At 42.8% G+C, this 68,507-nt stretch overlaps 1 protein-coding gene across 1 annotated transcript; it reads right to left on the bottom strand.

The window, feature by feature from the left end:
- Nucleotides 1–14,756: 14,756 nt before the first annotated feature.
- BIVM (basic, immunoglobulin-like variable motif containing) lies at nt 14,757–55,483 on the bottom strand. The gene is made up of 10 exons (XM_040425249.1): nt 55,366–55,483; nt 40,536–41,102; nt 28,256–28,379; nt 25,376–25,471; nt 25,152–25,256; nt 22,749–22,843; nt 20,266–20,398; nt 20,073–20,156; nt 18,848–18,944; nt 14,757–15,721 (listed from the first exon to the last, which is right to left on the bottom strand). Exons 2-10 carry the CDS (start codon nt 40,999–41,001, stop codon nt 15,431–15,433), a joined length of 1,491 nt encoding a protein of 496 aa, XP_040281183.1. The 5' UTR covers nt 41,002–41,102; nt 55,366–55,483; the 3' UTR covers nt 14,757–15,430.
- Nucleotides 55,484–68,507: the final 13,024 nt, after the last annotated feature.

Below are 68,507 nucleotides of genomic sequence, written 5' to 3'. Positions count from 1 at the left end.
GAGGGCGGTCCTAATGTCCGCAGCGCAAATGGGGTCCCTAAGTATATTGTCATTGAGTTTCCATGAACCAAATGACCTGGAGGGGTCGCCGATGTCAAGTGTCACCCATGTCATGGAATGGTCTGAGAATAAAGCAGGTTCAATCCCTGCAGCTGGGCGCGAGTCAAGTAGGGAGTGGGAAATAAATACATAGTCCAGGCGGTGGTATGTGTTGTGAGATACGGAGAAGTATGTGTAGTCTTTCGTGGTAGGGAATAAAATTCGCCACACGTCTACCAATTTAAGAGATCTGAGCTGTCTCTTGAAGCTACGGGCCACCCCAGGAGAGATAGAGGACCTACCGGAGGAGGCATCCAGAGATACGTCTAGAGGAAAGTTGATATCGCCACCCAATATGATCGGCAGGCCGTCTGCGAACTCAGTCAAGGCGGAGCTCATCTTTGACGCGAAACGAGACTGCCCTGAATTAGGAAAGTAAACGTTAGCTATTATCAAAAGTTTTGACGACAGGGAGACCTTAATAAAGAGGAAACGACCAGAAACATCAGAGACCGTATCTAAGATTTCGCACGGTAGCGATTTGTGGACAGCAATGGAGACGCCCCGAGATTTGGACTCGGAATGTGTACAATGCGACCAAGTCGTGAAATACCTGTTTTTGCAGGAGGGCACATGACCAGTTTTAAAATGTGTCTCCTGCAAAAGAGCTATAGAGACCCTTTGTTTATGCAAGTTATACAAAATTTGATTGCGCTTAGCAGGCTCATTGAATCCGTTCACATTATAAGAGCTAATTCTGACAGACGCCATCTAAGAAAGTAGGTGTAAAGAACCAAAGTACCTTATTGTCAGGGACAGAGGGGAAGGGGGAAGAACGTCAAGGAAGACAGGACAAGACAGTACAAGGGAGACAACACATACACTCACATTAAGAACAAGAGGCATGAACCAGTGGCAAACAACCCGAGAAGTCGACATCTGAGGGAAGTCTAAGCCACACACACTTAAATCGAAGGGAGCAGTAGAGGCCCAGGATGAGCAGACCGTTCTCCCGCCATTTAAACTGAACACATAACAAGCGAATAGCTATTATATAATCATAGAACAACCCGTATAGCGATCCCAGATCAAGGCCTAGGCGCGGCCAGGGCTGGTAACAATACAGGAAACACATACAGGTGAGTAGGAAAAAAAACAAGTGAACCGACGATAATCAGAAAAGATTAAATGGAACAATAGGCGAAAAGCCCAGCACGTGGGCCTAGAGAAAGGAGATCAACCCCCAGAGTCACGGGGACTTCTTGGCCTTTGCGGACCGTGGAGACACTTGCGACCACTGTGCTCTATCTGGCAGCTGTGCAGGAGATGGCATCACTGGCCAGTCAGGTAGAGAAATCTTTGGCAACGAGAAGGACTCCAGGAACCTCGGGAGATCCTCCAGGTCTCTGAACGTCGCTGTCTTGCCATCCTTCCTGGCATGGAGCTGGAACGGGAAGCCCCACCGATAGATGATGTCCCTTTCTTTCAGCAAGGTGAGAATAGGGCGCACCGCTCTCCGTAATTGTAGTGTCCTCCTTGATAAGTCAGGTAAGATCTGTATCGGGGTCCCCTGATAGGACAGGTCCTCGGACTGGCGCGCTGCTTTCATGATGTCCTCCTTGATTCTAAAAAAAAAATGCACCCTGCACACAATGTCCCGCGGTCTGTTGGGGTCAGCAGACTTAGGCCCAAGGGCCCTGTGGACTCGGTCAAGCTCAATGGGGGATTCGGACGAGCCCTGCAGCAGGGAGCTAAACAACTCCTGAACAGAGGCCTCCAATTCGGTCGGTGTGACGGACTCCGGCAGACCTCTAATCCGTAAGTTATTTCTACGGTGACGATTGTCGATGTCGTCCATGTGGGATAATATCTGGGATATCTGTGAGGAGTGGGCCGAAAGCACCTGCTGATGGTCTGCTAGGTGATCAAAGACAGCCTCCTGTGTTTTTTCCGAGGCCTCCACCCGGTGACCCAGATGCACGATCTCCCCCTTCAGTACCTCCATCTCTGTCTTGTAAGTTTGCTCGAGGCGGGAGACCGAGTGTTCCAGGTCGTCCTTCGTAGGTAGGGCTCTCAATTGTGCCCGCAGGTCCCATCCGATATCGGAGGTGCACGAGGAGGGACTCCTGGAGTCAGTGTCTGAGGGAGCCGACCGGGAGGCGCTTTCTGGGAGCGGCGTGGAGGTGCCGGCGGCCATCTTGGGAGCTCCATGATGTCCCGCTGTACTCGACTGGGAGCCGAAAAACTTCTGAATACCGGCCCCATCTCCCGGCTGGTCAGTGTCCGCCGTGTTCTTGGCCGTCTTCCTCCCCATATTCGTCGGTTATAAGCTGGTAGGAATCGCAGAAATAGCTTGATTTGTTAGAATGGCGGGAGAGCTGCAGCAACGCACGTCTCACTCTGCCATGAGCAAGCCACGCCCCTATTACAGATTTTCTGCTTCATTAATAGATACCAAACTGTAGAGGTAATTAGCACCAGCTGCATCTAGAAAATATCCTTATCTTAGTAATAAATCTATAAGGAGACAAGAATGCCTTTTCTCAGACTTGTACATTCATTCATTCCTTTCCATGAACTTCTCTCGGCTATCTTTAAAATACATAACATATAACAATATGGCCTCTGATAGGTCTAATCAAATCCACTATAATTAGGATATTTTGATATAAATGTTATACACCTATGAAAAGGCACAACAACTTGTCTCTCATCAAGCACATCTGAGCTATAATTGGTCAGCAATCACAAAGGGAGCTGCCAGCAGCAGATCTTGATGATTTCTGCACCCAAATGCATTCAGTGTGGCAGAACATTCCTCAGACAACCATTTACAACCTCATTAATAGCATGCCAGGGCCTGTAAATGCGTATTTATCCACGTAGCGATCATATTAGATACTCTATAAATTGAGGTATTTTTTATATTGTTTCCATTTTTATCATTTGCATGTCATTAACATGTCTATCGATCCTGTGAATTACATAAATCTTCCTTCTTAGTGTTGCAATTTCAATGTTGTGTGTGTATAAAATATATATATATATATATATATATATATATATATATATATATATATACACACACACACACACACACACACACACACACACACACATATACATATACACACCGTATTTTTCACCATATCAGATGCACTACTCCCACTCCCCAAAGTGTGTGTGTGGGTGGGGGAATGTCTGTGTCTTATGGGCAGAATACTAATGAGCGCTTCCATTATGGAGGCGCTTATTAGAACAGGAGGACCAAGGAACGATGAATGCAGCACTCCCTGTGCAGGCTCTGTACTCTCTGCTCCCTGGTCTTCTCCTGCAGGGCTGCGCACAGCGTGAGGGCGTCAATGCGCTTTGTGACCTCATGATGTGCAACGTTGGGTCACAGCACAGCGTGGCAGGAAGAGAGCTGGATGTCAGTAGCGCCATCCGGAGCAGGAGAGGTAAGTTGATTTCTTTTTTTTCTCTCTGATCTGAGGTCTGATTAACTTTCGAGTCTTATTAACATGGGGGTCTGAGATGAGGTCTGATTGGGGGGGGGGGGTCTCAGTAACATGATAATTAAAAAAAGATATTAATACACTACAAAAACAGTGTTAATTCCAAGTGTGGCAAAGATTGCCCTGTTTTCAATTCAGAATTTACCTATCCAGCTATGTCACTTCTATTGCAGCCCTGGAGCCAGAAGCAAATCCTTTTCACTTCAGTCCATTCATTGTAAACTACTACTTATGTATTTGATGGTATGTCCATCCCAGACATATATTTTCCTATTGTTATTCTTATTTCCAGAAATAGTGGGGCACATTTATTAAGACCGGCATTTTAGACGGCAGTCTTAATAAAGCCCTAAACTGGCGGTGGATCTGCTGAAGTTATGCAGAGGCGCCGGCCTCTACATAACTTCAGTGCCAGTTCTAAATGTAAGACTGCTTCCAAGCCGTCTTACATTTAGACCTTTTTCTACGCCTGAAACAGGCATAAAAAAAAATGGTAAATGAGACGGGCCGCTACCCCCACTTATTTAGACCTGGCGTGAGCAGGGCAAAGTCGCAGATTGCAGTGCAACTAATTTAGGCATTTTGCAGAATGATTCATGACCCCCAGTGTGTTCAAAGTGTTTAAGAACAACTTGGTCTGTCTGTATGAGGAATGTTCATTCTCAAACTCTCGAATATGCTTTGTTCTGGCTCAGGCTAGTTTCACACTAGCACTTAACTGTTCCAGTAAAGGAACAGCCGGTAACTGCCGCAGCACTGCCTATAATGGGACCAGGCGGGGATCCGGCCGGACAAATACCGCTGCAGGAAACAGGCCAGATCCCATTATGGGCTGAGGCGAGGAATGGTAGTATCCGGCTGTGCCAGATACGATGAACTCCATCAGGCTGTTCCTCTCCCTGAACAGTTTAGCGCTAGTGTAACACTAGCCTTATTCCAGTGTTTCCCTATCCTGATCTATTTAATATTGCATTGGTGCTTTAAAGGGGTTGTCCAGGATTTTTATATTGGTGGCCTAAAAATAGCAGATTTTTTTTTTAACAACTAACACACTGCACTTCTGCTGAATATGTGTTCCAAAGTAGCTCCGTCCATTGTGTAGTGCAGTGTTCCTCAACTCCAATCCTCAGGGCCCACCTACCGGTCATGATTTGAGAATATCCCACAGAATAAATACCTGTGGTAAGTCCTGATGCACTAATTATATCACATGCTCAATACTAAGGAAATCCTGAAAACATGACTGGCAGGTGGGCTCTGAGGACCGGAGTTGAGGGACCCTGGTGTAGTGGATGGAGCTGGTTATTGTAGCTCTGCTCCCATTGAAGTGAATGGGAGCAGCGCTGTAGCAGCTACATCCTCTACATAGTGGACAAAGCTGTGGAGTTCCGATAATGGAACTGTATTTGAACAGTTGATTGGTGGATGTGTCAGACCCGCCAACAATCAAATATTGGTGGCCTATTTTGAGGCTAGGCCATCAATTAAAAATCCTAGAATACCCCTTTAGCTCGTTCCAGAGAAAATCTCAAGCCATGTTCCTCATATATCAAAACTGCCTAAGGGTAAAAAAGTTGATGCATTTCTTAGAAACACGTGGGAAGTAGCGGCTTCCAAATTCAGGCCTAATATCGCGGCCACCGGGACAGCAAGGTCTTTGGGTGTTTGGTTTGAGAGACTGGAGGGTCAGATCAAAGAGAAGTGTCCGAGAGAACAGTTTTTAGCATCTTTGCCCACGCTTCATAAAGTGGGCTTCTTCCTTCTCTAATTCTGCCCGCTGTGCTTTATGGCTTAAGAATTGGAGAGGGGGGGGGGACTTGGCCTCTAAACAGAAACTATGTAGTATCCCCTGTCAGGGTCAATTTCTTATTGGTCCAGAGTTGGACTCTCTGTTGGAGAAGTTAGCGGATAGAAAAAATAGATTTCCGGGGTTCCATCAGGACTTAAACCTTTCCTCGTTTAAAAGTCGTAGACGTCCCTTTTGTGCTTCCTCCAGATATCACAATAGAAAGCGGTCAGGTAAGGAACACAATCCCAGATCTAGAGGGACAGGGAGAAAGGGATTCATGTTCCAGAGTGCTTCCTGCCAACCAGGAAAACAGTCCAAACAATGATGCCAGAAGCTCAGTGTGGGGAAGGTTAATATTCTTCCTCGTGCTTGGGAAGAGGTGGCAGGAGCTTGGGAAAAAAAAAGTGTCTAAAGTTAGAATTTCAGGAAAATCCAGAGATTTGTGGCCACAAAAGGGTCTCCAGAAATGGAGGCAGAGATAATAAAGTTGTTAAAGAAGTACTTTTTTCCCATTTATAGCAAAGTCGCAAGAGAGTTGTGTGGAATCACTACACAGAGTAAAGAGTATCCTGGAGAGTCTAGGTTGGATAATAAATGTCGAAAAATCCAGAATGGTGCCAAAAACAAGCCAGGTGATTTTGGGTTTGGTCCTGGATTCAGTGGCTCAGAGGACCCTGTTGACCCAAGAAAAGATAACTCATGTGCAGGAACAGATGGAATGGATTCAGATGGACCAAAGATTGACTGTTCGGAAGGCAATGTCCATCCTGGGGACACTGACATCATGCATTCTGGCGGTACAGTGGGCCCAATTCCTTACTCGCCAACTTCAGGGAGAAATACTATATTATATGGTAAGAAATGGAGGAGTTCTAGATTCAGAGATAATAGTCTCAGAAAAAACACTAGTATCCCTGTCTTGGTGGAAAGTGTATACAAATCTAAAATCAGGGAATTTTGTGGTGTCTTCCAGACCCAGTGGTGATCACGACGGACACCAGTCCATGGGGTTGGGGGGCGCATTTTCATGGATCAGGTAGTTCAGGGCCATTGGTCCCCCATACAGAGGACCTTCTCATCAAACAGGAAGGAACTATTAGCAGTAAGATTGGCTTTAAAGGCAGCTTCACCCTTCATTCTGCAGAAACATGTCAGAATTATGTCCAACAATCGCGCTACTGTAGCATATCTAAACCGGCTGGGGGGGGGGGGGGGCACCAGATCAGTGGCTCTCATGACAGAAGCAGAGATGCTGTGCCAGGAGGTAGAAGAAAGGATAACTCACCTATTGGCCCTACACATAAAAGGGCAAGAAAATCTCAGACCAGAGGGGAAAACAGGAAACTAAACAGATTTTACTCGCTCAATCCTTGGGAGTTCCCAGATGGGGTAGATGCGTTTCTACAGTGTTGGGACTTCCCGCTGGTTTATGCTTTTCCACCCTCTACAATTAACTCCTCTGGTTCTCAAGAAAGTGATTGCGCCGTTTTGGCCAAAACGAGCGTGGTTTTCTCTCCTGAGAGCCATGTCAGTGTCGGATCCTTGGATCCTCCCGGAAGTTCTCGACCTTCTGATGTAGGGCCTGATATGTCATCCAGAGGTGGGTTCCCTGCATCTCACCGCTTGGAACTTGAGAGGTCGATTCTAGCTAGTCAGGGGTTCTCTGACGCTGTAATAGCTACCTTCCTTAAAAGCAGGAAGACGGTAAACTCAATTTACGCTAGAATATGGAAGAAAAAAGGTTTCCTTTACTGGCATGAAGATAGACTCAGGACTAGGGAAACTCTTCAGGTTTTAGAGTTTCTTCAGAAAGGATTAGTGATGGGGTTGGCTAAAAGCACTCTCAAAGTCCAAGTTTCAGCCCTTTCTGCCCTGTAGGGGAAGAAAAATAGCCACCGATCCTTGGGTTATAAGATTTTTTGAAGGCCGTTGATAGGATTGTCCCGGTTAGGTCCAAAGTTTCCCCCATGGGATCTGAACCTGGTTTTGAATGCCTTGACTAGGGATCCTTTTGAGCCTATGCAGTCTTGTTCTATTAAGATGCTTACATTGAAGCTAGTCCTTTTAGTAGCTCTGACATCGGCTAGAAGGGTTGGGGAGATGCAGGCTCTCGATCAACCCTCCCTTTACGACGATCCTGGAGGATAGAGTGATAATTAACCCAGATCCTAGTTTTTTACCAAAGGTTCCCTCTTTCCATCCTATTTTGACGAACCCAGAAATGATAGAGAGAAAACTTTTCCCTCCTTAGATGTAAGGAGGATTCTAATACGTTATCTTGAGGTAACAAAAGAATGGAGGAAATCCTCAGCCCTATTTGTCCTCTTCTCAGGCGTCAATAAAGGTAAGACTGCATCTAAGAGCTCCATTGCAAGATGGATTAAGACAGTGATCTCTCTGGCGTATTCCCTTTCTGGATGCGCTCCTCCTCTCTCTAAAAGCACATTTCACTCTGGCAATTTCTACTTCTTGGGCAGAGAGGGCCAATGTGTCTATTTAGCAGATTTGTAGAGCGGCTGGTCCTCTCCCTCTACTTTTTACCGTCACTATAGACTACAGCTTAATTCGGTGTCTGATCTTCTCTTTGGGAAAAAGGTGTTGGAAGCGGTTACCCACCCTTAGGAAGGTGTTCTATGTGATCTCTCAATGTGGTGCTGTCGTGGGGGAAGGGAAAAATTATGATTACACATACCGGTAATCGGATTTTCCAGACCCCACAACAGCACCCTTCCCAATTCCCTCCCTTGGTGATAGGTTGTATGTTTTTCACGTGGAGTAGCAAAGAAAAAAAAAAAAGAGAAGGATTATAAGACTAAAATTAGGTGGGAGTCCCTCTCATGCTCTGTAAACTCAATGAGGTGGGAGAGTGGCTCCACCTTTTTTATGCTGCAGGTTTCCTATCCTGGAAGGCGGAGCCATCTCTTTGTGGTGCTGTCGTGGGGTCTGGAAAATCCGATTACCAGTAAGTGTAATCATAATTTTTCTTTTGCTAAAGATTATGAAAAAAATTATAATAATTGCATGATTTTCCTATTTTATGACGTAAAGTCATGATTTTATTAAAGACACGGAGGCGAGTATTGCTTAACCCTTTTTTTACTGAACCACACAGCAGCAAAGAAAAAACAAGAATTTAACCACCAATGGGCAGATAGCCCCGCCTCCTAAGTCTCATATAAAGGAAGCTCCATCCCAGCATATCTTCCTCTTTCTTTGTCGACTTGACACCCTCCAGGAAACTCAACTAAACTCCATCCGAAGAAAAACCAATTAACTGGAACCAGTCATCCAACTTGAATCAAAACGAAGCTGAGACGACAGCGAAGCGCTGTCAGTTAACGAAGGTGATCAACCTCTCATCCGACGTTCTCCAGGTTCATCCTATGAGGAGAAAAATAAATAGATAATAGTAGGGAGATCAAACGCTACCAGGCGTCTTCAAACAAAACTGGAACAGATAACCAAGTGCAATATCAAATACATACACATCATAATATTCACAAACCCAACGTAAACGCAGGGAGGGAGAATGAAGGGCGGGTCAATACTCGCCTCCGTGTCTTGAAATAAAATTGCATGATTTTCTATTTTATGACGTAAAGTCATGATTTTATGAAAGGCTCCTATTGCTAGTTTAAAGCCGGTTGACAATAGAGGCGAACACGTGCGGATCCGGCCTAAAATAAAATTCTCTAATGTGGATGTTCGAGACCAATCTGCCAGCCTCATGACATCCTCCAGGCGTGCTCCCGACACAGTCAAGGACGTGGCTGAGGCTCCCCGAACCTAATGTGCCGTAAAGATCGCAGTGTCTATACCAGACAGGGATAGAATCCATTTCACCCACCGAGCCAGAGTGACCGTGGTAACTGGGGCGAAAGGAAATGAATAACTGTGAAGAGGACGAGGACCGAAGTGGCAGAGTCCTGGATTCGTATTCCTTCAAACATGCGACAGGGCAAAGTGCCAATGACTAAGGAAAACTAAGATAGGAGACTGACCCGATATTAGTCTTAGTACGTCTAGAGATTTTAAAGGTCACCCCCTCCGGAGTGAAAGAACGGGCGTCATAATCCAAAGCCCGTACATCTGAAACTCTCTTACATGAAATCAGACAAAAGAGGGTGACCAACCTGGCAGATAACTGTCGAAGTGATAAGTCCTCATTAGCCGGCCAACCCGAAAGGAAGGCCAACACCGTGGACACGTCCCAGGAACTAGTAAATAGAGGGCGAGGGGGCCGAGCGAGGCGGGAGCCCCTAAGTAACCGACATATCAAAAGGATGGCGACCCGCAGGACAACCCTCAAAACCCCTATGGCCGGAAGAAATAGCCAATCTGAATACATTCATGGTGCGGTAAGCCTTGCTTTCCTCGTAAAGGGAGGAGAGGAACTGGATAACCTCACTCACAGATGCAGTAGTGGGATCCAGGTTCCGAAGGAAGCACCAATTAGCCCAGGACTGCCAGGCTGCCCGATAGGCCCCTGCAACCAGAAGGGCCTATGCGCTTTCCAAAAGGAATCTAGCTGTCTCCGAAACCTCTTGGGATTGCCAGGATTCCCTGATACTCTGCACGCCAGCAGACGCAAGGAGCCCTCCAAAAGCAAAGGATGCTGCTGGTTCATCGGACCTACCAGCAGAGACGCCTGGCTGGGAAGCAAGAGGGGCCTGTCCACCAGAAGTTCCAGCAGTTGTGGGTACCAAGACTGGGTTCCCCAAAGGGGAAGAAGTATTAGAACAAGCTCTGATGCTTGAAAACGGTCGATAGAAAACGGACCCCAACGTGATGAGAAGGCGGAGAAAACCCCCACATCTAACCTCCAATCGCTGGCATCTGAAATGTAGCAAGAGTTCCAATCGGCCAACGTGTTGTGGAGACCGGGAGACTTCTCGTGGTTGATTATGAACCCCAAGCTGGAGAGGAGGTTCATAGCCATGTGAAGGTGGACCTGGAGTGTAGCACAATCCCTGGCCATGATCAGGATGTCCAGGTAAATTATAAGTCTCACCCCCCGGCTGCGGAGGTAAGTTACCACCGGCCGCATGAGTTTGGTGAAACACCAGGGGGCGGAAGACAGACCAAACGGGAGGCACGTGAAGCGCCAAATGCTCTCTTGCCAGCGAAACTGGAGAAGATCCCTGGAGGAGGGAGCAACCGGGACCGTTAAATACGCATCTTTGAGGTCCAGCTTCGCCATCCAATCGTCCAGCAACAGCATGTCCCTTAGAAGGTGGATGCCCTCCATTTTGAAGTGTCGATACCTGACGAAGGTATTTAGAGCCTTCAGGTTGATGACGGGGCGATGCTGGCCTCCTTTCTTTTCGACCACGAAAATACTGCTTATTACTCCACCGTGAGTGTGAGGAGCTAGCTCCACGTCTGCCTTTAGGAACAGGGCTTGTAGTTCTGTGTCTATGAGGGACTGAAACGCTAGAGACCAGGCCATGGACCGTGGGGAGGGGGAACTAGAGGGGGTCCCACGAGGTCTATGTGAAACCCCCAAATCGTGGTTAACACCCAAGGGTCGCTGGTAATGGAAGCCCATACATGCAAAAAATGTTTGAGTCTGCCCCCTACGTAACTGTCCGAAAAAAGGAGATGAGCTGGAAGACTTACCAAAAGGTCGCCTGAGGTTAGGGTTTCCTCTATACACTCTCCCTCTTCCTGGTACGCCGTGAGACGGGAAAAAGGTGGGCTGGTGTCTCAGGTCCTGTCCTGGGGTTCGGTAGGATTGGAAGGAGCCTCGACCCGTGCCACGGGTCTGAAAGGAGGAACGGCCGGACAGACGGCCCCTTGTACTGCCGGCCCTGGAGGAAACCCTACCACTGAAGACTCTGCGCATGGAAGACTGCGCTTTATCCAGGGCGGTGAAGGTACCTAACAAACTTCCCTAGGTCCTGTATAAACGGGTCTCCGAAGAGGAGGGCCTCCTTTCCTGACTGTTAGGGCCATATTGGTGAGTTTAGGCTCAATTTTCATCAAAATGGCCTTGCATTGCTCGATCGCCAAGGACGTATTTGCATTTCCTGCCATGCAAATGGCTCTCTGGACCCAACCTCGGAGTTCCTCCGGGTCGACTTGTCGTCCCTCAGCTTTGGCAACTTCTGCCAGATCAAATATCTTTGCTAGTGGCCCCATTATATCTAACAATTTGTCCTGGCAGGCTCGCAGAGCCGAATCCAAGCCTCTACGGGGGCTAAACCCCGATTTAGATAAAAATTGGACCATCTTAGGGTCCACCACTGGCGTCTCACAAACCTTATTAGGGATGGCCGGACGAGGGCACTCGGCCCGAAGCTTATTCTGCGTCTCTTTACTAAGAGGTCTGCGGACCATAGACTCCAAGTAACTGGCTACATGAGGGGCCGGAAGCCACTCAGCGGACCTAGGGTGGTGGAGGGAGTCCGGATCAAATAACTGGTCACCCGCAGGGTCCGTAGGGGGAACGGGCGAACTAGAGGCTGTAGTGGACTTATTAAAAGGTAGGCCGAAGTGGCCGGGGCGAGAAAGCCACTGATGCCCCTTGGTCATCTGCCATGTCTATGCCCTCCTCCTCGGAATCGTGTGGAGATTCCAGTAAAGCCTCCTCCTCAAACTCTCTGCAGGAGTCAGAATCAGACTCCGGATGGGACCGGGCCCATTTCCATTGCCGTGCACGTTCTGCCTGGCGCGGACAGGCTCGTTTGTTCGACCTAGGCGCGCCGTCATGGGATGGTACCGGGCCATCATTGCTAACGATTCTGGAGGCACTTGGTGTTGTCAAGGAAGGAGGATTAGGGGCCAGACTAGTGGACGGATTAGCAATAAGGACCTGGGAAATGGAATGGGTCAGTACTAATGACATGGACCCCATAGCAGTCATAATGGCATTGGAAATAGACTGTTGAAGGGCCAGAGCCTGCGCCTCAGAGGAAATAGGAACCAATCCACCTGATGCAGGCATGGATCCTTGTAAGGCAGGAGGGGGAGGGTTATCCTCCTGACCAGAGCTACCCCGGGCTGGTGTAGGGGCCCTATGAGAAGACATCTTATTGAAATGATTAAAGCTGGTGAGGTGCAACAATAATAAGAATATTGGTACCAGTGAACACTATCTCCGGTCCTGGAGAGAAACACGCTGCCTCACACTAACCTAACCAACTATGGGCTGAGAAGATGGGGTTAGTCAACCACACCAAAGAGGACGCAGCCACAGACCTGCAGTAGTAGAAAGCCGCCCGCCGAATACACAGAGCGGAGCGGCGATACTAGAGAAGATGGCGTCCAAAATCTCGCGAAATTTCGGACGCCGCAACGGCCAGGAAGACGGCGACTGAAGAACTAAGATGGCGCCCGAGATCCCGCGCGACCTCGCAAGATCTCGGGCACGCTGAACGGACGCTGAGGATAAAAACCCGCCGCTACAAGAGCGGGGAGAAACGAACCAGGTGAGGGAAAAGACCACCAGGGAACGCTAGGGGTGGCGGAAGGGGAAGGCACAACAAACCCCCCTCAGAGCACCAGGAGGGTATAGGGAAAAAAATAAAAAACAAGAGAAAAATAGGCGAACAAACCTGAAAACCCCCTAAAACTAAATATAAACAAATAAAAGCGGGAAAAAACCCAAGCTAATGTCAGGTGGAACCCTCACTATAAGAGAAAATATCAAATTTGAAAAATATACAGACAAAAAGGCCACAAAAACCTGAACCAGATTAGTGTGGATACTTAGTTGGGTGGCGGCAGCAGCAAAGAAAGAGGAAGATATGCTGGGATGGAGCTTCCTTTATATGGGACTTAGGAGGCGGGGCTATCTGCCCCTTGGTGGTTATATTCTTGTTTTTTTCTTTGCTGCTGTGTGGTTCAGTAAAGAAAGGGTTAAGCAATAGGAGCCTCAGTGTCTTGAAATAAAATAGTAATATTAAGCATGTTATTTTAATGACAACCAAACATCAAGCTTTACTTTTATTTTATTTACCTATATTTCCATTCTGAAAGGAGGAATCATGTATGATAAATTCAGGGCCTTGCATTTTATGGATTTCATAAGAAGAAAAAAAAATAATATAGTATAAAAAAGAAACTAATACAGTAACCAAGTACAACTACAAAAGTAGAAAATAAGTTTTTACTATTAAGTCACATTTCAGTTCAATAAATAAGATTTCCCAGCATAAATATTATACCTAACCAGTTTGGTATGGTAATTACTTACATGTGGAAAGATTTACAAAATTCCATATACTAGTCTGTGAATGGAAAATATCTAGATAACCGGTTATGCCTTCACCAAATGTATTAGAAACAAATAAAGAGGCCTCTATTCTTTACCAAGAAACCATGCAATTCAATGCCATGCTTTGTAACGTCAATATATAGATTATATTCTTCACAAACCTCGGCTATTCTGGCCTGAGAGCAAGTTCATCTGAAATGAACTGACAGACGGCCTGCCTGATGAATCACAGTGATAAACCAAGAAAAAAAAAATATGAACGGCGGTCACAGTCTTTATTCTGGTGTGTACGGCCTGGCATCATCCGATTGCCGACATCGGGTTCTACACTCCAGATGTTTGAAACTGGCTTCTCAATGACAGCAGCAGCAGTGGATCTCCACAGTGTGTCTTTTTTACAGCTTCACAGTGGTGACTGTAGACCTCCATTAGAGGTCTCAGAGGTACTTCACTACAGGGAGTTTTCTTTCTTTATTTCTCCATCTTTGTGATGTATTGTGTCTAGAGATGAGCGAATTTCATACTTTGAACTTCGTTTGGTGGTAAAAGGTGAATTGCGTTATGGATTCCGTTACCACAGACCATAACGCAATGCCTTTAGAGTCATTCCGTAATTCATTCTGTCATAATAGAAGTCTATGGGCTGCAAAACGGATCCGTCCCATTTCTGTTATGCAGGGGAGTCCTCGCCATCCTAACTTTTTTTTGACACACAGCTCTTTATGGTTTTGGGATCGTAAGGAATTTCCCGCTTTGGACAGGTCACCCAGCCTTTAAAGAGGTTATTTGAAATAAGGGCTCATGCACATGAACGTATTTTCTTTCCGCTTTTTTTGCGGACTGTGTGCGGAACCATTCACTTCAATGGGTTGGTAAAAACAATGGAAGGTACTCCGCGTGCATTCAGTTTCCGTATTTCCGTTCTGCAAAAAAGTAGTGCATGTCCCACTATTGTCCGCAAATCACGGTCAGAGGCCCCATTGAAGTCAACGGGTCCGCAAAAAATACGGAACGCAAACGGAACACATCTGTACGTCATCCATATTTTGCGGATCCATACTGTTGAAATGCTATGCCCAGCCCATTTTGCTCATGTGTTTGGTGATTAATAAGTTACTGTTTCCGTTTCCAATCCGCAAAAATGGATCGCATACGTATATGTTTTGTGGAATAACGGAAGAGGACTTAAATCAGAAAAAAAAAAAAACTCAGATATGGAACAACGCAGCCGTGAAAAACAGTATGCAAAACAACGGTCGTGTGCATGAGCCCTAAGTGTTATATTGGCTGCTATGTATATCTCCACATGCTGTAATAGCAGAATAACCTTCTACTGGCCCTGCGCTTTTCTGTTACATAATTATGCTCAAGGAAAACTTGTTTGTCTGCTTTTGCAGGGTTTACCTTACAACTATGTCTATTGTTTGTTGCTTTTATAATAATGTGTAAATCAATGCTTCTTATTCTACACCATTCAAGCAGCTAATAATTGAGACAAGCTATCGAGTGACTTGAATCACACCACCTTTTTTTCAGATGGTTCTTGCAGATTCACATCATGATCACCTTAAATCCATTTAGTCTATCAGAACCTACCAGCATTATATATCTTAAAGTCATATTGTGAAGACGTCACAAGACCTCTTGTGATGAATGTGTCACCGATGGTGTAACTGAGAACGCTTGGAAATTGTTGTTGTCCTGGTAGAGTATAGTACTGGTCAAAAACAATGTTTAGAAATACGGGAGGTATATTAGTGTACTTCAATTTACACCTCTGGAATGCTTATTCTCCAGTCCATAACTATTGCTAAGGGCCATAAAAAGAATGGACATTTTACTGGCTGGTTACGGTTACAAACCCTCAGATTATTCAGTTCCTTCACCATCTGTGTCACTTTCTGGCGATCCACTGCTCAGTCTCTCACTAAAATTACATATTCTTTTCCATGCAAGCTCTTGCTGGAAGCTTGCACTGAATGACCTTCCTAAATGCCCATGGAGTTTCTTTGAGACATTATCTTCACTTTCCGATTTAGGAATTTTTCTTGCATGAACAGGAGGTTGAGGTCTCAGGTTTCCAAGCTGCAGGGTCCAGGGGCCGAATCTCTGCCAGCTAAGTCTCTGAAATGCCAAGAGACAATGAAGATTTCCTCCAGCCTTAAAAATAGGAAGCAAAAGTAAGATTCTGAAGTAGATTAAATATTGTGTGTCTGAATAAATACGCGTTTATGGGTTATGGAATAATGGAAATTGTAAAATAGGACAGATAGACCACATTAGCTATAAAAATGAAATTTTTTATACCATTTTAGTCTTTTGCTTGATAGTCTGAATCACATGTCTCATCTTGCACCCACTAGCAGTTACTTAAAAAATAAAAAACATAATACTATCACAAGCATATGACTACTCGTGGGTCAAAGAGATCTCACTCCCTGCACAATGTAAATAGTAAAAATGAAAGGGACAAACAAAGGGAGTTTTTTTTTGTATTTTATATTATGTACAGTGGATATAAAAAGTCTACACACCCCTGTTAAAATGTCAGGTTTCTGTGATGTAAAAAAAAATTAGACAAAGATGAATCATTTCAGAACTTTTTCCACCTTTAATGTGACCTATAAACTGTACCACTCAATTGAAAAACAAACTGAAATCTTTTAGGTGGAGGGAAGAAAACAAAAAAAACTTAAATAATCTGGTTGCTTATAACTGGGGATGTAGCTGTGTTCAGAATTAAAAAATCACATTCAAAATCATGTTAAATAGGACTCAGCATACACCTGCCATCATTTAAAGTGCCTCTGATTAACCTCAAATAAAGTTTAGCTGTTCTAGCTGGTCTTTCCTGAAATTTTCTTAGTCGCATCCCACAGCAAAAGCCCTGGTCCACAGAGAGCTTCCAAAACATCAGAGGGATCTCATTGTTAAAAGGTATTAGTCAGGAGAAGGGTACAAAAGAATTTCCAAGGCATTAGATATACCATGGAACACAGTGAAGTCATCATCAAGTGGAGAAAATATGGCACAACAGTGACATTACCAAGAACTGGACGTCCCTCCAAAATTAATGAAAAGACTAGAAGAAAACTGGTCTGGGAGGCTACCAAGAGGCCTATAGCAACATTAAAGGAGCTGCAGGAATATCTGGCAAGTACTGGCTGTGTGGTACATGTGACAACAATCTCCCGTATTCTTCATATGTCTGGGCTATGGGGTAGAGTGGCAAGACGAAAGCCTTTTCTTACGGAGAAAAACATCCAAGCCAGGCTACATTTTGCAAAAACACATCTGCACAACAAGTCTCCCAAAAGCATGTGGGAAAAGGTGTCATTTTGCAAAAACAACACTGCACATCACCAAAATAACACCATACCTACAGTGAAGCATGGTGGTGGACGCATCATGATTTGGGGCTGTTTTTCTTCAGCTGGAACTGGGGCCTTAGTTAAGCTAGAGGGAATTATGAACAGTTCCAAATACCAGTCAATATTGGCACAAAACCTTCAGGCTTCTGCTAGAAAGCTGAACATGAAGAGGAACTTCATCTTTTAGCATGACAACGACCCAAAGCATACATCCAAATCAACAAAGGAATGGCTTCACCAGAAGAAGATTAAAGTTTTGGAATGGCCCAGCCAGAGCCCAGACCTGAATCCGATTGAAAATCTGTGGGGTGATCTGAAGAGGGCTGTGCACAGGAGATGCCCTCGCAATCTGACAGATTTGGAGTGTTTTTGCCAAGAAGAGTGGGCATATCTTGCCAAGTCAAAATGTGCCATGCTGATAGACTCATACCCAAAAAGACTGAGTGCTGTAATAAAATCAAAAAATGCTTCCCTCTACCTAAAACATTTTAGTTTTTCAATTGAGTTGTACAGTTTATAGGTCACATTGAAGGTGGAAAAAATTCTGAAAGGATTTATTTTTGTCTCATTTTTTTACCTTACAGAAACCTGACATTTTAACAGGGGTGTGTAGACTTTTTATATCCACTGTATGTGTAACCCTCTCCCATCTACAGCGCTATGGAATTACTGGCACTTTCAAATAAATAATAAAATCAGCCAAACTATAATAAATGATAACATATCAAAAGGTAAAGGAACTGAATCAAGGGGGTCAATAAGCAAAACACCTAACAGGAGTTGATTCATTTTGAGCCATTTGGTAACATGAAAATGAGAGGTTGGGTAGAAGCTATACCTTCTACCTACACACACCAGGAGGCAGCAGTCAGTAGGGGAAGCATTGGAACGGGAGCAACAGAATGTTAATGACTTTTGAATTTGTTTGATTTTTTTCCTGAAGCCCGCTCAGTACACTGAGTACACTGTTCAGGAGTCTTCATGAGTTCCTGGCTCTACCCACCTACCCTGCCACTGACCGCACTAGGAAGGGAGCCATCAAACAGCAGCAGCGGGAAGGCAAAGAGTCAGGAGCTCTTGGATATGAGGACTCCCTGGCACTCATTTCACTCTGGAGCTGCTCAATACAGTTCCACCAAAATGACTGGGTCAATTCAAGAACGTTTCAGGGTTTCTGTGGCCTCAAATAGGTTAGCCTAAAATTGGTGACAGAAGAAAATAACATTGACATTTTTGAAAGATGGTTGACAAAATGACTTTGTAAAAGATGGATTATTATGCAGCCACCTAAAACTTTTTAATAACTTGGTTTACTGTAAAGGTCCCTAAAAAGTAATAAAATAAAATCATTATATTCTTAAAAATTGTAAAAAAAAAGAAAGAATTATTTGATGTGAGTAGCGGTAAGAACACGGCCAGTAAGTGATGTACGTAAAACATTCACTTCTTTGATATTACTCATAGATAAAATAAGGTGGTTCACTTTAAAGGGGTTTCCTATATTGGTAAACTATCCGCTGAAGTCATCAATATCAGATTGCGGGGGTCCAACTTCTGGCACCCCACTATTGAGCAGTTTGAAGAGAACGCAGCGCTCGTACAAGAGCTGCTTTCTCTTCACTGTTTAACTGCTCGCTGTCTACATCGCAGTGGTGAGCAGGTGTAATTACAGCTTCTCTCTGTCCCATTCACTTTAATGGGACAGAGAGTAACTACAACTGCTCCTTCCCACTGAAATGAATGGGATGAAGGAGCTTGAATTACACCTGCTCACCACTGTGAGGTCAAAGGCGAGCAGGTAAACAGTGAAGAGAAAGCAGGATCAGCAGGTGTGCTAACCCCTTTGTCTCAATTCCCATCTTGTTTAGTAACCTTTGTAGATCAATGAAAATCCTTTAGCATTTGCAATACTTACCTTTTTCGTTTTCCTGTATTGCAGTCCCCTTTCTGTATGTCTTATATCAAAAAATTCTGGGTTTTGAGTGTTCAAATCAGTAACAATATCTGCCCACCTGAAACGTATCAAAACAAAGTGTATTTAGTAAAATGGTAACAAGCGAGGGTAATGAGATGTGTAAAGCTACGTACTAGTAGTGTCTGCTTACTAGCAGCATTGTCCTATAAACGAAAGCTAGTGTAGATAAAAATGTGAAAAACATTTTTAAAGGTTTTGTCTTCATTGATGCTTTCATTTCCACTCTTAATCCTTCAAGTGAACGGGACAAGCAGTTGTAATTACATCGCACCGCTAGTACCAGCTAGCAGGTGTGAAGGCAAGCACTGAAGAGGACACAGAGCGACCCCTTCAAACAGCTGATTAGCGAGGGTGTAGGGAGTCAGATCCCTGCCGATCTGATACTAATTAACTAGCCTGATGGTTGGTCAATATCGTTACAGTGCACAACCCCTTTAAGTCACATATCAGTACCTGCAACTTTCATAAGAAAAAAGTTGAAAAAAGTTTAGCAACAGTTGCTATTAAAGGGAATAACCCACAAGGCACATGCTAGTAAAAGCATGTATGTAGGCTCACCCACAGAGCCAAAATATAGGAAGAAAAAATAAAAATAAATCAGCAATTGCTCACACACATTAGATTGTTGGCTGATCCTCTTACAAAGGACCTGTCATCACACCATGCAGTGCAATCTCAATGTTATACAGCAGGTGATACTGAACAGATTAATATATAGTTTTGTGGGTAAAGATTCCACAAACCTTGTAATTTTTACATTTACATCATAGTTTTTTCTGAATTTAAGACCACCCTGTACATCACTATCAGTGACTGACACCTATCCCTGTATACACACAGAGAGAATGCTATCAATCTGACTGAAGTCATAAAAGCAGAGATATAAATGTATTAATTACAAGTTTTACTGAATCGTTTTCCACAAAACTATCCATCAATCTGCTCAGCTCCTCCTGCTCTATAACATGCTGTCTGTACTGTATATTGCACTGCATTTTGTGGTGACCGACCCTCTTTAACACTAGCAGGCTGGGATGACAATGATGTCATGTCTTTGTCCTGCACTATAGGACAGTGCTGCTGGTGAAGAGGGCTTCATGTTTCTAGAGTAGATCTAAAAATCTACAAAGAGGTTTCATTCTTTTTCAGCGAGTACGTCACTTACTTTTTGCAGTGAATCGTTGGATGCTTCCTGCTTGGCTCGCCAATTAATATCCAGTATTCTAATTCATGTTGGAACAGCTGACCCCTAAAATAGCAATAAACAGTAAAACGTCAGTATGGCCACATCCGAATAGATTTTCACATTCTGAATCCATGACTAGATAAGTATAACAGATATCATTTGGAACACCCACCTGTATGCTTTACAGGCCTTTACTGGGGTGGCTTCAAATCCAATAGGGCAAAAATAATGATTCTGGCAATGATAAATATAGGCCATCGAATCATCTTTCAAGCCCTGAGTTAACTTTGACAAAGCGCCAACAGCTGAAAGCACAAATTACAAACCAGGTCAGAACGGCACCTTTTAACTATTAAAATACAAGAGATAAGACTTACTGCTGTCACAAATGACTGAAAGGGTCTGTGTACATGCTCACATACAAATATAAGAGTTTTGAACAATTTACTGTTGTCACCATTTAGATCCAAATGGATATTGTTGATATTTCTCACGGAGAAAGTCCAGAGAAAGCAAATAGCATTTACCTTACGTAAAAATACGCCTGCAGATACAAGTCTGTGCGTCACCCTCTTCTGTCAAATTGCCAAAATTTCTACTTGGCCATTTAATTATTTATTTTTGAGAGAGCTAGGATATAGCCAACATGAACGCCAATGTAGCCCCTGATTTATCAAGACCTACATGTGCTATGATAGTCTTGATAGTCCCTGCACCGTCGGAGGACGCATTTATTTTTAGACGAGGCACCTAAAAAGGGAAGGTGCCATTATAACTAACAATAAGCAATGTTAATTCATTTCTAGAGCAACTTGCTGATTGTGTTTTTTTTTTTTTTTTTAAAGGTGGAAATGCCCTTTAGAAGAACACTTCCATCCAAAAACTTATCACATATTGACCACTTATATGTAAACATGTGGGTTTTTTTCTATGAAAAATGATGGATGGTGTTCTGGCGAAGTTTTTGAAGTCAGTCCATGTGTTCTACTTCCTGTCCTGGCTCTTCAACTTCCTTTTTGATTGGACTTTTAGCAGAGCAAGCAGTCTCGCGTAAAAGGCATTATGCAGCCTCTTTGTATTGAAGACATCCACAGGATAGGTCATCAATATCGGACTCTGACACCCTGCACCTCCGCCGATCAGCTGTTTGAAGAGGAGGCGGCGATCCATGCAAGCACTTCATCCTCTTCATTACAGTTCCCATCATCTCAGAAGTGCAGTGTAATACAAGTACACGCTCCATTCATTTGAATGGAGAGAGTACTTGTAATTAAACTGAGCCACTGCTAAGGAGGAGATGACGCGTAGTGTAATAAAGAGGAAGCAATGCTCACAAGGAGCGCCACCTCCAGCTGATCAGAGGGAGTGCCGGGTGTAGGACCCCCTCAGATCAGATATTTATGACGCCATTTAAGGCGCTCTCCATAAGGAGATATTGTATTTGCCAAATCATAACTGAAGGAACAGCTCTTGGTCTTCTGTAACGTCTTTTTCAGACTAATTATTCCCCCCTTCAGCTGCACAGCTAGATGCATTTCTGCCAGAAGCAGGGGGTGTCTCCCTTCTGTGGAATCTGCCACCATTGTACTGCTGTGAGATCATTTCCCACTATATTTGTTTTCAGCTCTGGAGGTCACAGAACAAATAAAAGAGGAGATGGTCTCACTTACAGAAAAGCAGGGTGCTCCTGTGATCTTCAGAAGTAAGGTTTATCAGGCTCAAGACCTTAACCAGCTCTGACACGCCCCCACTTCCTCTCTGATGTCTTCTGTGTCTCTGTTAGGGAGAGTTCACATCACCATTTCATTTTACGTTCTTCTGATCAGTCAGAAGAACAGGGGAAAAAAAGTATCCTGTGCAATCAGTTAGGCACATCTGGCATCTGTTTGAGAACTTTTTTTCCCCCCATCTAAATAAAACAGATCTCAGATGGAAATGGCTTAAACGGATGCCAACTGTGCATAATGCACAGGATACATTTTTATACAGGATCATTTTTTCCCCCTGTTCTTCTGACGGATCAGAAGAACGTAAAATGAAATGGTGATGTGAACTCTCCTTTACTAGGGATGGGTCTTGCCTGACAGCAGGCAATAGACTGCAACTTAGGTGGAAGTGAGACCTCAATGGCCATGATTTTACAGCTTTTTTTCAGGTGGATGCAGACATATTTTTATTTGCTATTTACACCATTCTCTATTAAATGACATTAAATTGTGTTAAAGTACAGTGACTTTAAGATAACAAGAAAGCAAGCTATGCAAAATAAACTTCAATGCAATTTCAAATCCAAACTCACAAGGCAGTGTAGGATCACACAGTGTAAGTGGCCTTTATAAATGATTTTCCTATTTCCCAGAGATTCTCTGCCATCCCCTACAAGGCTGCATCTGAAGTCTGCGCTGGCCACACCGCAGAGCACTGACTGCTGTCATAAGTTACTTGGGAGTCAGTTTAAAAAATATACTTCAGCACTATGTGACCCATAATGTCATGATGAGGCCTACCCCATTGCAGAACACTAATTTCTGCATGTGCCTTTACTCTTACTGCATCACTAAACCATGCCATATAGGCTTTGCTATGGTAGTAGAACTACTGCACCCCTCAAATACAATATTTCATTGCATTTCCGACCTGTAACTTTTTACTCACCAGATTCTCCTGCAGTCTTATTCTTTCCATGAGGTTTGTAAAGAACATAAGAACAGCCTTTGACATGAAAATGATCATTGATTTGCCTGAACCATCTAAAAATCAAAGAGAAAATATGGGGTTAAAATAGAAACGGACATGGAAAGGGAAAAATGTGTACTGTAGGTGATGGATGACTGAACTAATACAATACGGTATTTGCCACCTGACACATGTTTATCCATATGATGCTCTTAGTTAGGGTGCCTTCGTGTGAAGCAAAAATGTCTGCAACTGAAAATCTGTTCAATGCATCTGAATGGGGCTTGCAGAAAACCACATGTAGATTTAAAGAGGACCTTTCACCTGTATAAACTATGTGAACTGACTATGCTGCCATATAGAGCGGCGCCCGGGGATCTCACTACACTTACTATTATCCCCGGGCGCCGCTCGGTTCTCCCGTTATAGGCTCCGGTACCTTTGCTTCTTAAGTTATAGTAGGCGGGTCTTCTCTTGTCCTGTGGGCGTCTCCTTCTCCTAGGCTGCAGCGCTGGCCAATCGCAGCGCACAGCTCACAGCCTGGGAGGTTTTTTTCTCCCAGGCTGTGAGCTGTGCGCTGTGATTGGCCAGCACTGCAGCCCAGGAGAAGGAGACGCCCACAGGACAAGGGAAGACCCGCCTACTATAACTTAAAAAGCAAAGGTACCGGAGCCTATAACGGGAGAACGGAGCGGCGCCCGGGGATAATAGTAAGTGTAGTGAGATCCCCGGGCGCCGCTCTATATGGCAGCATAGTCAGTTCACATAGTTTACACAGGTGAAAGGTCCTCTTTAAAAGTGACAGAAAAAAAAAACTGTGCAATTGATGATTGCCCCCCAATATTCTTTGCAGGAAGAATGGGAAATATTTGCATCAGATGCAGAGAGCTGGAAACTTCAATAATTCTGCGTAGTTTCATTAAAGGGGTTCTCCAGGAATAAATAAAAAAATTAAATAAAAATATAACTTTTTATAAATATATTCCATTAGCTATAATGGCTTTTTTTGTCTGGGGAGCAATCATTAAGGAAAATAAAATAGCCGCCGTCCTATTTGTACACACAAAACCTGTCCTAATCACACAGCAGGACAAATTACTTTACAAGACTGAGCTAAAGAGCTGCCTCATCCTCCTCTCTGCTTTACTTGTCAGGGATTGTAATCCCTGACAAGCAGAATGATGAGGCAGCTCTTTAGCTCAGTGTTGTGAAGTAACTTGTCCTGCTGTGTAATTAGGACAGGTTTTGTGTGTACAAATAGGACGGCGGCTATTTTATTTTTCCTAATTATTGCTCCCTAGACAAAAAGAGCCATTATAACTAATGAAAGGTATTTGGGAATATATTTATAATAAAGTAATATTTAAGTATTTTCATTTTTTCAATTCCTGTAGAACCCCTTTAAAGGGGGTCTCCATAAAACTACTTTTAAACAGACTCGCTATGGTGTACAACAATAAAAGAAATCTCTTTTATTTACATATGCCTAAGTAGGCAGAAAAACCTATCTTGGCCCAAGTCAAACTAATAAATCACTTTTATTCGGTATGCATTAAAAAACTAAACGATATGCGTGGAACGCAAATTTTTATTGGTTATACAGACCATTGAAACAAACAGTTACTAAGGAATTAAAAACACGGTCACCACACCACTGATACTAGTACGGACTAGTGGTAGTGAAGGAGACAAGGGAGGGGAGGGGAGCAGGGAAGGTAATGAACCATGCACAGTCCCTAACCCCACCACGTCAGTGAATATTAGCTCTATCTTGATCTAGTAACCTTGCTAATAAGCCTACTGCAAGTGTTATGGTGTAGAGACCACCAGGCGACTAGATATCCTAGCTGTCTACAGACTGATCGCACCGACGTGGATTAAACACCTATATCTCCTATAAATACCAACTAGTGACGGTATTGAGCCTATAGTCCATCTGGACTACTATGCGATTCTGATAACAGTGGTAGAATGAACGCTAGTTAAAACCTAACACTGCCCCCCGACATGTTTCGCCAGTAACACTGGCTTCCTCAGGGGTAATGGGCAGCCATTTTTTTGGCCCTAAATTTTGGCCCTAAATCCAGGACAAATCCGACCTGTGTTATTTAACAGAAAATTTGTCAGTACGTAAATACCCGTGACTCCAGCCAAAAGCTGTACTTTTAGTTTTTGCCTGTGGTGACTTTTTAATTTTTTTCCAGTTTCTCTTACAGAAGGAACCAATGAAACTTTCAAGGATGTGGCACTAACTAAGATTAGAAGAATAACAGTACACTCAACATAACGGTCCCTAGAAACATGTGTTTTGGTGGCTACTCCTAGTAATGGAGAAGGGAACTTGTGTTCTGTGCTTTAGGAAGCACTATTAGAAGGACGTACCTCATCAAGGTTGTATTTCCAGTAAACGGGCCAAAACGAATTTCTTCAAAAGGTGGCTGGAAACCGAGAATATGTAAAGCCTCCTCTTGAGTTAGTGGTGGAAGACTTTGGGGGGGAAATATATATAAAAATGCAATTTTATTAGAACAAACAATTACGTTTGGCATACTGGTATCCAAATCCCCTCTCCCATGGTCTACTCCCAGTATTACTAATCACAGTACCTTCCTGATCCCAGAGTGCTGTATAGAAAGTTCCAGCAGGATACCAAAGAGGAAATCCCACATGATGTCTTATACTGGGGTCGACTGATACAGTACCTTTGTAGACAAGAAAAACATTCAAAATGTTGTATACACAGAAAGAAACGCACACGGTGTATACTGCTGACCCACTGCCAGGCAATATCATGTACTGTAATAGTGTACAAGGTTTAATTATCATATTGTCAAGTTATAAAACCTTGTATTGTAAAAACACACTATGCGAGCTTTAATAGAAAAGGCAAGCAATACAGATACTCAAGTTCTAGTACGCAATAATTTATGCCATGGGAATAGAGTGAGTCACACAATGATGCCCAGTGCTTCATGACGAAGACGTATTTGACTAAGGTTCTGGAGTGGCTTGGAACATCTGTATTCCTGTAAAAAAGTCATAAGGGACCAAAGTAGCAACCAACTATTGTCTAACTTTCCATTCGGTTCTAATAAAATCAGACTCAGGTAGTAAAAGGTGGACCCACCTTTGCAGGACCAAAGTCATTGTCTCGCACAGTTTCATGGCTCATTACAGGTAAGTGCACGCACAGTCCCTACAGCTAAGTACTATGCAGTAAAGGCATCCGGGGTCTGACGAATAGCGCCTATGGCACCATATTAAGAAGATATTGTACCTTAACACATCATCCAATAAAACACCCAACAGTCCATTTTTGTTCCTACATAATGTGATGGAAAAAGTCTACTTATGGTACCTAATGAAAATGGAGGCATATCTACAGCAGAGCCCCACAGACTTTTAGAGTTGCCCTATTATAACTCGTAATACTGCTGCTAGCATGAAGCCTTAGGCTAGTTCACACATGCGTCAAAGAAATCCGGCAGCTTGTTCAGGCAGAGAACAGCCTGCAAGAGTTCTCTGGATCTGGCATAGACGGACAGTACCAAGTGCCTGTTGGACCCCATTGACAATAATTGACTTTTCTGTCATATAGCTATATTTTTACTGCTAAATCACAGCTCTCAAATGGCTGCATGACAGCAAGTTGCAGACAAGTCGCTCAAATGTTTTTGGTCAAGTGACTTTTCTGAAAATTGCTGGTGTAAGACATATTGCCATGTACTGCAACACCAGCCAAACTGAGACTTATAAAACGAAAATAAATATTCTCTGTATCCAAGGGGCTCAGCCATGTCCCCCTCCCCCTGATGACTGCTGCAGCTGGAGTCTGGATTCCCCTGCCCTCTCTGCAGTAAGACAGAGGAGGTTAAGCACAGCCTCATCCGTCCATAACATGTTCACTGCAGGATTTCTACAAGAATTTATTTTGGGAATATGCAGTAAATCTTGCAGACTGACCAACCGCGTGGAGAGCTTTATCTCCAGTTTACTTTTATCATATATTTTTCGCTTTAGCCCCTTTAAGACACCAAGGAAGAAACGAATAGTAAGAAAAGTAACGCTAAGACCCCTTTCAGACAAGCCATGTTCCTGACTGGAGTAGATTTCAAACGTCATTTACGCCTGAAAACAGGCGTAAATGGTAGAGAACTTACTGTGCCCCAACCCCCACCACTTCCCAGTGGCGAGGATGGCGTAAAAACGTTTTGTTTCTAGGCACACGGCCATTTAAAAAGTTGCAGGTCCCGAATGTGCCCTTTGTTTCTAGAATTAAAGGTTTGAACTCAAGTTAGATCAAAGGATGAAATAAAATAAAACAAATCTATGAAATAATGCCAGTGGTAAATAAAATACACAATACTCTAATAAGAATAATAAAAAATAAAATAAAAATGGACTTTTGGATGAGATTTGTGTTTCTGGTCTCTGGTACTGAGACTGGTCAGCTCACTCAGCATTTCATTCTGGGTCCAGGGTGAGAGAGAGTAGGCCGACATTCTGATATTTTATTTATTGACTTTTTATTTGGTCAGTTATTGTGAGCCAAATCCAGGAGCGGGTAAAAAAAAGACAAAAAAACAGAAGAGGAGGAAATCTCTTCATTACACCTGATCTCTGAGTAGCTTCACTACTGGTTTTGGCTCATAATAACTGATGGAAATAACTGATCAAATTACTGAAGTGTGAACGGGGCCTAACTGGTGTAAGGGTACGTGATAAATGACTCCCAATGAGTCCTTACAGAATTTCAGTTTTTCTCACTCCACTTACTTTCAATTGCCCATTCAAGTCAATGGGTCAGTGAAAGAAAACTGATAGCACATGGACCCGCACCTACAACGACAACAAAGCGGGGAGCGCTGTGGCTGGAGGACCCCGGAATTCCCGGGGTCCGTTCACCACCAAGCGCTTCTCCCATAGAAGAAGTGAATGGGAGCACCCTGTGCATGCGCGGCCCATGCTCCCATTAATTTCTATGGGGCAGACGGCAATAGCTGAGCCACCGGCTATTTTCGGCGGCCCCATAGAAATGAATGGAGGCCGGCTGCGCATGCGCAGTGCACCCTCCGCTCATTTCCCGGCTCCGTTCTCATTGTAGGTGCGGGTCTCAGAAAACCCCTTTAAATGGGTTATCCATCTCTTTAAAACTGATGACCTACCTGAATGGGGCTGAGCTGCACCTAGCCTACGTGACCAATGGTCGTGACATCACTGGCCTAGACTACACATTGAGAAGGCCGCATTGCTCACTAGGGCACTGGGGCCTTCTCAAACAGCTGATCGGCGGGAGTCCCAGGCGGCGGACCCCCACCAATCAGATGCTGATGACCGATCCAGAGGACAGATAATGAATTCCAAATAGTCGGATAAGACATTCAAGCATTTAGTACAGGAAAAAAAATCAGATGAGATGAGCAGGCTTTGGTAATAAAATAACGATGAATTTTTTTTCGTTTGTCAAGTGTTGTAATAATGCATACCATCTCCGAAGATCGAGAACTTTCCGTTGCTTGATGTCATCCACAATAAAGTGTTGGCTACAGTCTCTTAATGGCTTCACCTTTCTATCAGGTTTCTTCTTTGAGGCTTGTTTATTAATGACTCCTACAAACATAAAATGCAAGTAGAAGATGCATTAAAATAAATTCATGTCACATCCCTCCCTTTACAGATATTCTATAAAACAATAAAGCCGCCTTATAAAACAATGCTAGAGCTGGGCACCTATTTACTTGTGGCATTAGCCCTAAGAGATGAACGATTCACACACAGCATATCTTTTTGGAAAATGCCAGTTTTTTGGGGCCAGAAGTGCATCCAGCAAGAAGGAGAAGTATTAGTCTTGGCTTTATATTTCCTATTACCTGTGAATCCACTTCTAGCTTTGATTTAAAAAATAAATAAAATAAATAAAGTGCCACAAAAATGAGCCTTTTTTTTTTACTGGAAGTCGCCTTAGACTAAGGGTCTAAGTACATTGCTGTTTTTGTGATCCACATATTGCAGATCCGCAAAGCATGGATTCCGGCTGTGTGCGTTCCACATTTTGTAGAACGGTATGTCCTGCCTTCTGTAGAACTGTCCCATCCTTGTCCATAAAACAGGCAAGAATAGGACATGTTCTATTTTTGTGCCGGGCCCACAGGCACGGGCGTAGCTATAGGGGAAGCGGCTGCTTTGGGGCCCTGACCCAGAAGGGGGCCCATCCAGGAGGAGGAGGACTACAAGACTTGGTCAGGGCCACCTCAACAGTATTACACAATGAAATTATATAAAGTGGCAGTATAGACGGTGTAGAAAACGGATGGAACAGCTGCCGGCCCTGGTCAGAGAGCGATCTTTACTAGCCACAGGAATGGGGGCGGCATGAAAGGAAGGGGTTGTGAAAAAATTACTGGGGGAGGGGGGCCCCCATTCAAAAATTTGCTGTGGGGCCCAGTCATTTCTAGCTACGCCACTGCCCACAGGTGTGCTTTCTGCATCTTTTGCAGCCCCATTGAGGTGAATAGGTTCCCAATTGGGATGAGAGAACTTCTGTTTTCAAGTTCGGCGTACAAGGTTCGGGTTATCTAAGAATCCCTTTATGAATTCCGTTAGGGATCGACCGATATTGATTTTTTAGAGCCGATGCAGATAATCTGTGAACTTTCAGGCCGATAGCCAATAATTTATACCGATATTCTGTGAATTTTCATTTTTGATTTTTTTTTTTTTTAAATCCTACACAAATCTGCTGAAAATGAACATGTTTGATGTTAACGTGTAGTTGTTTTTTTTTTTGGTAAATCTTTCTTTTTCATTTACCGTATACTTAATATTTTTTTTTTTTACTAACTTTTAGCCCCCTTAGGGACTAGAACCCTTGTCCTATTCACCCTGAAAGAGCTCTATCAGGGTGAATAGGACCTCACACTGTCCCTGCTGCTCTGTGCTTTGTGCACACAGCAGCAGAGAGCTAACTATAGCAGCCAGGGCTTCAGTAGCGTCCTGGCTGCCATGGTATCAGATCGAAGCCCCAGGCTTACACTGCTGGGGCTCTGATGGGAACTGCCACTGAGGAGGAGGGGAGAGGGAACCCAGTGGCCACTGCCACCAATGATTAATACTGGGGGGCTTGGGCGCACTGCGCCACCAATGAAGATAACTCTCTCATTAATTCATATACAGGAGGCGGGAGCTGGCTGCAAAATCACATAGCCGGTTCCTGACCTCTATGAGCAGTAGCTGCGATCCGTGGCAGTTAACCCCTTAGGTGCGGCACCTGAGGAGTTAACTACCACAGATTGCAGCTACTTGTCATAGAGGTCGGGAGCCGGCTATGCGATTCTGCAGCCAGCTCCCGCCTCCTGTATATGAATTAATGAGAGAGTTATCTTCATTGGTGGCGCAGTGGCCACAGCCCATCCCCTCCTCTTGTCCTCCCTCCTCTCATTGGTGGCAGCGGCAGCAGCGGCACAGGGGGGGGAGGGAGACACTGCTTCTCCCCTGTGCTGCTGAGGGAGCATGGATCGCGCTGACAGCAGCGCGATCTGTGTTCCCGATTCGTTATCGGAATATCGGCAAAATAGATGCAGATAAGTTTCAAAATCCTGACTATCGGACAATAATATCAGTAAAACCGATATTCTGTCGATCCCTAGATTCCGTTACCATGGACCATAAGTTATGGTCCATGATAGTGGAATCCATGACAGAATTCTTAGATAACCCAAACCTTGTACGCCAAACTTGAAAACAGAAGTTCGCTCATCCCTAGTTCCCATCTGACCCACAAATAATATGTGGATCGGATACGGACCAAAAATAAGTTTGTGTGCATGAGCCCTTACATTGAATGTCTCAGACTTGCATAGACAGACTGACTTCTGGCTGACACAGCAGACACTGTAGGACTCAGGTGGTCAGACTACAGGCCACATGACCCAACCAGAGCGCATTATTCTCTAATAGAGCACCGGTGAGGAGATTGACAGCAGTACCATAACCCTCATGTAGTTTACTGTATATGTATGGCTTGAGCCATAAAAAACAAATCCTGGAATGCTTCTTTTAAGAGGTTGTCCAGCTTTGCAAAACCTATTTTCGTACACCCTATTAGGGTTAATAGAAGGGAGGGGGGGGGGGGGGGGAAAGAGTCCTCTGTTCTGATCTAAAAAATAAAAAAAATAAAAATAAATGGAAAGGAATTTGAACAAATAGTGTTGCAGAACTATGCATGTTATACATTATTGTGTAAGTAATCAGGTATGTGCCGACACAGTAACATTTTGAATGTGCTATTAATTTTAATAAACTGTGCCAAACAACCTGGAATTCATTCTCCCCAAGTTCTCTGCTATGTATCTTGGGACAGTCTGCTAACAGCATTTGTTTTAGAGACCTTGCACACGATCGTATGCCCTCAGAGACATGCACAGCATTAGGCATCTTTCACACTACCGTTTTTTTTTTTTCAGTTTTGCGGGCTGTTTTTTGCGTTCCGTATACAGAACCATTCATTTCAATGGTTCCGCAAAAAAACCCTGAATGTACTCCGTATGCATTCCGTTTCCGTTGAAAGATAGAACATGTCCTATTATTGCCTGCAAATCACGTTCCGTGGCTCGATTCAAGTCAATGGGTCCGCAAAAAAAACTGAACAAATACGGAAATGCATCCGAATGTCTTCCGTATCCGTTCCGTTTTTGCGGAACCATCTATTGAAAATGTTATGCCCAGCCCAATTTTTTCTATGCCACACGGAAAAACGGAAAAACAAAACGGAACGGAAACAAAAAACGGAACAACGGATCCGTAAAAATAACGGACCGCAAAACACTGAAATAGCCATACGGTAGTGTGAAAGAGGCCTTATTGTAATCTATGATGCTGTGCACTCCCGTGTGCTCGATCAATGCCGCTCCGGGACATATGGCCCGCTCACGGACCGTATATCTCGGAGGGCATACGGTCGTGTGCAAGGGCCCGTTAGGCAAATAAAACCTGCAGCCACGAGTTCCATCATCAGAGCTACAAGTGATGGCCCCTTCTGAACACTGAAAGTAAGGTCTGGCACAAGCCATAGAAAATAGACCCATATAATCAAATAGTCCACATGACGCCTACAAGTTTTGAATGCATTTGTTCTTCCTCATAGCATAAAGTCACATTGTATTCAGTTTCCTTTTAAAACCACACTGGACCAATACAATCCAGATGGGAAATTACGTATCCCTGCTTGTACATACCGCCAGTATGATATTGTATCTGTATGTGGCTGAGATGCCAAACATGAAGTGCTCATCACTGGGGATATTAATTGTGTTCCTAGTAAGCAGATAGGAAAGAATGGCAAAGAATCTATATAAAAAGGAAATATCTTTACGTAGAATAATGCAGGTGTTAATGGGCAATGCACACCCTGAATACTCTTTCTATAATACACACAATGGCCCAGATTTACTCATCCTATAGATAGTGTGAGTATAGACAGACTATCTAGACCTGCTTCACATTTTTCATAGGGGCTCAGGATGGATGATAAATGTGGTGCAGGGATAGACAATTTTCTATACAAATTATTGGCTGGCTTACTGCGAGACAGATTTTTTACACCAGAATTGTTGTGAAGTTTTAGCGCATCATAGGCCTCCCCTTCCACGCAAAGCGCCTTGACTTTCTGCTTAGCCCTGTCTAGTTGTCGAGCATGTCAGAAAAAAGGACAGAAACCCCTAGATGCGCCACCTTGCACCATTTTCTAGGCAGGTTTTTGGCACAGACACATTAGTAACTCAGTAGGCTCGGTTCTTCATAAGACAACGGCTGAATCAGTGGTTAAAGTCTCTTCTGAACACAGATCAGTGTCAGACCTTGTCCCATTTCTAATAAAGCTCTGTTCAGAACAAACCTAAATGTAGTGTGGGTTACGATGAAAGCATAATGTTCAGAGGTTTAGTATTAAGGTTAGGTTGAAACATTTCAGAAATGGGAAGAAGAGATAATTAATGATGTACAGTCGTGGCCAAAAGTTTTGAGAATTACATAAATATTGGAAATTGGAAAAGTTGCTGCTTAAGTTTTAGAATAGCAATTTGCATATACTCCAGAATGTTATAAAGAGTGATCAGATAAATTGCATAGTCCTTCTTTGCCATGAAAATTAACTTAATCCCAAAAAAACCTTTCCACTGCATTTCATTGCTGTCATTAAAGGACCTGCTGAGATCATTTCAGTAATCGTCTTGTTAACTCAGGTGAGAATGTTGACGAGCACAAGGCTGGAGATCACTATGTCAGGCTGATTGGGTTAAAATGGCAGACTTGACATGTTAAAAGGAGGGTGATGCTTGAAATCATTGTTCTTCCATTGTTAACCATGGTGACCTGCAAAGAAACGCGTGCAGCCATCATTGCGTTGCATAAAAATGGCTTCACAGGCAAGGATATTGTGGCTACTAAGATTGCACCTCAATCAACAATTTATAGGATCATCAAGAAAAGAGGTTCAATTTTTGTTAAGAAGGATTCAGGGCGTCCAAGAAAGTCCAGCAAGCGCCAGGATTGTCTCCTAAAGAGGATTCAGCTGCGGGATCGGAGTGCCACCAGTGAAGCTTGCTCAGGAATGGCCGCAGGCAGGTGTTAGCGCATCTGCACGCACAGTGAGGCAAAGACTTTTGGAAGATGGCCTGGTGTCAAGAAGGGCAGCAAAGAAGCCACTTCTCTCCAAAAAAAACATCAGGGACAGATTGATCTTCTGCAGAAAGTATGGTGAATGGACTGCTGAGGACTGGGGCAAAGTCATATTCTCCAATAAAGCCTCTTTCCGATTGTTTGGGGCATCTGGAAAAAGGCTTGTCCGGAGAAGAAAATGTGAGCGCTACCATCAGTCCTGTGTCATGCCAACAGTAAAGCATCCTGAGACCATTCATGTGTGGGGTTGCTTCTCATCCAAGGGAGTGGGCTCACTCACAATTTTGCCCAATAACACAGCCATGAATAAAAAAGTACCAAAACACTCTCCAACAGCAACTTCTTCCAACAATCCAACAACAGTTTGGTGAAGAACAATGCATTTTCCAGCACGATGGAGCACCGTGCCATAAGGAAAAAGTGATAACTAAGTGGCTCGGGGACCAAAACGTTGACATTTTGGGTCCATGGCCTGGAAACTCACCAGATCTTAATTCCATTGAGAACTTGTGGTCAATCCTCAAGAGGCGGGTGGACAAACAAAAACCCACTAATTCTGACAAACTCCAAGAAGTGATTATGAAAGAATGGGTTGCTATCAGTCAGGAATTGGCCCAGAAGTTGATTGAGAGCATGCCCAGTCGAATTGCAGAGGACCTGAAAAAGAAGGGCCAACACTGCAAATACTGACTCTTTGCATAAATATCATGTAATTGTCGATAAAAGCCTTTGAAACGTATGAAGTGCGTGTAATTATATTTCACTACATCACAGAAACAACTGAAACAAAGATGTAAAAGCAGTTTAGCAGCAAACTTTGTGAAAACTAATATTTGTGTCATTCTCAAAACTTTTGGCCACGACTGTACGTAGTGTTGAGGAGGATAAAAATAAATAAATAAGAGGAATATAAAAGAAAATGTCTCTGGATGGTTTAACCACCACAGGTGCCAGGGCAGTATAAATACCCCACAAGTGACCCCATTTTGGAAAGAAACTAACTTGTGACAAAAAATAAAATTTTACATGAACTCACCATACCCCTCACGGAATACCTTGGGGTGTCTTCTTTCCAAAATGGGGTCACTTGTGGGGTATTTATACTGCCCTGGCATTTTAGGGGCCCTAAAGCGTGAGGGCAGCCGAAAATATCGGCTGAAAATGCACCTAATCCACTTCGGCCGATATTGTTACATATCGGCCGAAAATATGGGGTGTGGGATTTGTCACCCACCATCTGCGGGCGGGCGGTTTACTTTGTCACTGCATCTTAATTTTACCTTACAATCGTGAGGCTCCAGTAACTAACAACTCTGCAGGCAGAGCGGAGGGCGGCGTAACGTCACTTACTCACGTGACGCGCCTGCTCCGCCTCCTTCATTCATAAAGTGGGCGGAGCAGGTGCGTCACGTGAGTAAGTGATGTTACGCCGCCGCTCTGCCTGCAGAGTTGTTACTGGAGCGTCACGATTGTAAGGTAAAATAAAGATGCAGTGAGTGATGCTGTGAGCAGCAGGGCCGGGGCTGTTATGGGTAGGGGGATCGGTCTATGGCACTGCTATGGGGAGGGGGGAATCTGTGCACTGTTATGGGGAAAGGGATCTGTGCACTGTTATGGGGAGGGGGGATCTGTGCACTGTTATGGGGAAAGGGGATCTGTGCACTGTTATGGGGAAAGGGGATCTGTGCACTGTTATGCCCATAACAGTGCACATATCCCCTTTCCATAACAGTGCACAGATCCCCCTCTCCATAACAGCGCCACCCACAGATCCCCCTCTCCATAACAGAGCCACCCACAGATCCCCCTCTCCATAACAGCGCCACCCACAGATCCCCCTCTCCATAACAGCGCCACCCACAGATCCCCCTCTCCATAACAGCGCCACCCACAGATCCCCCTCTCCATAACAGCGCCACCCACAGATCCCCCTCTCCATAACAGCGCCACCCACAGATCCCCCTCTCCATAACAAGCGCCACCCACAGATCCCCCTCTCCATAACAGCGCCACCCACAGATCCCCCTCTCCATAACAGCGCCACCCACAGATCCCCCTCTCCATAACAGCGCCACCCACAGATCCCCCTCTCCATAACAGAACCACCCACAGATCCCCCTCTCCATAACAGCGCCACCCACAGATCCCCCTCTCCATAACAGCGCCACCCACAGATCCCCCTCTCCATAACAGCGCCACCCACAGATCCCCCCTCTCCATAACAGCGCCACCCACAGATCCCCCTCTCCATAACAGCGCCATCCACAGATCCCCCTCTCCATAAACAGCGCCACCCACAGATCCCCCTCTCCATAACAGCGCCACCCACAGATCCCCCTCTCCATAACAGCGCCACCCACAGATCCCCCTCTCCATAACAGCGCCACCCACAGATCCCCCTCTCCATAACAGCGCCACCCACAGATGAATTTCATTCATGAAAAAGAATTATTAATAAAATCATTAAAAAAAAAGTATTTTAAAAGTATTTGGGCAAAAAGGCCGTTTCGGTTTCGGTTTTCGGTCAAGGGCATCCTGAATTTTCGGTTTCGGTTTCGGACCAGAATTTTCATTTCGGTGCACCCCTAATAAATACCCCACATGTGACCCTATTTTGGAAAGAAGACACCCCAAGGTATTCCGTGAAGGGCATGGCGAGTTCATAGAAGATTTTTTTTTTTTGCCACAAGTTAGCGGAAATTGTTTTTGTTTTTGTTTTTCTCACAAAGTCTCCCTTTCCGCTAACTTGTGACAAAAAGTTAAATCTTTCATGGATTTAATATGCCCCTCAGCGAATACCTTGGGGTGTCTTCTTTCCAAAATGGGGTAATTTGTGGGGTGTTTGTACTGCCCTGGCATTTGAGGGTCTCCGCAATCATTACATGTATGGCCAGCATTAGGAGTTTCTGCTATTCTTCTTAGGTCTCATGCACACGACCGTTGTTTGGGTCCGCATCCAAGCCGCCTTTTGGCAGCTCTGATGCGGACCCATTCATTTCAATGGGGCCGCAAAAGATGCGGCCAGCACTCCGTGTGCTGTCCGCATCCGTGGCCCCGCTAAAAAAAATATAACCTGTCCTATTCTTGTCCGCGCTTTGCGGACAAGAATAGGCATTTATATTGCCGGCGCCCGTTCCGTAAATTGCGGAAGTCAACGCGGGCGCCTTCGGTTTTTTGCGGATCCGCGGTTTGCGGACCGCAAAAAATGCCACGGTCGTGTGCATGAGGCCTTATATTGAGCATACGGGTAATGAGAATTCTTTTTTCCGTTCAGCCTCTGGGCTGAAAGAAAAAATGAACGGCACAGATTTCTTCTTTTGCATTGATCAATGTGGATGAAAAAATCTTTGCCAAAAAATGTGCAAAAAAAAAAAAAAGCTGCAATCGCTAATAAAGATCCAAAAAGCTAAAAAGTGATCTTTATAGCGCCACAGCGATTTTACGGTGTTTTTGCAGTGATCAGAATTTTTTTTATTTCTGTCACTGCGGTGGGGCGGACTGAACGCAAGTGTGCGCACAAGATCAGGCCTGATCGGGCGAACACTGCATTTTTTGTAGAGCCTAAGGTGACCCTAATGTACTGATATAGATCTGATCGCGATCAGTCTTGATCACTTACAGATACTATATAGTACTAGTGCTGATTAGCGACAGCGATGACGCTAATCAGCGACTGCGGTGCGGTGGGCTGGGCGCTAACTACAAGTAGCTAACTAACTGGCGGTGATAAGGGACCCTTAGGCCCCATTCACACGTCCGCAATTCTGTTCCGCATTTTGCGGAACGGAATTGCGGACCCATTCATTTCTATGGGGGACAGACTTTGTCCCACTCGGATCTGGAATTGCGGATCTGCACTTCCGCAAAAATGTAGAACATGTCCTATTCTTGTCCGCAATTGCGGACAAGAAAAGGCATTTTCTATATAGTTCTGGCAATGTGCGGATCCGCAAAATGCGGAAAGCACATTGCCGGTGTCAGTGTTTTGCGGATCCGTGGATCCGCAAAACACATACGGACGTCTGAATGGAGCCTTACAGGGGGGTGATCAATGACAGGGGGGTGATCAGGGAGTCTATATGGGGTGATCAGGGGTTAATAAGTGACAGGGGGGGGGGTGTAGTGTAGTGTGGTGCTTGGTGCTACTTACAGAGCTGCCTGTGTCCTCTGGTGGTCGATCCAAGCAAAAGGGACCACCAGAGGACCAGGTAGCAGGTATATTAGATGCTGTTAACAAAACAGTGTCTGATATACCTTTCTGGGGTTAAAAATATTAAAAAAAAATAAAAAAATCGCATCTACAGCCTGCCAGCGAATGATCGCTGCTGGCAGGCTGTAGATCAACTCGTTTACCTCGCGATCCTTTGAGCGCGCATTCACAGGAAATATCGGGTCTCACGAGATGACGCCTATTGGCGTCAGAGACCTGAGAGAGCCGCCGCACAGACGCCTATCGGCGTTAGTGTGACGGCAAGCGGTTAAAGAGGACCTTTCACCACTCCTGACATGTCTGTTTTAATATCTTCTTGCATTCCGCATGTAATAACAATTCTGGAGCATCTTTTCTTATGTCTCTATGTTGTGCCATTCTTTTATTATTTCTGCTAGAAGTTATGAATGAATTACTAGCAGTCTGCAGTAAGGGTACAGAGGGGTGGTAACCTGTTGGGGGGGAAGGGGGTGTCCCTCCACAGACTCACTATCCAATCAGTGCTGCCATTCTCAAAATGTGCAGGGACACGCCCCCAACTGGTTACCTTCCCTCTGTACCCTTACTGTAGACCGCTAGCAATTCATTCATAATTTCTAGAAGAAATAATAAAGTAATAGCACATACAGACCTAAGAATAGATGCTCCAGAGTTGTTATTGCAGGGAAAATGCATGAAGCCATTAAAACAGGCACGTCAGGAGTGGAGTTTGGAGGGACAATCCTTACTTTTGACCCAAGTCTCTCTGTCCCTCTTTGCTCCTGAAATGTCCCTTTTTGATCTTAAGTATAGATTTGCATTATTACATTTTCAATATTGATCCAGAAAGTGTTTGTCTGGTTCCTATCTGTATATTACAGCACAATTTGTATACTACTTCATTATCTGATGACATTTGGATTTCAGAAATTTCTATATTCAGCATCCCACTCCCTTGACAGTGACCTCCTTAGGGGCCCTCCCCTTAACAGTGATCTCTACAGCACCTCGCCCCTTAACACTGACCTCCATAGGGGCCCGCCCCCTTAACAGTGACCTCCACAGTACCCCGCTCCATTAACAGTGACATCACAGTACCCTGCTGCCTTAACAGTGACCTCCACAGCGCCCTGCCCCTTTAATTCTAGGGCTACACGATGACGTGTCGCGCAATATTTTGTCTCAATTTTTATAATGATAGGCTATGGTGTCGCACTGCAACATTTGACATGCTGCGACTACGACACAACAGTCCAATCCAAGATGGATTTTTCTGTCATGTCGCAGTCGCAGCATGACACATGTTGCAGTGCGACACATGTAGCAGTGTAGTTGTGCCCTGTGTCATGCGACTTATTGTCGTTGTGTAGCCCTAGCCTAAAGCTGACCTACAGCAGTGAAGAAAAATGGCTGGGTTGTTATGGAAACCTGGGGTAAAACTGTGTGTATGTGGAGACTAAGGGCCTGCGAGCTTCTATTGGCTGATAAGGGACATGTGACCGTGTGTATGGCAGTTGGGATGTGAAGGGAACGACTAACAGGCTTGTATTGGCTAATGCAGGTAATTTTTTGAGAATATCTCAGGAACGGTACGTCCTAGAGGGCTGTGACCCCCAAAAGATTTATTTCCAGGTAGCAAGAGATGTGTATACCAAGTTTCGTTGATGGTTGCGTTTTTGAGTGATTGCGTAACATACATACACAATATATATATATAACACACACACACACTTGAGATTACAGGTACAGTACATGGTGACCCTGTGCTATGAAATCATAGTGTGTGTTAAGCCTGTACTGTTACATCACTGAGTAGATTAAACCCCTAATGACTAGGCCTGAACAGACTAACGGTTTAACGGTTGTAGTTTTTCTATTTGTTGGACTACTAAACCAATTTTTGCGTTTATAAGACACATTGGGCTTTTTATGAATATGTTTTTACCTATGTTTTTTAGGTTTCTATTTTTTTAGCTTCATTTGGGGAAAACTGCAAAAAAACTTTTTTTTTAAAATAACTTTTTATTATTTAAATATGAACATTGTCAAGAATATACATTATTAAAATGAGTTCCCCATTTTGTGTTTTGATATAGAATATGTATAGTTTCGCATGAACGGGGTTATAATGGGGATGATTTCGGGTTGTGTGGCCGTTCGTATTTTTTTATTTTCTTATATTTTTTACTTGTTTTTTTTATTATTATTTTTTACCACATTAAGGGTCCATTCACACGTCAGTAGAATGTGTCCGGAACCCGTTCCGCAATTATCCGGAATGGGTGTGGACCCATTCATTCTCTATGGGACAGGAATGGATGCTGACAGCACACAGTGTGCCGGTCCGTGGCTCCGGAAAAAAATAGAACATGTCCTATTCTTGTCCGCAATTGCGGACAAGAATAGGCAGTTCTATGGGGGGTGCCAGCCGGGTGTATTGCAGATCCGCAATACACTACAGACATGTGAATGGACCCTTAATATGTCTTCCAAGTGGTCATTAAAAAGACCTGGAATGGACCGAAACGATGGCCGTACAACATATTTAATGTTGGATGAATAAATAAAAATAAACTTACTTGCATTTATTTGAGTGCAGTGGTTAAATTTTGTCACGTATATGTTTTTTGCGTAAGTTAAATGTAAAACAAAAAACATTATGTGAACCGAGCCTAAGAAGGTTAAAGGAATGGCTACACACTGCAGAATTTCCACAGCAGGAAATCATATGTTACAACAGCGTAATCCAAATGGTTAGACCACAGATCTGGTTACATGATTTACCAAAGATGAGCGACAAATTTATTACTACAATCATAGGGGGTAACTCACAATAAGTTACAAAACATACAATTATAGGTAATTGCACTGTAAGTTGAATACTATATTTCTGTGCACTTCACCTGGTTTGGTCTTTATCTTTGTAGTCATTGTGTTGAAGTCAGATGTGTCAATTTCCCAAGCAAGAGGAAGGGTCCCAAGATCACTAGACAATGAATCCAAATGTGTGTCTTCATTATAAATACTATCAGATCCACTAGCCTGAAGATCAACGTAATTCAAGGTATTGTTGAAAGGAGGTTTATCTTGAGAGCTTGAGCTACTCCCTGAGCTCGGAACTTTGCACAAAGATGTTGCTTGGTTCAAGAATGCATAGTCTGAACAGACAGTATAGAACTTTTCTCTAGTGTGAGTCACTGGACACCCCCAAGGATAATTTCGTTCACCACCAGAACCAAGGTTTGTAGAGTCACCCACATTTAAGGGCTTTACATTTTCTTGTATTTGATCTTCTGGAGCCTTCTCTTTGGACTTGTGCTTACTGCTGGAGGAACCATTAGCTTCTCTGTCTGCCTCTACGTTAGGCATTGAATGAAGAGGCAAGATGGAGGTTACCAAAGGCTTGAGGTCAACAGATATTCCGTCAGTGAGTATTTTTCATATGATAAGCTTCATAATGAATGAAATGCCTGAAAGACAATATTATTTGTTCAAGATTTGAAAAAATAAAAATAAATAGCAAATATATTTTGAGTTATTTAGTTAAAAAAATAAATCTTTTCAAAAATAGTATTACCGGTATCTAAAAATAATGTTATTGTATTAATCCAAACCATTGTCTAAGGCCTCTTTCACACTTGCGTTGTCCAGATCCGTCGTGCACTCCATTTGCCGGAGGTGCCCGCCGGATCCGGAAAAACGCAAGTGAACTGAAAGCATTTGAAGACGGATCCGTCTTCAAAATGCGTTCAGTGTTGCTATGGCACCCAGGACGCTATTAAAGTCCTGGTTGCCATAGTAGGAGCGGTATACTTACAGTCCGTGCGGCTCCCGGGGCGCTCCAGAATGACGTCAGAGCGCCCCATGCGCATGGATGACGCGATCCATGCGACAGGTCATCCATGCACGTGGGGCGCCCTGACGTCACTCTGGAGCGCCCGGGGAGCCGCACGGACGGTAAGTATACTGCTCCCCCGCTCCCCACTACACTTTACCATGGCTGCCAGGACTTTAGCGTCTTGGCAGCCATGGTAACCATTCAGAAAAATCTAAACGTCGGATCCGGCAATGCGCCGAAACGACGTTTAGCTTAAGGCCGGATCCAGATCACTGCCTTCCAATGGGCATTAATTCCGGATCCGGCCTTGCGGCAAGTCTTCAGGATTTTTGGCCGGAGCAAAAAGCGCAGCATGCTGCAGTATTTTCTCTGGCCAAAAAACGTTCCGGTCCGGAACTGAAGACATCCTGATGCATCCTGAACGGATTTCACTCCATTCAGAATGCATTAGGATAAAACTGATCAGGATTCTTCCGGCATAGAGCCCCGACGACGGAACTCTATGCCGGAAGACAAGAACGCAGGTGTGAAAGAGCCCTAAATAGGTCAATTTTTTTTTTATATTACATGCATTATACATACTGTACATAATAGTTGAACAGTCAGTAACCTGAAAAAGTGTTTCTACTTAAGTTTTTTGGTCTTTTAAGGGGTTCTGTGGAATTTTGATATTGATGGCTTATCTTCAGGATAGGTCATTAATATCTGATCGTGGGGTTCCGACTCCCAGCTCCCCCGCCTATCAGATGTATGTATGAAGAGGTTGTGGCCATTTGACTTCACGCCCATCGGTCACATGGACAATGCAAAGCTCAGTCTCATTCAAGTGAATGGGGGTGAGCTGCAATACCAAGCACAGCCACTGTACAATGTACGGTGCTCACAAGAGCTCCGGTGAGCGCTGTGGCTTCCTAAAAAAACAAAAACAAAACAAAAAAAAAACACAACGGATCGGAGGGGAGGATGCTGGGAGTCAGCCTCCCAACGATCAGAAATACATGACCTATTCTAAGGATAAGTCGACAATATCAAAATCCTGGAAAACTCCTTTGAAATTATTTGAAATGATCTTACATTGTAGTAACCTCCCAAAGTTAAGGAGAGTTCACTTCACCATTATTATTCCGTTCTTCTGATCCGTCAGAAGAAAAAAAAAAACTGGATCCTGTAAAAAAATGAATCCTGTGCATCAGTTAAGCACATTTGGCATCTGTTTGAGCCATTTCCATCTGAGATATATATTTTTAAAAATGGGAAAAAAAAGTTCCCCCCAGTCTATAAAAACCGGTCTAAGACAAATAGTTTAAAAAGATGCCAAATGTGCTTAACTGATGCACAGGATCATTTTTTTTTAAATTTTTTTTACAAGATCCTGTTTTTCTTCCTGTTCTTCTGACGAATCAGAAGAACAGAAAAATAATGGTGATGTGAACTCTCCCTAAGGCCTCTTGCACAAAACCGTATGTCATTTTCAGTATTTTGCAGTCCGCAAAAAAGCGGATCCGCAAAAAATACGGATGACATCTGTGTGCATTCTGTTTTTTGCGGAACAGACATCTGGGCCCTAATAGAACAGTACTATCCTTGTCCGTCATGCAGACAATAGGACATGTTCTATCTTTTAGCAGAACTGAAATACGAAAACGGAATGCACACAGAAATAAAATACGTTCATGTGCAAAAGGCCTTAGTCAGACTGTAGGAGCAGTTTTTTGGCAGCTAAATTATTATTATTATTTTTTTTTTTACATGCCCAGGATTGGTTGTTGGTATACTGCATGCATCGCTGCCCAGGTACCAGCAATTCCTAAAAGCTGCTCTTAGAAATTGCATAGCTACATAAAGTAGATTATAAAGTAACATCTGGTGCTTGATTTCATATAGCCATAGATACAACTGGTTTCCCTGCGATAGGTCCGGGCCCAGGTACTCATTTACTGTCCTTACTGATATGTAAGCAGAACTGAAATACCGCACCGGTTGTTGTTTTTTACTTGACCAACTTCATTCATGTGATACAAATACAATCCCTATAAGTCCTGACCTGCTCACTACATTCCACATAAAATCTTCACTCAGCGTACAAGGAATTACTGGTATGCAGTGGTTTATTGCCCCACTGACTGGAATTCAATGGTTTATTACCCCATCCCTTGAACTACTGTATTTTTACCTCTTTATTATTAAGTACAATGATGCCCACCTGGAGGTAGTGAGAAGCAAGTACGATAACGGCAGTAAATGATTGAGCATGCTTCTACATCATTGTGCATGGTGAAAAGTTTGATCCCACACTAGCAGAAGGACCCGGCTTCGCACGGGTATATTTCATCTACAGTTGCAAGAAAAAGTATGTGAACCCTTTGGAATGATATGGATTTCTGCACAAATTGGTCATAAAATGTGATCTGATCTTCATCTAAGTCACAACAATAGACAATCACAGTCTGCTTAAACTAATAACACACAAAGAATTAAATGTTACCATGTTTTTATTGAACACACCATGTAAACATTCACAGTGCAGGTGGAAAAAGTATGTGAACCCTTGGATTTAATAACTGGTTGAACCTCCTTTGGCAGCAATAACTTCAACCAAACGTTTCCTGTAGCTGCAGATCAGACGTGCACAACGGTCAGGAGTAATTCTTGACCATTCCTCTTTACAGAACTGTTTCAGTTCAGCAATATTCTTGGGATGTCTGGTGTGAATCGCTTTCTTGAGGTTATGCCACAGCATCTCAATCGGGTTGAGGTCAGGACTCTGACTGGGCCACTCCAGAAGGCGTATTTTCTTGTTTAAGCCATTCTGTTGTTGATTTACTTCTATGCTTTGGGTCGTTGTCCTGTTGCAACACCCATCTTCTGTTGAGCTTCAGCTGGTGGACAGATGGCCTTAAGTTCTCCTGCAAAATGTCTTGATAAACTTGGGAATCTGGAGAGCAATCTCTCCAGGCCCTGACGCAGCAAAGCAGCCCCAAACCATGATGCCCCCACCACCATACTTCACAGTTGGGATGAGGTTTTGATGTTGGTGTGCTGTGCCTCTTTTTCTCCACACATAGTGTTGTGTGTTTCTTCCAAACAACTCCACTTTGGTTTCATCTGTCCACAGAATATTTTGCCAGTACTGCTATGGAACATCCAGGTGCTCTTGTGCAAACTGTAAAAGTGCAGCAATGTTTTTTTTGGATAGCAATGGCTTCCTCTGTGGTATCCTCCCATGAAATCCATTCTTGTTTAGTGTTTTACGTATCGTAGATTCGCTAACAGGGATGTTAGCATATGCCAGAGACTTTTTCCACCTGCACTGTGAATGTTTACATGGTATGTTCAATAAAAACATGGTAACATTTAATTCTTTGTGTGTTATTAGTTTAAGCAGACTGTGATTGTCTATTGTTGTGACTTAGATGAAGATCAGATCACATTTTATGACCCATTTGTGCAGAAATCCATATAATTCCAAAGGGTTCACATACTTTTTCTTGCAACTGTATTTCATTTAAGGTTTTTGTGTGTCGGTAAAAGATATCTACAGTATCCCCCATAACAGTGACTTCTACAGTACCCCACCCCCTTAACAGTGAACTTCACAGCCCTTCACACTGAACCCCCCACAGTGCCCCACCTCTTTAAAATGGGACCTCCACAGCAGCCCGCCCCTTTAACAGTGAGTTTCACAGCACCCCACTCCCTTGACATCCCTGTCTGCTTCCAGAACCAGGTGCAGCTCTAAACATAGAATAGGAGCAGATCTTTCCCTTAGGCCTCATGCACACGGCAGTATGTATTTTGCGGTCCGCAAAAAAAATAAAAAATACGCAAAAAATATGAATGACGTCCATGTGCATTACGTATTTTGCAGAACGGAACAGCTGGCCCTTAATAGAACAGTATTATCCTTGTCCGTAATGCGGACAATAATAGGACATGTTCTATTTTTTTGCGGAACAGAAATACAGACATACGGAAACGGAATGCACACGAAGTACCTTCCGTTTTTTTGGTGGACCCATTGAAATGAATGGTTCTGCATACGGTCCTCAAAAAAAACTAAAACGGAACGGACACGGAAAGAAAATACGTTGGTGTGCATGAGCCCTTATACCTTATGTCTGTAGAGTCTCCAATCCTGGTTTTGGCTCACAATCACTGACATGTGAATGAGGCTTAAGAAAGGAACAATTAACCCCCTGCTGCCCCAGTCCCAGCATTATCAATCAGGGATGCAGTGCAATAGCATAAAAAAAAATAATAATAATCTAAGACAGAATCAAGAAAAATAATTTGTCTTTCTTCGTCTGCACTGTTCACAAAATATATTTTACGATATACTGATATACTGAGAGGTTTAGTAGATTTGCATGAAACTGACCCTAGTGGATATTGGGGGATGAGCGCCTAGATGGCAGCCACTGACTCCTTGCTCCACTACTCCAAGAAGAATTTCTTGTAGCAATTTCTTCATTATAGTCAATGGGGATCCTGCGTGAACTGTACAATATTGCTGGATTCAGCGAAATCCACTGCCACAGATGTGAACATACCCCAAGCCAGAATTCTGGGGTACATGCCCTTTGCCAAATGTATGCGTTTTTAGACACTTTAGACCCTTTTAAACTATCTAGTGAGGCATAGAAAAGGGGCATTGTGCAAAATGTTTCTTACGTTTAACGTGTACAAAAAAAAAAATGTATGCGTTAAACGGATGCCACACAGTGGTATCAATCAGCATAGAGTCCCATTGGAAAAAATAAATAAATTATACGTTTACGGTACATATTTAATTTTTTTACTGGAATTTACAGGAAGGAAAATCGTAGCGCACTTCGCTTTTGCATTCTTTTTTTTCCCGAATGTATATTTAATTCCCCAAAGTGTAGGTTTAAACGTAGGGCAAAAATGCGGTGTGAACCCAAGATGACAAATAAATCTGTGTCTGACATATCGAGGAAGATGTGCCAAATCTATCACATACAGTTCCTCCCTGTCTCATCTCGCTTTAGCGTGCCTTCACAAGTGGCAGATTTTGTCGCAGAAATTTCTGTGACTGGAGATCCGTTCCATTCATGTGAATAGGACTTGCAGAAACCTATGTGCTTGCTGCCAAAACATCCCCAGTCAGTCAATGAAACAGACCTCCAGTCACAAAAACTTCTGCTGTGTGTGAAAGCACCCTTAGGCCCAGTTCACATTTTTGTGTCTGTTTGAACCAATAAAAAAATCCATCCGTGAAGTTGTCCGTGTGTCTGTTTTTTGCCATCCATGTGGTGTCCGTGACAGGGCCGTCTTTTCGAATGGGCACGCTGGGCAGTTGCCCGGGGGCCCCACTTGCCTGGGGGCCCGCCTGCCCAGTGAACCCACCAGCCAACTTCCCAACCGTCATTTAGCAGCGTTGCCGCCAGGGCCGTCTTTACCAAGGGGCAAAAGGGGCAGCTGCCCTGGGCCCAGTTGCTCCTGGGGGGGCCCAAGGCAGCTGCCTCTTGAGCCCTGCTAGCTACTGCCCCGGGTGTCAGGCTGTCGGCTACACAGGCATCATGATCGTACTGTGTTAATGATCTTAATTCTAGGACCTTAATGAGTTTTGATCTAGGACCTTAATGACATCATTACCATGTGACCAGTAACCTAGCAATTACTGGTCACATGGCTATGAAGTCATCACAGGTCCTATCAGGAGTGTTGCAGAAGTTAACTGTGGAGCTTTTCTGTGTAAAGATTACATCAGAAAAAGGTGACATGGGGTTGTTATTTTAATATACTGTAAACTACTGTATAGTGGGGTGCTGTGTACTGTGTGGGGTGCTGTGTACTGTGTGGGGGGCTGTATACTGTGTGGGGGGCTGTATACTGTGTGGGGGGCTATATATTGTGTAATGGGCTGTATATTGTGTGGTGGGCTGTATACTGTGTGTGGGGGGGGGGGTGGCCTGTATACTGTGTGGTGGGCTGTATAGTGTGGGGGGCCTGTATAGTGTGGGGGGGGGGGGGGCTGTATAGTGGGGGGAGTGCTATACTGCTGTACTGTATAGTGTGGGGGGCTGTATACTGTGGGTGCGGTATAGTGTAGAGTGCTGTACTGTATAGTGTGGGGGGCTGTATCGTGTATAGTTTGGGGTGCTGTATACAGTGAGGTGCTGTATAGTGTGGGGGTCTATACTGCTCTACTATATACTGTGGGGTACTGTATAGTGTGGGGTGCTACACTGCATACTGTGTGGTGCTGTATACTATAGGGTGCTATACTGCATACTGTGTGGTGCTGTATACTATAGGGTGCTATACTGCATACTGTGTGGTGCTGTATACTATAGGGTGCTATACTGCATACTGTGTGGTGCTGTATACTATAGGGTGCTATACTGCATACTGTGGGGTACTGTATAGTGTGGGGTGCTAAACTGCATACTGTGTGGTGCTGTATACTATAGGGTGCTATACTGCATACTGTGTGGTGCTGTATACTATAGGGTGCTATACTGCATACTGTGTGGTGCTGTATACTATAGGGTGCTATACTGCATACTGTGTGGTGCTGTATACTATAGGGTGCTATACTGCATACTGTGTGGTGCTGTATACTATAGGGTGCTATACTGCATACTGTGTGGTGCTGTATACTATAGAGTGCTATACTGCATACTGTGTGGTGCTGTATACTATAGGGTGCTATACTGCATACTGTGTGGTGCTGTATACTATAGGGTGTTATACTGCATACTGTGTGGTGCTGTATACTATAGGGTGCTATACTGCATACTGTGTGGTGCTGTATACTATAGGGTGCTATACTGCATACTGTGTGGTGCTGTATACTATAGGGTGCTATACTGCATACTGTGTGGTGCTGTATACTATAGGGTGCTATACTGCATACTGTGTGGTGCTGTATACTATAGGGTGCTATACTGCATACTGTGTGGTGCTGTATACTATAGGGTGCTATACTGCATACTGTGTGGTGCTGTATACTATAGGGTGCTATACTGCATACTGGGTGGTGCTGTATACTATAGGGTGCTATACTGCATACTGTGTGGTGCTGTATACTATAGGGTGCTATACTGCATACTGTGTGGTGCTGTATACTATAGGGTGCTATACTGCATACTGTGTGGTGCTGTATACTATAGGGTGCTATACTGCATACTGTGTGGTGGGCTGTATAGTGTGGGGGGCCTGTATAGTGTGGGGGGCCTGTATAGTGTGGGGGGGGGGCTGTATAGTGGGGGGAGTGCTATACTGCTGTACTGTATAGTGTGGGGGGCTGTATACTGTGGGTGCGGTATAGTGTAGAGTGCTGTACTGTATAGTGTGGGGGGCTGTATCGTGTATAGTTTGGGGTGCTGTATACAGTGAGGTGCTGTATAGTGTGGGGGTCTATACTGCTCTACTATATACTGTGGGGTACTGTATAGTGTGGGGTGCTAAACTGCATACTGTGTGGTGCTGTATACTATAGGGTGCTATACTGCATACTGTGTGGTGCTGTATACTATAGGGTGCTATACTGCATACTGTGTGGTGCTGTATACTATAGGGTGCTACACTGCATACTGTGTGGTGCTGTATACTATAGGGTGCTACACTGCATACTGTGTGGTGCTGTATACTATAGGGTGCTATACTGCATACTGTGTGGTGCTGTATACTATAGGGTGCTATACTGCATACTGTGTGGTGCTGTATACTATAGGGTGCTATACTGCATACTGTGTGGTGCTGTATACTATAGGGTGCTATACTGCATACTGTGTGGTGCTGTATACTATAGGGTGCTATACTGCATACTGTGTGGTGCTGTATACTATAGGGTGCTATACTGCATACTGTGTGGTGCTGTATACTATAGGGTGCTATACTGCATACTGTGTGGTGCTGTATACTATAGGGTGCTATACTGCATACTGTGTGGTGCTGTATACTATAGGGTGCTATACTGCATACTGTGTGGTGCTGTATACTATAGGGTGCTATACTGCATACTGTGTGGTGCTGTATACTATAGGGTGTTATACTGCATACTGTGTGGTGCTGTATACTATAGGGTGCTATACTGCATACTGTGTGGTGCTGTATACTATAGGGTGCTATACTGCATACTGTGTGGTGCTGTATACTATAGGGTGCTATACTGCATACTGTGTGGTGCTGTATACTATAGGGTGCTATACTGCATACTGTGTGGTGCTGTATACTATAGGGTGCTATACTGCATACTGTGTGGTGCTGTATACTATAGGGTGCTATACTGCATACTGTGTGGTGCTGTATACTATAGGGTGCTATACTGCATACTGGGTGGTGCTGTATACTATAGGGTGCTATACTGCATACTGGGTGGTGCTGTATACTATAGGGTGCTATACTGCATACTGTGTGGTGCTGTATACTATAGGGTGCTATACTGCATACTGTGTGGTGCTGTATACTATAGGGTGCTATACTGCATACTGTGTGGTGCTGTATACTATAGGGTGCTATACTGCATACTGTGTGGTGCTGTATACTATAGGGTGCTATACTGCATACTGTGTGGTGCTGTATACTATAGGGTGCTATACTGCATACTTGGGGGTTTACATCCACTTTAATCATACAACTAAAAAAACGAAATAAATATAGATATATATATAAATGTACACACACTCTGGTGCTGGTGGGTAATGCTGGTGTGGGTACTGCTGGTGCTGGTGGGTATTAATGTTGGAGTGGCGTGTGTACTGCCTGGGTACTCTACATTGTGACATCACAAAAAAAAAAAATGTTTGGGTTTACATCCACTTTGTTATTAGTGCCCCTCAAGTTTTGACTGTAATATCTTATGTGTCCCCCTTATATAGCAATCTTAGAGTTGCCACTCGTTCGAGGAAGTGTAAAAAAGGTGAGGAAAAATAAAGTTTATTACGTGTTGGTGAAAATAACCTTTAGTGCAGAAATGAAACGTAATGTTTTGAGTGGAGCACAGAAGAGCAAAAAGGCTGCAGAGGAGAAAGAGAAAATGTGCAAACTTCCAAAACTAACATCTTGGCTCAATCCAGGTGCAACGTCAGCCAGTAGTTCTGCTCCTCCAGATGTAGCATCCACATCTACATGCACTCCAATTCCAGCAGAAATACCAATGGTATCATTACCTGATCCTACTGCTGGGGAAAATCCACAAGAGGAAATGCCCAATAAATATCGCCTTATTGATAATTTGCATTTTTATTCTAGTGCGTGATTGTGTAGACAGGGCCCCAGTGCACTGTATTGCCCGGGGGCCTATAATGCTCTTAAGATGGCACTGGTCCGTGATCTTCACAGACTCATAGAATTCAATGGGCATGTTTGGTCTGCACCACGGACCAAAGTAGCGCATGTCTCTGTGATTTTTTTTTTGTAAAAAATACTGATGTGTGAACATATTAAAATCAATTGGTACATGTGCTGTCTGTGGAAAATGCGGACAGCACACGTCGGTGAAAAACAGAAATTTGAATGAGGCCTTATGCTAAACTTGAGACACTAATAAATCTGCCCTGATATTACAAAGCACAAAAATAGTAAAAAGCGTATACTAAATTAGCACCACATCATAAGGGCTCGTTCACACAAACGTTTTTTGCATTCCGTATGCGGAACCATTCTTTTTAATGTGTTTATTCAGACATCAGTGTTTAGCACTGTCCGTGGGCCCGTTTTTAGCACCGATGCATGCTCTATTTTGTCTGTGTTTACGGATCCATTACGTCCATTATAGTCTATGGGTCAGTGAAAACCACGGATGAAACACGGATGCCATCCGTGTTGCATCTGTATTTCACGGATCATTAAGAAGAGATGCTTTGAAAATTATTTTTCAGCTGTGGCTTTAGTGTTCGGTCAGTGATATTGAGCCAAAACCAGGTGTGACTAAACACAGAACAGGAGCAGATCTTTCCCTTAGGCCTCTTTCACACTGGCGTGTGCAGCCCGCAAAATGCGGGCCGCAATACAAGGGACGCCGTTCTGTGGGCATTCCGCATCACGGATGCGGACCCATTCACTTGAATGGGTCCGCATATCCGGAGATGCGGAATAGTGCGGAACGGAACCCTACGGAAGCACTACGGAGTGCTTCCGTGGGGTTTCATCCCGTACTTCCGTTCCGCAAAAAGATAGAACATGTCCTATCTTTTTGCGCAACGGCCGGATCGCGGACCCATTGAAGTGAATGGGTCCGCGATCCGCTGCGGCTGCCCCACGGACTGTGCTCGTTCATTGTGGCCCGCATTTTGCGGGCCACAGCATGACCACAGGCCGCACACGCCAGTGTGAAAGAGGCCTTAGGCTGCATTCACACGTCCGTTGAACATGGTCCATGTGATACCGGCCTGTATTTCTTCAGAGTTCAGGAGCGCACGGCGTCATTGGTTGATACCGGCCTGGATTTCTATACCAGTGTATTACTGTACTGCGGCGGCAGCAGGAAGCGCACGGCGTCACCGCAACCAATGACGCCGTGCGCTCCTGCACTCTGAAGAAATCCAGGCTGGTATCACACGGACCGTGTTCCACGGACGTGTGAATGCAGCCTTAGGCCTCATGCACACGACCGTTTTTTTTGCGGTCCGCAAAAACGGGTTCAGTAGTTCCGTGATCCGTGTCCGTTTTTTCTTCCGTGGGTCTTCCTTGATTTTTGGAGGATCCACGGACATGAAGGAAAGTTAAAAAAAAGTCGTTTTGGTGTCCGCCTGGCCGTGCGGAGCCAAACGGATCCGTCCTGACTTACAATGCAAGTCAATGTGGACGGATCCGTTTGACGTTGACACAATATGGTGCAATTGCAAACGCATCCGTCGCCCATTGACTTTCAATGTAAAGTCAGGAGTCCCTATTATACCATCGGATCGGAGTTTTCTCCAATCCGATGGTATATTTTAACTTGAAGCGTCCCCATCACCATGGGAACGTCTCTATGTTAAAATATACCATCGGATTTGAGTTATATCGTGAAAACTCAGATCCAACAGTATATTCTAACACAGAGGCGTTCCCATAGTGATGGGGACGCTTCAAGTTAGAATATACTAAGAACTGTGTACATGACTGCCCCCTGCTGCCTGGCAGCACCCGATCTCTTACAGGGGGCTGTGAGCCGCACAATTAGGTGCGGCACCTGAGGGGTTAATTGTGCGGCTCACAGCCCCCTGTAAGAGATCGGGTGCTGCCAGGCAGCAGGGGGCAGTCATGTACACAGTTCTTAGTATATTCTAACTTGAAGCGTCCCCATCACTATGGGAACGCCTCTGTGTTAGAATATACTGTCGGATCTGAGTTTTCACAAAGTGAAAACTCAGATCTGAAAAAGCTTTTATGCAGACGGATCTGCGGATCCGTCTGTGTGAAAGTAGCCTACGGACACGGATCACGGACGACAATCTTGTGTACATCCGTGTTTTTTCACGGACCCATTGACTTGAATGGGTCCGTGAACCGTTGTCCGTCCAAAAAATAGGACAGGTCCTATTTTTTTGACGGACAGGAAACACGGATCATGGACGCGGATGAACAACGGTGCATTTTCCGAGTTTTCAACGGACCCATTGAAAGTCAATGGGTCCGCAGAAAATCACGGAAAACGGAACAACGGACACGGATGCACACAACGGTCGTGTGCATGAGGCCTTACGCTGAGGTTTTTCCACATGGAAATCCATGCGGAAAAACAGCACATATTCCGCAATGTGTGCAGGAGGCCTAAATCTACCCTGAATGTTTCATTTCATTTTAGAATTTACAATTATTATCAAATCTTTTGGAGACAAAAACCTACAATAATAATACTGGGTTTATGGTGCGCTTTCTTCCATTATTCACAAATCACAAGTTACATTAATATAAGGGCTCACGCACACGGCCACTGGATGTCTGGCAGTCTGCAAATTGCTGAGGGTTTTTTTTTGTGTGGCCCCATTGAAGTGACTGGTTCCACGTATGGGCCGCAAAAAAATGGAACAGACACGGAAAAAAAAAAAAAGTTTGTGTGCATGAGCCCTAAGTTTGCTGTGCGTTTTCCCTGGAAGAAAATGCAGCTCGTTGTCGCAAAATTATATGCTTTTTTGGTGCATTTTTTTGCCACACCCAAAACGCAGCAAAGCTGTGACGTGTGGCAGCACCCTAAGTGCTCATGCACACAACTGTATGCGGCCTGCAAAAAAAAAATACAGATGATGTCCATGTGCATTCTGTATTTAGCAGGACAGAAGGGCCGGCCCCTAATAGAACAGTCCTATCCTTGTTCGTAAAGCAGACAATAATAGGCCATGTTCTATATTTTTTTTTGCGGAACGGACATACGGAATCGGAATGCACACAAAGTAACTTCCGTTTTTTTTGCAGACCATATGAGGAACCATTTATTTCAATGGGTCCGCAAAAAAAACGGAACGGACACGGAAAGAAAAATATATGTTCGTGTGCATGAGTTTTAACTATGCAACAGTCAGGAACTATACATGGAATTAAAAACGTTTATGGTTTATTTTTACAAACAATATGTATTTTAGGTCAGTGCCCTGGTATTGTGATGAATGGTTTTCATGTAAGGCTATTTTCACACTAGCGGTTTTCTTTTCCGGCGCCGAATTCCATCCTAGGGGCTCAAATCCGGAAAAGAACCGATCAGTTTTATCCTAATGCATTCTGAATGGAGAGTAAGGCTACTTTCACACTAGCGTTCTACTGTCCGCTCGTGAGCTCCGTTTGAAGGGGCTCACGAGCGGAGCAGAACGCTTCCGTCCAGCCCTGATGCAGTCTGAATGGATGCGGATCCGCTCAGACTGCATCAGTCTGGCGGCGTTCAGCCTCCGCTCCGCTCGCCTCCGCACGGCCAGGCGGACAGCTGAACGCTGCTTGCAGCGTTCGGGTGTCCGCCTGGCCGTGCGGAGGCGTGCGGATCCGTCCAGACTTACAATGTAAGTCAATGGGAACGGATCCGCTTGAAGATGACACCATATGGCTCAGTCTTCAAGCGGATCCGTCCCCCATTGACTTTACATTGAAAGTCTGAACGGATCCGCTCAGGCTACTTTCGCACTTAGAAATTTTTCTAAGTTATTAATGCAGACGGATCCGTACTGAACGGAGCCTCCGTCTGCATTAATATGATCGGATCCGTTCAGAACGGATCCGATCAAGCGCAAGTGTGAAAGTAGCCTAATCCGTTCAGGATGCATCAGGATGTCTTCAGTTCAGTCTTTTTGACTGATCAGGCTTTTCAGAAAACCGCAGCATGTTGTATTTTTACCTCCGGCCAAAAATCCGGAACACTTTGACTGAACGCCGGATCCGGCCTTTTTCCCCATTGACTTGCATTAACGCCGGATCCGGCGCCGTGTGTTCAGTCAATCCGGATCCGGCTTTTGCATGTTAAACCCGAAAAAAATTAAAAATAAAATAAAAAATGTAAAGTCCATAAATGGCGGATCCGTTTTTTCCAATGCATTTTTTCATTGTGATCAAAATACTGATCAGGATTCAAATGTAATCCGTTTTCACACGTTTTTCTGGATCCGGCGGGCAGTTCCGGTGTCGGAATTGAACGCCAGATTCAAACAACGCTAGTGTGAAAGTAGCCTAAATTAGATTTTTATTTTTTAAACAACAATAATATTTAAAAAATAAAATAAATCAACAACGTAGCAAAAGCAATGACATCCAGCAAAATCAGGACAGGAACATAAAAGGAAAAGGCAGAAGACGGATGAAGGTCCTGGCCTGCGTCAGCAGCACCAAGACAACCGAACCACAACAAAGCCTCAGCAGATGGCTGACACAGACCCCATTGTGTGTGCAGCCCGGTGACATGACCACCACGGTGTAATGCTACACGGTTAACCCTTCCCTGCTGAGATCACAACACACCTTACCTCCCTATGGATCCAGCAGTGGCAGGTGCACAGTAGGAGTCCTGAGTGATGTCTGCAGGACAACCCAAAGCAGCCCCTCTCACCCTGAGCTCCTATTCCAGCAATAACAGGGCCCTGGGCCATGCTACAGAAAATCATCGCCACCTACTGTAGGGAAGACCTCATCGCTTAACTCTTTCACCACCGCAGTGATCGCAATGAGATGAGATTAGCTAATGACTGTGTTCATCTCACTCATTACCATGGAATTCCAGATAATGAAATGCTGGGTTATCTGTACTTGGTAGTGTTTGCGGTTACCATAGCAGAAGATTCATCAGATATAGGTTAGATCTATTTCTATGTCGTTTTTCACATTTTTTATAAAGGTCTAGCTTCACATTAGTCTTGATGCCTCAAAATCTAATCTCCTTCACACAAGGATGGACACCATAAGAAACGAGTACACCTAGTGGTTCTGGTGTGAGAGGAAGGCCACAGGAACATTAGACCACACAGACGTGTAAAGCAAACTTGTGAATGGCTCCCCCCAAAATCTGTAAAAGGACTTTTAAGAAGTAGCATATAGGAAATAGGATAAAAAATAACCATTCCTCACCTGTAAAATCCCCTGCTGCTGTGAATACTGAATGCTGAGTGGGCTCTCTGCAGGAAGTCTCCTCATTTGGCTGATTGATCAATGGGACGGCTCCTTCCTATTCAGGTGTATAGGAACGAGACGTCCCATAGAAGTGAATGAGACGGCTTGTCATTACACCTGCTCACCGCTGCGATGTCGGCGGCAAGAAGGTAAACAATGGAGGGAAGGCCTTCTCTTCAACCAGCTGATCGGCAGGGGTTACGGGTGTCGGACCACCACCAATCTGATATTGATATCCTATCCTGAGGATAGGCCATCAATACTAAAATCCTGGAAAACCCCTTTAAATATCACTGTTCAATGCTAGTGTGCAAACAATAAAAACAGTCCGACGAATCATGGGGGAGATTTATCAAACTGGTGTAAAGTAGGCCTGGCTTAGTTGCCCATAGCAACCAATCACTGGTTGGACTGGAGTAGTTTTAACTCCTCTTTTCCGGCTGGTAAATTACAGTTTATTTCAATGGTGCCGCAAAAAATACGGGCAAGCACACTGTGTGCTGTCCACATCCATATGTCCGTTCCACGGCCGCGCAAGAAAAATAGAACATGTCCTATTCCTTGTCCGTTTGCAGATAAAAATAGGGATTGTTACAATGGGGCCCGCAAAAAGAGCGGGATGCACGCGGACCACATCTGTATTTCGCAGATCTTCGATTTGCAGACTACAAAACAGACACGTCATGTGAATTTACCCTCAAATTGTGAATTTTTCCTTTTTTTCTCTCTCAAGTCATATGTTTTTAATTTCATTGAAGGGCAAGGGGGGCGAGTCCGGGCCCTGGAAGATTGTTTGCCGGGCCGCGGCAATCAAGGCCGTCTTTAATGCGGTACTAATGAAGCGCTTCTATTCTGAAAGCGCTTCATTAGTATTGGAGGACCAGGAAGCAGTGAAGGATCTGTACTCACCGCTTCCTGGTCCTCGGCTTGGCAGGGCTGCGCACAGTGGGAGGGCATACTGTGACCTCACACTGTGCGCCGCGCCCGCGATACACAGCCGACAGCAGGATGAAGAGGATTGCGGAGAGAGGTGAGTGTTTATTTTTCAATTTTATTTGCGCTGATGACTGACATGAGGGCTGATGGCTGGCTGACATGGGGGCTGATGGCTGGCTGACATGAGGACTGATGGCTGGCTGACATGGGGGCTGATGGCTGGCTGACATGAGGACTGATGGCTGGCTGACATGAGGACTGATGGCTGGCTGACATGAGGACTGATGGCTGGCTGACATGGGGGCTGATGGCTGGCTGACATGAGGACTGATGGCTGGCTGACATGGGGGCTGATGGCTGGCTGACATGGTACTGATGGCTGGCTGACATGGGGGGCTGATGGCTGGCTGACATGGGGGGCTGATGGCTGGCTGACATGGGGGGCTGATGGCTGGCTGACATGGGGGCTGATGGCTGGCTGACATGGTACTGATGGCTGGCTGACATGAGGGCTGATGGCTGGCTGACATGGGGGCTGATGGCTGGCTTACATGGGGGCTGATGGCTGGCTGACATGGGGGCTGATGGCTGGCTGACATGGGGGCTGATATGAGGGCTGATGGCTGGCTGACATGGTACTGATGGCTGGCTGACATGGGGACTGATGGCTGGCTGACATGAGGGCTGATGGCTGGCTGACATGGTACTGATGGCTGGCTGACATGGGGGCTGATGGCTGGCTGACATAGGGGCTGATGGCTGGCTGACATGGGGGGCTGATGGCTGGCTGACATGGGGGGCTGATGGCTGGCTGACATGGGGGCTGATATGGTGCTGATGGCTGGCTGACATGGGGGCTGATGGCTGGCTGACATGGGGGCTGATGGCTGGCTGACATGGGGGCTGATGGCTGGCCAATTATGGTATATGCACAATACTATGAAATAGAGATCATGTATTAATATGTCACTGCCACCACTGTAAGCACTTGATGTTTTTATAAGTTTTTTATATTGTTAATGTCATAGAATTTGATCTATAATCATGTATTCACTTTGCAATCATGTTAATATGTTTATTATCAATTATGAAACACTTATATACTGAGCTGTATTTATATGTATATGAGCCCTACTATCACTAGCTTGACAAAGGCTCCATTGAGAGAGCTGAAATGCTGCATGGGGGCTGATGGCTGGCTGACATGGTACTAATGGCTGGCTGACATGAGGGCTGATGGCTGGCTGACATGGGGGCTGATGGCTGGCTGACATGGGGGCTGATGGCTGGCTGACATGGAGGCTGATAGATGGCCAACATGGGGGCTGATGGCTGGCTGACATGAGGGCTGATGGCTGGCTGACATGAGGGCTGATGGCTGGCTGACATGGTGCTGATGGCTGGCTGACATGGTACTGATGGCTGGCTGACATGGGGGCTGATGGCTGGCTGATATGGGGCCTGATGGCTGGCTGATATGGGGGCTGATGGCTGGCTGACATGGGGGCTGATTGCTGGCTGACATGGGGGCTGATATGGTGCTGATGGCTGGCTGACATGGGGGCTGATGGCTGGCTGACATGGTACTAATGGCTGGCTGACATGAGGGCTGATGGCTGGCTGACATGGGGGCTTATGGCTGGCTGACATGGGGGCTGATGGCTGGCTGACATGGGGGCTGATGGCTGGCTGACATGGGGGCTGATGGCTGGCTGACATGGGGGCTGATGGCTGGCTGACATGGGGGCTGATGGCTGGCTGACATGGGGGCTGATTGCTGGCTGACATGGGGGCTGATGGTAGTTTTTGTCCCATACAGGAATATAACAGCCGGACCTGCAGACATGAGCAGTGGGTCTTGCCGCATGAGGCAGGGCATGTCTTGTGTGGGCATGAATTCCTGATGCAAGGCGCACGATATGTGAATCCCTGTGTTGTCAGGATCCGTGCTGGTGCGTGCGCGTTACTTAGTTGGGAGAATCGGAGATGCAAGTGTTGTGCGCATGCGTGGAACAAGCGGGATTCTCGCGATAGCGTGCACAGTACACATCGTTGGACGCCAACAGAAATGGCACATGGATTCGATCATGTTAGGGTTTGTCCTTTTTAAAGGGTTTCTACCACCAGAAATACCGTTATGTAGCTGACTGACATTAGCGATGCGCTAATGTCAGCACTACATAACAGTATACTATGTTTTTTACATTTCTCCCTGCAGCCGTTCTGATAAAATAAGCACTTTTATTATATGCTAATGAGCCTCTAGGTGCTATGTGGGCGTAAAATCAGCACCTAGAGGCTCCGTCCACTCACCCTTTATCCCGCCCAGGTCCCCTGTTCTGCCCGCCCCGCTCCTCTTGATTGATGTCACGGTTCGCAGAATCGCTGACGAAATCCCGCGCCTGTGCCGTTCACTTCTGTATTCGGCGCAGGCTTGGTATTGGGTGTAATAAAGTATCCACCTATTCACTGGAAGACCAGAATGCTGCCTTAGGCCTCATGCACACGACCGTTGTTTTATTCCGTGTCCGTTGCGCCGTTTTTCGTGATTTTCTGTGGACACATAGATTTTCAATGGGTCCGTTGAAAACTCGGCTAATGCACCGTTTGCCATCCGCGTCCGTGATTCCAGTCCGTCAAAAAAATATAACCTGTCCTATTATTTTCGCGGACCCATTCAAGTCAATGGGACCGCTAAAAAACGCGGAGGCACACAAGATGGTCATCCGCGTCCGTTTTTTTTCCTATCATTTGCATGGCAAACCTGTCTTAGACCTGTCTTAGACTTAGAGTGCTGCTGTTTATTTTTTATTTTTAAAAATAATGATAGATTATAGATATTAGATAGATAGATTATAGATAGATATAAATAATGATTGATTGATAGATATGAGATAGATAGATAATAGATCTAAGGCATTCAGGACATGGATCAATGAATGCAATGCTAAGCAGATGCCATCTTCAAAGGCTGCTAACAAATGGCGGTATTCACAGTGCAGGACTTACTGCCCATGTACATATCAGTACTGGTGCTATCTTTTACCATGTTAGCTCCTATACAATACACAGGGATGTACAATATTGAGGCTTCAGTGAAAAACCCATTGCGTCCGGATGTAATGCGTTTTTCACTAATGGTTGCTAGGAGAAAATTGCATCAAAACGCATTGCACCCGCATGGAAAAAACTGAAACACTAAACGCAATCGCAGACAAAACTAACTGAACTTGCTTGCGAAATGGTGCGAGTTTCACTGAACGCACCCTGACACAATCTGTATCATTCATATGAAAGAGGCCTTAGGGCTCATGCACACAAGCGTATTTTTGGTCCGCATCCGATCTGCAATTTTTGCAGATCGGATACGGGCCTATTCATTTCAACGGGGCCGCAAAAATACGGACAACACACGTCTGCATCCGTATGTCCATTCCCTGGCATCCATAAAAAAAATAGAACCTGTCCTATTCTTATCCACATTATGAACAAGAATAGGACATTATGGCACGGACATTCCGTTCTGCAAAATGGGGAACACATGACCGGCATACGTGTTTTGCGGATCCGCAATTTGCGGCCCACAAAACAGGCTACAGTTGGGTGCATGAGCCCTTATACACACAATGCTATCAATCACTGCACCAACAGCTATTCACAAGAGAAAAGATAGAAATGTATACATTACAAGTTTTACTGAATCTCCCCCCAAAAATCTAATCTATCGTCTTCTATCTATCTAATATCTATCTATTATCTATCCATACAGTATCTATCTACAGTATCTATCTATCTCCTCTCTGTCTATCTACAGTATCTATCTACAGTATCTATCTATCTATCTACAGTATCTATCTATCTATCTACAGTATCTATCTATCTACAGTATCTATCTATTTACAGTATCTATCTATCTATCTATCTATCTACAGTATCTATCTATCTACAGTATCTATATTCTATCTATCTACAGTATCTATCTACAGTATCTATCTATCTATCTATCTATCTATCTATCTACAGTATCTATCTATCTACAGTATCTATCTATCTACAGTATCTATCTACAGTATCTATCTATCTACAGTATCTATCTACCGTGTCTATCTATAGTATCTATCTATCTACAGTATCTATATTCTATCTATCTACAGTATCTATCTACAGTATCTATCTATCTACAGTATCTATCTACAGTATCTATCTATCTACAGTATCTATCTACAGTATCTATCTATCTACAGTATCTATCTATCTACAGTATCTATCTATCTATCTACAGTATCTATCTATCTATCTACAGTATCTATATTCTATCTATCTACAGTATCTATCTATCTACAGTATCTATCTATCTATCTACAGTATCTATCTATCTACAGTATCTATCTACAGTATCTATCTACAGTATCTATCTATCTATCTACAGTATCTATCTACAGTATCTATCTATAGTATCTATCTATCTACCTACAGTATCTATCTACAGTATCTATCTATAGTATCTATCTATCTACCTACAGTATCTATCTATCTACAGTATCTATCTACAGTATTTATCTATCTACAGTATCTATCTACAGTATCTATCTATCTACAGTATCTATCTATAGTATCTATCTATCTACAGTATCTATCTACAGTATCTATCTATCTACAGTATCTATCTACAGTATCTATCTATAGTATCTATCTATCTACAGTATCTATCTATCTACAGTATCTATCTACAGTATCTATCTATCTACAGTATCTATCTACAGTATCTATCTATCTATCTATCTACAGTATCTATCTATCTACAGTATCTATCTACAGTATCTATCTATCTACAGTATCTATCTATCTATCTACAGTATCTATCTATCTACAGTATCTATCTATCTATCTATCTACAGTATCTATCTACAGTATCTATCTACAGTATCTATCTATCTACAGTATCTATCGTATCTATCTACAGTATCTATCTACAGTATCTATCTACAGTATCTATCTATCGTATCTATCTATCTACAGTATCTGTCTACAGTATCTATCTATCTATCTACAGTATCTATCTATCTATCTACAGTATCTATCTATCTATCTATCTATCTATCTATCTATCTATAGTATCTATCTATAGTATCTATCTATCTATCTACAGTATCTATCTATCTACAGTATCTATCTATCTATCTATCTATCTACAGTATCTATCTATCTATCTACAGTATCTATCAATCTACAGTATCTATATATCTATCTACAGTATCTATCTATCTATCTACAGTATCTATCTATCTACAGTATCTATCTACAGTATCTTTCTATCTATCGTATCTATAGTATCTATCAACAGTATCTATCTATCTACAGTATCTATCTATCGTATCTATCTATCTACAGTATCTATCTATCTACAGTATCTATCTACAGTATCTTTCTACAGTATTTATCTATCTACAGTATCTATCTATCGTATCTATCTACATTATCTATCTACAGTATCTATCTATCTATCTACAGTATCTATCTACAGTATCTATCTATCTACAGTATCTATCTATCTACCTACAGTATCTATCTATCTACAGTATCTATCTATCTACAGTATCTATCTACAGTATCTATCTATCTACAGTATCTATCTACGGTATCTATCTATCTACAGTATCTATCTATCTACAGTATCTATCTACAGTATCTATCTATCTACAGTATCTATCTACGGTATCTATCTATCTACAGTATCTATCTATCTATCTACAGTATCTATCTATCGTATCTATCTATCGTATCTATCTACAGTATCTATCTATCGTATCTATCTACAGTATCTATCTACAGTATCTATCTACAGTATCTATCTACAGTATCTATCTATCTACAGTATCTATCTATCTACATTATATATCTACAGTATCTATCTATCTACAGTATCTATCTATAGTATCTATCTATCTACAGTATCTATCTATCTATCTACAGTATCTATCTATCTACAGTATCTATCTTCTATCTATCTACAGTATCTATCTTCTATCTATCTACAGTATCTATCTATCTACAGTATCTATCTATCTACAGTATCTATCTATCTACAGTGTCTATCTACAGTATCTATCTATCTACAGTATCTATCTACAGTATCTATCTATCTACAGTATCTATATATCTATCTACAGTATCTATCTACAGTATCTATCTATCTACAGTATCTATCTACAGTATCTTTCTATCTATCGTATCTATCTACAGTATCTATCTATCTACAGTATCTATCTATCGTATCTATCTATCTACAGTATCTATCTACAGTATTTATCTATCTACAGTATCTATCTATCGTATCTATCTACATTATCTATCTACAGTATCTATCTACAGTATCTATCTATCTACAGTATCTATCTATCTATCTACAGTATCTATCTATCTACAGTATCTATATATCTATCTACAGTATCTATCTACAGTATCTATCTATCTACAGTATCTATCTACAGTATCTTTCTATCTATCGTATCTATCTACAGTATCTATCTATCTACAGTATCTATCTATCGTATCTATCTATCTATCGTATCTATCTATCTACAGTATCTATCTATCTACAGTATCTATCTACAGTATCTATCTATCGTATCTATCTATCTACAGTATCTATCTATCTACAGTATCTATCTACAGTATTTATCTATCTACAGTATCTATCTATCGTATCTATCTACAGTATCTATCTACAGTATCTATCTATCTACAGTATCTATCTATCTACAGTATCTATCTACAGTATCTATCTACAGTATCTATCTATCTACCTACAGTATCTATCTATCTACAGTATCTACAGTATCTATCTATCTACAGTATCTATCTACGGTATCTATCTATCTACAGTATCTATCTATCTATCTACAGTATCTATCTATCTACAGTATCTATCTATCTACAGTATCTATCTATCGTATCTATCTATCTACAGTATCTATCTATCGTATCTATCTATCGTATCTATCTACAGTATCTATCTACAGTATTTATCTATCTACATTATATATCTACAGTATCTATCTATCTACAGTATCTACAGTATCTATCTATCTACAGTATCTATCTATCTACATTATATATCTACAGTATCTATCTATCTACAGTATCTATCTATAGTATCTATCTATCTACAGTATCTATCTATCTATCTACAGTATCTATCTATCTACAGTATCTATCTTCTATCTATCTACAGTATCTATCTATCTACAGTATCTATCTATCTACAGTATCTATCTATCTACAGTGTCTATCTACAGTATCTATCTATCTACAGTATCTATCTACAGTATCTATCTATCTACAGTATCTATCTACAGTATTTATCTATCTACAGTATCTATCTATCTATCTATCTACAGTATCTATCTATCTACAGTATCTATATATCTATCTACAGTATCTATCTACAGTATCTATCTATCTACAGTATCTATCTACAGTATCTTTCTATCTATCGTATCTATCTACAGTATCTATCTATCTACAGTATCTATCTATCGTATCTATCTATCTATCGTATCTATCTATCTACAGTATCTATCTATCTACAGTATCTATCTACAGTATCTATCTATCGTATCTATCTATCTACAGTATCTATCTATCTACAGTATCTATCTACAGTATTTATCTATCTACAGTATCTATCTATCGTATCTATCTACAGTATCTATCTACAGTATCTATCTATCTACAGTATCTATCTATCTACAGTATCTATCTACAGTATCTATCTACAGTATCTATCTATCTACCTACAGTATCTATCTATCTACAGTATCTACAGTATCTATCTATCTACAGTATCTATCTACGGTATCTATCTATCTACAGTATCTATCTATCTATCTACAGTATCTATCTATCTACAGTATCTATCTATCTACAGTATCTATCTATCGTATCTATCTATCTACAGTATCTATCTATCGTATCTATCTATCGTATCTATCTACAGTATCTATCTACAGTATTTATCTATCTACATTATATATCTACAGTATCTATCTATCTACAGTATCTACAGTATCTATCTATCTACAGTATCTATCTATCTACATTATATATCTACAGTATCTATCTATCTACAGTATCTATCTATAGTATCTATCTATCTACAGTATCTATCTATCTACAGTATCTATCTATCTACAGTATCTATCTTCTATCTATCTACAGTATCTATCTTCTATCTATCTACAGTATCTATCTATCTACAGTATCTATCTATCTACAGTATCTATCTATCTACAGTGTCTATCTACAGTATCTATCTATCTACAGTATCTATCTACAGTATCTATCTATCTACAGTATCTATATATCTATCTACAGTATCTATCTACAGTATCTATCTATCTACAGTATCTATCTACAGTATCTTTCTATCTATCGTATCTATCTACAGTATCTATCTATCTACAGTATCTATCTATCGTATCTATCTATCTACAGTATCTATCTATCTACAGTATCTATCTACAGTATTTATCTATCTACAGTATCTATCTATCGTATCTATCTACATTATCTATCTACAGTATCTATCTACAGTATCTATCTATCTACAGTATCTATCTATCTATCTATCTACAGTATCTATCTATCTATATATCTATCTACAGTATCTATCTACAGTATCTATCTATCTACAGTATCTATCTACAGTATCTTTCTATCTATCGTATCTATCTACAGTATCTATCTATCTACAGTATCTATCTATCGTATCTATCTATCTATCGTATCTATCTACAGTATCTATCTATCTACAGTATCTATCTACAGTATCTATCTATCGTATCTATCTATCTACAGTATCTATCTATCTACAGTATCTATCTACAGTATTTATCTATCTACAGTATCTATCTATCGTATCTATCTACATTATCTATCTACAGTATCTATCTACAGTATCTATCTATCTACAGTATCTATCTACAGTATCTATCTACAGTATCTATCTATCTACCTACAGTATCTATCTATCTACCTACAGTATCTATCTATCTACAGTATCTATCTACGGTATCTATCTATCTACAGTATCTATCTATCTATCTATCTATCTATCTACAGTATCTATCTATCTATCTACAGTATCTATCTATCTACAGTATCTATCTATCGTATCTATCTATCTACAGTATCTATCTATCGTATCTATCTACAGTATCTATCTACAGTATTTATCTATCTACATTATATATCTACAGTATCTATCTATCTACAGTATCTACAGTATCTATCTATCTACAGTATCTATCTACGGTATCTATCTATCTACAGTATCTATCTATCTATCTATCTATCTACAGTATCTATCTATCTACAGTATCTATCTATCTACAGTATCTATCTATCGTATCTATCTATCTACAGTATCTATCTATCGTATCTATCTATCGTATCTATCTACAGTATTTATCTATCTACATTATATATCTACAGTATCTATCTATCTACAGTATCTATCTATAGTATCTATCTATCTACAGTATCTATCTACAGTATCTATCTATCTATCTACAGTATCTATCTATCTATCTACAGTATCTATCTTCTATCTATCTACAGTATCTATCTATCTACAGTATCTATCTATCTACAGTGTCTATCTACAGTATCTATCTATCTCCTCTCTGTCTATCTACAGTATCTATCTACAGTATCTATCTACATTATCTATCTATCTACAGTATCTATCTACCGTCTATCTATCTACCGTCTATCTATCTACAGTATCTATCTATCTACAGTATCTATCTATCTACAGTATCTATCTATAGTATCTATCTACAGTATCTATCTATCTACAGTATCTATCTACAGTATCTATCTATCTACAGTATCTATCTTCTATCTATCTACAGTATCTATCTTCTATCTACAGTATCTATCTACAGTATCTATCTATCTGTATCTATCTATCTATCTACAGTATCTATATATCTATCTATCTACAGTATCTATCTATCTATCTACAGTATCTATCTACAGTATCTATCTATCTACAGTATCTATCTATCTACAGTATCTATCTATCTACAGTATCTATCTACAGTATCTATCTATCTACAGTATCTATCTACCGTGTCTATCTATAGTATCTATCTATCTACAGTATCTATATTCTATCTATCTACAGTATCTATCTACAGTATCTATCTATCTACAGTATCTATCTACAGTATCTATCTATCTACAGTATCTATCTATCTACAGTATCTATCTATCTATCTACAGTATCTATCTATCTATCTATCTACAGTATCTATATTCTATCTATCTACAGTATCTATCTATCTACAGTATCTATCTATCTATCTACAGTATCTATCTATCTACAGTATCTATCTACAGTATTTATCTATCTACATTATATATCTACAGTATCTATCTATCTACAGTATCTATCTATAGTATCTATCTATCTACAGTATCTAGCTACAGTATCTATCTATCTACAGTATCTATCTACAGTATCTATCTATAGTATCTATCTATCTACAGTATCTATCTATCTACAGTATCTATCTACAGTATCTATCTATCTACAGTATCTATCTATCTATCTATCTATCTACAGTATCTATCTATCTACAGTATCTATCTACAGTATCTATCTATCTACAGTATCTATCTATCTATCTACAGTATCTATCTATCTACAGTATCTATCTATCTATCTACAGTATCTATCTACAGTATCTATCTACAGTATCTATCTATCTACAGTATCTATCGTATCTATGTACAGTATCTATCTACAGTATCTATCTACAGTATCTATCTATCTATCGTATCTATCTATCTACAGTATCTGTCTACAGTATCTATCTATCTATCTACAGTATCTATCTATCTATCTACAGTATCTATCTATAGTATCTATCTATCTATCTACAGTATCTATCTATCTACAGTATCTATCCATCTATCTATCTACAGTATCTATCAATCTACAGTATCTATCTATCTATCTACAGTATCTATCTATCAACAGTATCTATCTATCTACAGTATCTATCTATCGTATCTATCTATCTACAGTATCTATCTATCTACAGTATCTATCTACAGTATCTTTCTACAGTATTTATCTATCTACAGTATCTATCTATCGTATCTATCTACATTATCTATCTACAGTATCTATCTATCTACAGTATCTATCTACAGTATCTATCTATCTACAGTATCTATCTATCTACAGTATCTATCTATCTACCTACAGTATCTATCTATCTACAGTATCTATCTACAGTATCTATCTATCTACAGTATCTATCTACGGTATCTATCTATCTACAGTATCTATCTATCTATCTACAGTATCTATCTATCGTATCTATCTATCGTATCTATCTATCTACAGTATCTATCTACCGTATCTATCTACAGTATCTATCTACAGTATCTATCTACAGTATCTATCTACAGTATCTATCTATCTACAGTATCTATCTATCTACATTATATATCTACAGTATCTATCTATCTACAGTATCTATCTATCGTA

This window comes from Bufo bufo, chromosome 3, assembly GCF_905171765.1.
Source record: "Bufo bufo chromosome 3, aBufBuf1.1, whole genome shotgun sequence".
NCBI lineage: Eukaryota > Metazoa > Chordata > Amphibia > Anura > Bufonidae > Bufo > Bufo bufo.
Note: the sequence above shows the minus strand (reverse complement) of the source record. Positions and strands in the feature narration are given on the sequence as shown.

Excerpts from the sequence above, each read along its gene's own strand:
- BIVM (XM_040425249.1), bottom strand. The coding sequence starts at position 41,001 with ATGCCTAACGTAGAGGCAGACAGAGAAGCTAATGGTTCCTCCAGCAGT. Across the intron at positions 25,472-28,255 it reads GTTCTCGATCTTCGGAGATG|GTACTGTATCAGTCGACCCC; the intron begins GTATGCATTATT and ends TTGTCTACAAAG. Across the intron at positions 22,844-25,151 it reads GGAAATACAACCTTGATGAG|ATGGTTCAGGCAAATCAATG; the intron begins GTACGTCCTTCT and ends TTTGATTTTTAG.